The 60948-nt window shown below is 42.5% G+C and overlaps 2 protein-coding genes across 10 annotated transcripts in view; both read right to left on the minus strand.

Annotated features, from left to right (window-relative positions):
• The window catches only part of igf2bp1 (insulin like growth factor 2 mRNA binding protein 1), an 80423-nt gene extending 72492 nt beyond the window's left edge, over window positions 1-7931 (minus strand). For both annotated transcript variants that reach the window (XM_033034931.1, XM_033034930.1), the window contains exons 1-2: window positions 7450-7931; window positions 5990-6050 (exon numbers count right to left, since the gene is read on the minus strand). In XM_033034931.1, the coding sequence (XP_032890822.1) occupies window positions 5990-6050; window positions 7450-7624 (236 nt within the window). In that variant the 5' untranslated portion in view covers window positions 7625-7931. The remainder of the gene's footprint in view (window positions 1-5989; window positions 6051-7449) is intronic.
• A 20026-nt stretch (window positions 7932-27957) lies between these two features.
• On the minus strand, window positions 27958-49671 carry LOC116981812 (transformer-2 protein homolog alpha-like). Of its 8 annotated transcripts, none has more exons than XM_033034935.1 (8): window positions 49458-49671; window positions 37944-38095; window positions 33467-33638; window positions 32284-32472; window positions 31597-31712; window positions 30533-30601; window positions 28502-28560; window positions 27958-28414 (listed from the first exon to the last, which is right to left on the minus strand). In XM_033034935.1, exons 1-8 carry the CDS (start codon window positions 49500-49502, stop codon window positions 28410-28412), a joined length of 807 nt encoding a protein of 268 aa, XP_032890826.1. In that variant the 5' UTR covers window positions 49503-49671; the 3' UTR covers window positions 27958-28409. The 8 variants fall into 8 exon arrangements, with proteins under 8 accessions (XP_032890826.1, XP_032890824.1, XP_032890825.1 ...); XM_033034933.1 differs by having other exon boundaries at window positions 28496-28560; XM_033034934.1 differs by having other exon boundaries at window positions 28502-28563.
• Window positions 49672-60948: the final 11277 nt, after the last annotated feature.

Below are 60948 nucleotides of genomic sequence, written 5' to 3' on the forward strand. Positions count from 1 at the left end.
AAAGGTAATTGCCTTTGTTACACACTATAAACCAGTGATTAGTTAACTGAACCCTACCTATTATATTAACTTAAGCATGTCTGAAGGAGGGTCCCAAACTAAAATCTTACATATTCCTGTCCACTAAAGATGCTGCCTGACCTGCTGAGTTACACCAGCACTTCATGTGTTTTTATATATTAATTTAAGTGTTGTATTGGGACAGTCAGACTTTCTCTCCTGCATATTCATTTCAGTGATGCATAAAATAAAACCCTCAGAGCCATACATCCACCTCTACAGTGTTCTTGTGGTCTCAAGTCTTAAAGGGATTGCTGGCTGACTGAAACCAATCCCTTTAACTAGAACTAATTCAGCCTCGGAACAAACACAGGCATGCATTTGAAGAGTTAGTGAGCGGCAAGGAATGTCCATCCCATTGGTAAACACCCAAACTTCTGTGAGGATCATGAAGCCACAAGATGAACAAACCATTCAGCTCACCTCCGCTCTATCTGTGCCGATTATCTTAGCATTTTCTCTCCCCTATTAGCTCTGTGATATTTCAAAAGAGCCTCCAGCAAGTTCTATGCGAATGAAGGAGGGTTACCTTGCAGTTGCTGAGACTGGTTTGCTAAATAAACCATGCCATTAATTTTGGCAAATTTAGGCTGGAAGTGCCCTTAAAAGTGAGGAATTGTGTCAAGAGTGAACTAGGTAGTTGTAGCAACCCTACCCTCCCTCAGCAAGCAAGCTACCTGGCCCTCTTCAATTATCAATGCATTTTCAACATTGCTATAAAACCTCTCCTGCTTTCTCTCCTGCTTCGCCCAACCCCCCACCAAAGTAGCAGAACACTCAAATGACTTGACAAAATGTCTTCCGCTGCCCAACCCCCTATCCCCTCACCTCCTTTTACAACAGTTCAAAGGGTATTCTTTATGAACAGTCAGCACACTGACCTCTGCTAATGTTTTTTTGGCTCTGTAATAAGGACGGAAACAAAACTTGCATCTTTCTCGTGGCAATTGTGCGGCCTGGAGAATTTAACCAAACCCACCAGCTTTCCCCCCCCCCTCCCCAGAACCCCCACCTGAATGATTCACTGCTTCAATTAGACTTTATGACATTCCTGACACCACCTCTTGACCCCGCTTGCACCATGAGCATATAGATTAGGAATGCTCTACTTATTCAACTTAAAAGGCTTGAGGGTGAGGGGGGTTGCATTTGGAGAGAAACTCCAAATTACAATGTGAATGGGGGGCGGGGGAGGCAGGGTGGTAAAAGACACACACATGCAGGAAAAAAAGAGGAAAACTGCAAAATCTCCAGATTCGAACCGTTCTTTTTTTCATTACATTTCACCCTTTCGGGAATGCATAACATTATTAATTTTCTGCAGGTTTTGAGTGAAAGAGAGAGGAGGTTTCAGCTGCACAGCTCTGGAATCCATTTAGCAGAGTAGGGTATGTGCTTCCAGTCTGGGTCAAAGGTCATGCTTTGCTCAATAATGACCTATGCAGAAAAGGGAAGAGGCTTCTGCCACCATTTTGTGCCGCAAGTTCGCAGATTTTGCTTTAGATTGTAGATCTTGCCTAATTTCCATCTCGTCTGCATGGTGGCATATTTCACAAAAATCAGTCAAATAATCATTCCCACCTCCTGACCAAACAAAAATAGAACAAGTTTGCATCACATTGCACCAAAATACCTATGGAAGACACACTCCATTCATAAAGTCAGAAACTACTACAGCTTGTTAAACTTGCTTTCTAGTGACATACAACTCTTCCCACTGTGCATGGAATGCACAAAATATCCTAGCACCATAAAATGACTTGAAAAAGAAGATTTCTGCAAAATTCCTAAAAGTGTGACAGACTTTTTTCCCTCTTAATTTATTTGAATAGTCTGTGGACATACAGAACCCCAATGTTACAAAATGATGGATTAGATGATTTTAAAAAAAAATACATTGTTATTTTTGAGATTGGTGATTTACATCAATGCTTTCCCTCCCCAATGTTCCCATAAGGTTCTCATTCCTAGTTCAATTATCCATTGATACTGGGTTTAGTGGGGTCTCTTCCTCTCCCCCCTCCCCCGCTCCTCTCTCCAAATAAAAATAATTTAACCCATGCAATCATGGCAGTAAATTTACCCCCCAGGAGAACTCTACAGCTAAATTTCACCCTCTTTTAGAAACTATCCATACACACTCATCCTTCCTGCTAGAGATCCTGGTTACCAGTTGTAAGTGAGAATCCTAATCATTTTTTTTTCTTTTCACTAACGCCGAAATTGAGGCCATTTGTGCAGGCAACCCCTCCCCCAGCACAATCCACCCCTCCCCCCCCCCCCCCCCCTCGACAATACCCTGTCTGAGATCAGCTAACTGAGCATAGACCACGAGTAGAATCTGGATCCTTTCTGCTCTGTACTTTTCAACTACAATTAATTAAGATTTTTTTTTTTTTAAACGACATATTTTGCAGATTGATCGTGGTTTGAAAATCTGTGAAATATTAATTTCTGTTTCTCTTTGTGTTAATTGTTATTCGTCTTGGAACCTTAAAACAGCTATTTTTAATGCAATTGTCTTAATCATAATCTAAAATGCCACAGCAACCAGATAGTCAGAAACAACAACAACAACCTCCACCATAAAATGGAAGGACCAATTCCTTATATTTTCATCTACAAAATTCATAAAATAATTTCTTCTCTTGATATCAATTCTCGGACATGTTCCTTGAACCCTCCTTGGGCTACCTTTCAAGACAACTAGAACAAAAATTCCTTCGTAACAATTTGCTTTAAGCATTCCAACAATGACAAACATTTAAGGATCTACTATCTGTATCAACTGCGCATTACTTAATAAGATATTTATGTTATTTCTCCTTCGTAAAGGATACCAGCCTATTTTTGCCACTTAGACCAAATTTAGCAAGATTTCTACAAGCTGTATTGTCAACTAAAAAGCTTTTAAAATAGTTTTAGGAAACATTTTTAAATGTAACATTTTCAGGTTGATTCCATCGAGCGTTTATTTTCAACATTACTTGAAGTTTTTAATTCCTCGTGTCTCAATTCCATATTTTACTCTTTTCTATTATTCATTTTTTTCAGGCATGTTAGATTAAAGAGACACAGATCATGGGGTGAACAGGATTTTTTTTGGGGGGGAGGGGGGGAAAATGATGATGAGCAGATTCATGTTTCACACAATCCTCGACATTAACTCATCACATCCCATGCCAGAGCTGCTGGAATTCCTGGATATTTCCGGAATTTTGTGACGTGTGTGATGTTGCATTTTGGTTTCATCCGGGACATTAATTCTCTTTTCAGAAGCTAAACGGTCTTATGGCTACTTTGGATAATTCAGCCTATATTTAAAATTCCCACCATTTTAAGCTTTATCACCTTGAGATGTCCTTTCAAAAAAGAACATTTATTCAAGCATTTTATGACAAGTATTTGAATTATATTTTATAGGCAAATGAGATTTGATTTATATTACTATCAGAATTAAGTAGTGGATATTTATCTATTTGAAGGTGCTGGATATGTCAAAGATAGCTAATCATTGCTTTAACATTTTAAATCCATTGAACGTTTCATTTGCCCTGTTATAATATATAATGTTAAAATAATGGCGTTGTTACACATCTTACACATTTACTGAACAAAATTGTCGTAAATTCAACTCAACCTATAAGTGTTTTTGTCACATTATGTACAAATAGTTCACTAAGACCAAATTAAATCATTCTGTCTAATTTCCAATCAAAACTGAGAATGTTAAGTATCTAAAACATAACTTCAGCTCGATTAATGCCAAAATATGTCTTCCATTAGGTTAGAAACCTATTTCAGCAGATTTGATAACATTAAGCTATCGGTCAGAAAGAGAAATAGACTTAAGGATATAAACAATGCTAAGCTCCTCTCTCAAAAACATTTTTATTAGCTACAAGATGACATTAGCTTTTTTTTAAAGACTTCTGGACAAACACAAATTTACTAAATTTTCTCTCATGTTCTAAAATCAGGATTTGACCAATGTTCGGCATCAGAGTAAAGATGAATGATACACAGAGCCTAGGAGGATATCATTTTAATTTCAACTTTTATACATCGACCAGGATGGATCTATTTCCAACTTCTCAGTGTTTTCAAAATATTTCCAAAATAAAACCCAATTCCAACCCCACGTGTAACTTTCCTGCTCAGGCAACATTTTAGATCTTTGTAATTTCAGGGCAAAATATCTGTTCAAAGTTTCTAAATTCTGTTTCTTAATGAAGAATAGAAGTGGTATATAGAGATTTTAAAGGCAAAACGGTTTCATTTGATACATTGAAACAAACCACAATGTCGTAAACAAACAAGAGCCACAGAACTGGAATGCAAGAAATACTATTTTTTATCTATAACTTAGTCACCAAAAATAAAAACATTCTGTTTTCGGTTTGCCTTATCGACTTTGTGTTTACTTATTATCCTGAGACTGATCGCTGAGGACAGCCATCCACAAGAAAGATGGCGAATTACATGTTTAAATTGACGGTCACACGTTTCCATTCATCTCTGTGAATATGGCAATTAATTTTAACTTTGCTACGACGAGTATTTTTTAACTAGTTTTCAAAACTTTCAAACTCTAGTTACAACTTTATTGTAAATGCCTCGCAAATAAACAATGATACGTTTTTTAAGGTTTAGAGACGTGAAAGCTTTGTGCTTTGCAATTGATATTAGTTACAAAACACAAACCAATCTAGTTAAAACACCAAGCTGGCCGTGGAGAACAACAACTTGCTTTCTCCGCTCCAACAAATGCAATGGATAATCACATGGACTGAATTGATATTTTTAAAAGAGTATTGTTCTGAAACCAGCGTTTGAACTTGTTTTTTTGTTGCCATTTCCAGGTCGACATTTTTCGACACTTTACGGTCTCGTTTACCAGATTATCGATAAATGCTATTTTTTTTTTAAATGACAGACACACACCAAATGGTTCGAGGTGGGATCAAACATTAATTGTAACACCTCTATCATCAACTCGGCCAAGACTCCAGAGTGACACTTTAGGAAGTTAAAAGTTTAGATTACACATTGTTTCTGGGTGAGAGTTAAATTTCATTCATGATACCGAGGACATCGCGTTTTGAAAGGACGGTGCATGAAATAAAATAACTTTTTTTCCGTTAAAACGACTTCACACAAAGCAAGGTGGGGGTGGGGGTGGGGTGGCAACGCATTCGCGAAGTACTAATGCGGAGAAGAATGTTTATACCGTGGCTTGCTAGTTCCACGATGGGCAGAGAAGGCTGTGAACGCTGATAGTGTTTTAAAGAGTTCTCCCAACTCATTTCCACCGCCGTTCAGCGCCACAGAGTTCCCGTAATCGGATTTGCGTCAAATGGGGTTTGAAGCCAGGGCAGGGGTTTAATCTTTAGAGCGTGTTGTGTTCGGGTGCTTTGCGCGGAGAGGGGTCATGTATCCGCCCTTTCCCCCCCACGCACAACTAGTGAGCTTTTTTTTGGTGGGGGGGGGGGGGGGGAGCATTGAAACCAGACAGAGAACTTTAAACCGAACAACAACAAAAAAACAAGCACACAAACACGAGAAATATCTGCTCAGGACCGGCCGGCTCTGTTTCCCCCCCCCTCACTATTCCACCACTCGCCTTTATCCCAAATGATCATTGTTACAACAATCGCACATGGAGGAAACAATTAATTTAAAATATAAATCACTCTGCGGTGAAACGTCCGCGAACATGTTTTGAAATAACCTCCACAACTTTGAAAGTCTTCTGTGTGGTTTAAAATAGAATAAAAACGCACGCTGATGTACACACACACACACACACACACACACACACACACACACGCGCGCATTTAGCAGTCAAGTCTCATAAACAAATCACCAAATTAATACGTGCAACTCTTCAAAACATCTCCGACTAAGGAAGTAAACAAATTGACGCTACCTCTGTCTCTTAGGCACCGAATGCTCCACTTCAATGTGTTTCCCGTGAAGTTCTACTTTACCTGTAAGTAAATTATTTATTTTATTATATTTAATTCAATTAAATTATGTTCACTCGCCTTCAACTCTGCGCCCACACTGAGTGAGTGTGTGGGTGTGTGTGTGTGTGTGTGGGGAGGGGGGGGGGGGGTTAAACGGTGGGGAGAAATGGGGGAGAGGGGAGAGTTGTTTTGTTTTGTCCTATTATGTTTATTAAGATGTTCAAGAAGGAACTGCAGATGCTGGAAAATCGAAGGTAAACAAAAAATGCTGGAGAAACTCAGCGGGTGCAGCAGCATCTGTGGAGCGAGGGAAATAGGCAACGTTTCGGGCCGAAACCCTTCTTCAGACTTTAAGTTTATTAAGATTATGTGCCAGCGAGCGGAGGATGATTTTCAAATCATTGTGTTTCATTTTTTTTAGACAGGGAAGTTTACTGATCGACTCCACGGTCGCGATGATTGCAATCACACATCACACACGGATGTAAACATGTATCATATGTGGTTGTTGCATTTTTTGTAAAATGGTTTTGAATGGTGGGTGTGTGGAAATGTGCACGCGTTAGCATGTTCACAGCGGGCATTGGGCGCTCTCTGTACACTCAGTCGCCCATCGTTGGCCCAGTGTTGGATTTCAAGATTCATACCGGGAGGTGGAGAGGAGGAGCGGGGAGGGGAGGGAAGGGAGGGGGAGGTGGCGGTTCGTGGCCGCGTGTTGAGGCAAATGGAACAACCTTGGTTGATAGTTCGCACCCACTGCTGTTGAACGGACTAAGATACACGGGCGGGGATGGGGGGTTGGGGGCTTTGGAACTGCGGACGTGGTTTATATAACAGCGGAGCCCGCAAACGATGGCGCACCGTTCGGCGGAAGGGAAGTCCCAAGTCCGGCCATTCTTCCCAAGAGACAGCAGCGCGCAAAGGCGGGCACGGCCCGCCACACGGGCTGGGACCCGACCCTCACCCCCCCTCTCTCCCCACCACCACCCCCGCCAACCGCGATCTCCACCCAAAAGTGCCGATTGGAAAATTGATCCCTTCTTTAATGCTCAAAACGCCGCGTGTGTTGGTTGGAATTCACTAAGAACCTGCAAACCATCAAGAAATGCAAAGGGCCACTACCTCTCCCCCTCGCGAATAGAGGGAGGGGGAGGGGGGTGGGGGGGGGGGGGGGGAGAGACATAAAGTGTGGATCTTTATATTAATTACAGATCTATATAAAATCATTATCACGCGCTTTAGAGGCGCCAGCACCACGAACGGGCTTGTCAGAAAGATAAAAGCCATTGCAACTGCATGGATCCTCCCTTTGCCTGAACGAAGCGCTGGGAGCTCGGCCATTTGTAGCGAACACGGGCTACCAAGGGCTCAGCAATCTCAACTCTTCCTTTCACGCTCGATATTGGTTGAAATCGCTTACCGGATAAGGTGTCGATCGCTTTCATAGCCCAGTTCTCGTCCGGACAGTCAACGAAGGCATAGCCGGTTTTGAGCAGGAATTGGCCAGTGAAAGGAATCTTCCATTCCTTGAAGATACTTTCTAACTCCGGGACGGTGACACTTTCGCTTAGGTTCCCGATATAAAGCTTGTTCATTCTGTTTTTTTCTCTCCCCCCTTCTTCAGGGTTTTTTTTTTTTTTTAAAGGGAGGCGTTAAAACAAAAAAACAAAAAATTTTTTACAAACAGCACCTTCAATAACCAGCCCTCTGCCGAAAGGAAACCACCAATAATATTAATGCAAAATAACGATGTCAAAAAGATCTCGGTTTGTAGCGGAGGGGAGGGGAGGGGGGGGGAATAAAAGACCGGAAAAAAAAGTGTTATCCGGAACTCCGGACTTGTGGAACGGTATGGCGGGCTGTGGTGAGCTCTCGTCTCCCCTCCACCCACCCCCACCTCCCCCCCCCACCCCCACCCCCACCCCCCTCCTCCCCTCCCCAAACCCGTGGAGTCCGCCTGAAATGTCACAGGACGTTGGAGGAAGCGCCGCCTCCAAATAAAATCGACCTTAAAAAATGACTCAAATATTTGCCAGCGAGATCCACGTGGTTTTACGCGGACGGCCCCTCACGTGTAAGTATCGCGTCAATTTCACACACACACACACCCCTCCCTCAGCCCTCGATTTTACCCCGTGCTTACCCCCCCCCCTCCCCCCACACATCTCGAGACCTGCAGTTTGTGTCCCCACGTCTCCCCCCTCCTTCCCCTCCCCTCGCAAGGAGATGTTTATCAACAACACTCCGTCCTTTTTTTTGAATGAAAACGTCTTGAATGGTGCTGCCGGTGACTTATTAGATTTTTTTTTTATCAATGGGTTATGGCGATCCGGCGCCAAAGCCCCCCCCCCCCCCCCCCCCGGTGCCCGGTCCCAGCGGCGAGATCGGGACCCGAGGGGAGGGGAGGTGGTGTGGGAGACACGTGTTGGACCGGGCTGAGGGGTTTGTAAGTGAACAAAGCGCCTGCTGAACAAGTGTCTCGTCCTGAAACGTCACCCATTCCTTCTCTCCAGAGATGCTGCCTGCCCCGCTGAGTTACTCCAGCATTTTGTGTCAATCTTATTTTTCACTTAGCGAGGGGGAAAACACACACACACACACACACTTTCTGAATTTTGTAGTCGACAGGGCAGTACTCTGCATATCGCCAACTTGGACAATTTTTACATTTACACCAAGCCAATTAACCTACAAACCTGCACGTCTTTGGAGTGTGGGAGGAAACCGAAGATCTCGGAGAAAACCCACGCAGATCACGGGGAGAACGTACAAACTCCATACAGACAGCACCCGTGGTCGGGATCGAACCCGGGTCTCTGGCGCTGCATTTTGCTGTAAGGCAGCAACTCTACCACACACACACACACACACACACACACACACACACACACATACATACATACACACACACACACACACACACACACACACACACACACACACAGTACTGGAGGAGATGAACGGGACCAGGCAGCATCTGCGGAGGAGCTAGAATCTGATCATTCTGAGGAATGGTCTCGACCCCATACAGCGTGGAAACAGGCCCTTCGGCCCAACTTGCCCACACCGGCCAAAATCCACCACTGACTCATCTGCCTGCATTTGGTCCATATCCCTCTAAACCTGTCCTATCCATGTACTTGTCTAAATGTTTCATAAATGTTGTGCCAGTCCCTGCCTCAACTACCTTCTTTGGCGTGTAGAGGAAGGAACTGCAGATGCCGGTTTACACCCAAGATAGACACAAAAATGCTGGAGTAACTGAGCGGGTCAGACAGCATCTCTGGAGAGAAGGAATGGGTGACATTTTGAGTCGAGCCCCTTCACACTGAATGTTTAAGAAGGAACTGCAGATGCTGGAAAATCGAACGTACACAAAAATGCTGGAGAAAATCAGCGGGTGCAGCAGCATCTATGGAGCGAAGGGAATAGGCAACGTTTCCGGCCGAAGCCCTTCTTCAGGGTTTCGGCCCGAAACGTTGCCTATTTCCTTCGCTCCATAGATGCTGCTGCACCCGCTGAGTTTCTCCAGTATTTTTGTGTCCCCTTCACACTGAAGATGCGTGTCGACCCGAAACGTCACCTATTCCTTCTATCCAGAGGTGCTGTCTGACCCGCAGTTACTCTGGCATTTTGTACCTCCTCTGGCAGCTCGTTCGATACACCCGACACTCTTTGTTTGAAAAAGTTACCCCTCGGGTTCCTATTAAATCTCCCCCCCCCGCCCACACACACACACACATGAACCCCTGGTTCTCGGTTCCCTTTCTCTGTGCAAGTACTTTGTGTTTCGCTCAAGTGACCAGCATCTGCAGTTCCCTGTCTCCCCAGAGTTTCAAAATTCATTTCCTTACCCCTCGGGTTCCTATTAAATCTCCCCCTCCCGCACCACCCGATAATATCTAGATATAATCTTCCGATACATTCCCGATGCGGAATAAGAGCTGATTGTTCTCCGTTTGGGAAATGAATTAGAAGTAACATAGCGGGACAAGCAGCATCTAAGAAGGTTCTCCAGACATGATGCTGCCTGTCCCGCTGAGTTACTCCAGCATTTTTTAAGTAAGTAAGTTTATTGGCCAAGTATTCACATACAAGGAATTTGCCTTGGTGCTCCGCCCACAAGTAACACCATGACATACAGCGACAGTTACGAATGACTCAGAAAACACTAAACATTAATAATAATAGAAACATAGAAAATAGGTGCAGGAGTAGGCCATTCGGCCACATCTAACTTAAATATAGCCACAAATAATAAAACATTAATGATAAAACACCATTGATCAAGCATGTGAACCAACAAAATGCCAGATCATAGGGATTTTGTGTCTATCTTCGGTTTAAGATAAGATAAGATAAGATAAGATAACCTTTAATGTCATTCAGACCGAAGTCTGAACGAAATTGAAGCAGTCATACATACAATACAATACAATAAAAAACAACAACAAACACATATTAACATCCACCACAGTGAGTCCACCCAACATCTCCTCACTGTGATGGAGGCAAAAGTCTTAGGTCTCCAGTCTCTTCCCTCCTCTTCTCCGGCATCTGCAGTTTCTTCCCACACAAGTGAGTTAGGACTTTAGCACCGTTGCAGAGTTTATCCCAGCGAGCGAGCCCGGGGCGGAGGGGGCGATGGTTGTGTCTAGCGAGGGAGACACTGTACCGGGTAGCGGCGGCAAGCTGGGTCCAGACCCGATTGGAAGTGCCCCGTGTTTGTCCACTAAACGCTCCCAGATATGAATATTAGTTTTAGATCAGTTTAGAGATACAGCGCGGAAACAGGCCCTTCGGCCCACCGAGTCTGCACCGACCAGCGATCCCCGCACACCAACACTAACCTACACGCACTAGGGACAATTTTACATTGATACCAAACCAATTAACCCACAAACCTGTCCGTCTTTGGAGTGTGGGAGGAAACCGGAGGTCTCGGAAAAAACCCCCACGCAGGGCAAGGAGAGAAGGTACAAACTCCGTACAACACCAACATCAATATCAGGTCCAGGGAGCATGCAGTCCAGCAGTATGAATATTAATTTCTCTAATTTCAAGTAACCCTTGCACTCCCTCTCTGTCCACCCCTCCCCCCCCCCCCCCCCCCCCCCCACCCCAGTCATCCTGTTTTATGACTGTTCGCACCCCTTCGTTATCACCTCTTTCACTGTCAACAATGGACCATTGTGGGCTCCACCTTTCCTTGCTCATCATCGGTGCCGGCTCTAATTCGTTTTGTACCTTTTCATACCTCTAGTTTCCTTCTCCTCTGATTTTCAGTCTGAAGAAAGGGCTCGACCGGAAACGTCACCCATTCAATAGACAATAGGCAATAGGTGCAGGAGTAGGCCATTCGGCCCTTAGAGCCAGCACCGCCATTCAATGTGATCATAGCTAATCATCTTCAATCAGTACCCCGTTCCTGCCTTCTCCCCATATCCCCTGACTCCGCTATCTTTAAGAGCCCTATCTAGCTCTCTCTTGAAAGTATCCAGAGAACCGGCCTCCACTAAGGCAGAAAATTCCACAGACTCACTACTCTCTGTGAGAAAAAGTGTTTCCTCGTCTCCGTTCTAAATACCTTACCCCTTATTCATAAACTGTGGCCCTTGTTCTGGACCCCCCCCCCCCCAACATCGAGAACATGTTTCCTGCCTCTAGCGTGTCCAAACCCTTAATAATCTTATATGTTTCAATATGATAACCTCTCATCCTTCTAAAATCCAGAGTGTACAAGCCCAGCTGCTCCATTCTCTCAGCATATGACAGTCCCGCCATCCCGGGAATTAACCTTGTAAACCTACGCTGCACCCCCTCAAAAACAAGAATGTCCTTCCTCATATTAGGGGACCAAAACTGCACAGAGATCCATCCTTCTCTCCCGCTGAGTTACTCCGGCATTTTGAGTCTATCTGCGGCGTAAACCAGCATCTGCAGACTGCAGTTCCTTCCCACACACCCAAGTTCTGGTTTGAACACGAGGTCGGGGATTGCAAATTCTTCGCCGGGTAGTTTGATTCGTACGCACGCGGAGTTCCTCTAGCACTTTGTCCCCCCCCCCCCCCCCCCCCTTGATAAAAACTTCTACATGTAAACACGAGGAACCGCCGATGCTGGGAGCATGCACAGACACAAAGTAACTCCGCCAGCGGGTCAGGCAGGCAGCATCTGTGGACAGGTACACAAAATTGCTGGAGGAACTCAGCGGGTGCAGCAGCATCTATGGAGCGAAGGAAATAGGCGACGTTTCGGGCCGAAACCCTTTTTGAACACAGCATCTGTGGACAACCGCGTGTAGGAAGGAACAGCAGATGCTGGTTTATACCGAATATGTTGGGTTTGAAGAAGGATTCCGGCCCGAAACGTCAACTGTCACGTTTCGCCAGAGATGCTGCCTGGCCCACTATGTTACTCCGGCTCATTGTGTCTATCTGTATTGGAAGGAACTGCAGATGCTTATTTACACCGAAGATAGACACAAAAAGCTGGAGTAACTCAGCGGGTCAGGCAGTATTCCTGGAGAATGGGATCCCGACCCGATATCTATTTATTTTATCCAGAGATGCAGCCTGACCCGCTGAGTTAACTCCAGTACTTCGTTTCTATCTGTTCAAGAAGGAACCGCAGATGCTGGAAAATCGAAGGTAGACAAAAGTGCTGGAGAAACTCGGCGGGTGCAGCAGCATCTATGGAGCGAAGGAAATAGGCAACGTTTCGGGCCGAAACCCTTCTTCAGACTATCTTATGGGTAGACCATACTTCAGGCTGTTTTAGCTTGTCACTACTTCACCACAGTTTAATTATCTGTCCCGCTTCGCTTTGCGACCGTCCCGGTGAAATCTACACGGATGCAAAGCGTGTGTCGGAAGGAACTGCAGATGCTGGTTTACACCGAAGATAGACACAAAATGCTGGAGTAACTCAGCGGGACAGACAGCATCCCTGGAGGATATGAATAGGCGACGTTTCGGGTCAAAAGAAGGTCAGCTAGGTATTGATATGAAACTGAACTCAAATGTCTGAAGAAGGGTCTCGACCCGAAATGTCACCCATTCCCTCTCTCCAGAGATGCTGCCTGTCCCGCTGAGTTACTCCAGCTTTTTGTGTCTATCTTCGAAAGGAGTAGTTTAGTTCTCCCTCCCTCCCCCCCTCTCAGGTTGTGCTCCAAAAACACTGACGATGAAGCTATGTGCAACCTTTCATTCATTTGTTCTATTTCTCTCTCTATCACCGCCTATACCTCTCGTTACCCGTTCCCCCGACTCTCAGTCTAAAGAAGGGTCTCGACCCGAGACGTCATCTATCCCTTTTGCTCCAGAGATGCTGCCTGACCCGCTGAATTACTACAGTTGTTTGCGTCTAGCTCCAGATGCAACAGTTGCTTTTTAGCCAGCGAGAGCCTTGAGTACAACGTGCAGTGTGAAGAAGGGTCTCGACTCGAAATGTCCTACGCTCCATAGATGCTGCCTCACCCGCTGAGTTTCTCCAGCATTTTTGTCTACCTTCGATTTTCCAGCATCTGCGGTTCTTTCTTAAACGTGTTCAGAGTGGTCTGATCTGTATCTAAATCGTTAGGATTATTCCCTGTGTGTGGAGCGGGCTGTTGACGGCTCTTGGTGGCAGCTATTACTCTTTCAACGAATTCACTGCATGGAAAATAATGAGCGGCTGTTCACTGATCGGCGGTCCCGCACCGAGCAGCCTCGGTCTCTGAAACACATCCTCACAATCCCTGATCATTGTGTAAATGAGAAGCTAGAGAAAGCTGGAGTAACTCTGCGGGACAGGCAGCATCTCTGGAGAGATGGAATGGGTGTTGTTTCGGGTCGATACCCTTCTTCAGACTAGTCAGAGGACAGGGAGACGATAGATATATAGAAACATAGAAACATAGAAAATGGGTGCAGGAGTAGGCCATTCGGCCCTTCGAGCCTGCACCGCCATTCAATATGATCATGGCTGATCATCCAACTCAGTATCCTGTACCTGCCTTCTCTCCATACCCCCTGATCCCTTTAGCCACAAGGGCCACATCTAACTCCCTCTTAAATATAGCCAATGAACTGGCCTCAACTACCTTCTGTGGCAGAGAATTCCAGAGATTCACCACTCTCTGTGTAAAAAATGTTTTTCTCATCTCGGTCCTAAAAGATTTCCCCCTTATCCTTAAACTTTGTCCCCTTGTTTTGGACTTCCCCAACATCGGGAACAATCTTCCTGCATCTAGCCTGTCCAACCCCTTAAGAATGTTGTAAGTTTCTATAAGATCCCCCCTCAATCTTCTAAATTCTAGCGAGTACAAGCCGAGTCTATCCAGTCTTTCTTCATATGAAAGTCCTGACATCCCAGGAATCAGTCTGGTGAACCTTCTCTGTACTCCCTCTATGGCAAGAATGTCTTTCCTCAGATTAGGAGACCAAAACTGTACGCAATACTCCAGGTGTGGTCTCACCAAGTCCCTGTACAACTGTAGTAGAACCTCCCTGCTCCTATACTCAAATCCTTTTGCTATGAATGCTAACATACCATTCGCTTTCTTCACTGATGTAGAGAGTTAAAAGAACAAAGAATGGAAGATATGAAAAAAACCCCAACGACGATAAAGGAAACACGCCATTGTTCACTGTTTAAGAAGGAACTGCAGATGCTGGAAAATCGACGGTAGACAAAAGTGCTGGAGAAACTCAGCGGGTGCAGCAGCATCTATGGAGCGAAGGAAATAGGCAACGTTTCGGGCCGAAACGTTGCCTGTTTCCTTCGTTCCATAGATGCTGCTGCACCCGCTGAGTTTCTCCAGCACTTTTGTCTATAATTGTTAACTGTTTGTTGGGTGAAACCAAGAAGCTGGTGCGACTTTGGTGGGGGAGCGATGGGTCGGATTTAAGAAATGACAATAAAACACAAAGAGTGAAAGATCAAGTGGCGTCTGCGTTACTCTATCGGTTCAGTCTCAGGAAAGGTCCCAACCCAAAACATCGCCAGTCCATTCGCTCCACGGAGTCTGCCTGACCCGTTGAGGTAGGCACTCCAGCACTTTGTGTTTCGTTCAAGTCTCCAGCATCTTCATTCTCCCGCCTCACTCGCTCGTCTCTCGGTTTGATGAACAGTGAGATATCATCGGTGGCCAGGTACATCCTCCTCACGAAATCTGATCGACCTAAAACATTGGCTGTTTCTCGCCAGACGCCGTCCGGTCTATTGCCCCCCCCCCCCCGTATTTTAGTTTAGAGATACAGCACGGAAACAGGCCCTTCGGCCCACCGAGTTCATACCGACCCGCGACCATACAAGCCAGCAGTATGAATATTGATTTCTCTAATTTCAAGCAACCCTCTCTCTCCGCCCCCCACCATAGTCGGCCTGCCAGTTCCACTGTTCCTACCCCTTCATTATCACCCCTTCCACAGCCAACAATGGACCATTGTGGGCTCCACCTTTCTTTGGTCATCGGTGCCGGCTCTGATTTGTTCAGTACTTTTTCATCCCTCTAGATTCCCTTTCCCCTGACTCTCAATCTGAAAAAAGGGTCCCGACTCGAAACGTCACCAGAGATGCACCGGAGATTCTCTCCAGAGATGCTGCCTGACCCGCTGAGTTACTCCAAGCTTTTTGTGTCTATCTTCGCCAGCATCTGCAGTTCCTCCCTACACATCCGTTCACACCAGTTCTATATTATCCCGCTTTAGCATCCTACACACTAGGACAATTCACAGAAGCCAAATTAACCTACGAGCCGTTAGATTTCGCGCAGCTGAAGCGTTTTGCATTTCAAATCTATAAATGTTTGTTTGCTGATCATTTAGGTCACAATGTCATTTGAAATTGCAGTAGAATTACTCTACTCCGCCATTCAATCATGGCTCTTCTATCTATCCCTCCTAACCCCCATTCTCCTGCCTTCTCCCCATAACCTCTGACACCCGTACTAATCAAGAATCTTATCTATCTCTGCCTTAAATCGGGAACTTTCGTTTCTTTCTCAAACAGGATGTCAAAGGTTTCAGGGGACGGGGTGTTTCAGAGATTCGGAGGGTTGATGTCCTTGACATCGCGGTGAGGGGAATACAACGAGGGGTGGGGAACACAGCGGGTCGGGCAGCGTCCGCGGAGAGGGAACTCAGCTGTTAAAGGCCCGGCATTGAGGGCGAGAGTAACTTCACACAACAGTGCACAACACTGTTTTCGTTCATGTTTTCGTCGGTATATTTTAGATCTTAGAAACATGGAAAATAGGTGCTTGAGCAGGCCATTCGGTCCTTCGAGCCAGCACCCCGATTTAATATGATCATGGCTGATCGTTCAGAATCAGTACCCTGCTCCTGCCTTCTCCCCATATCCCTTCATCCCATTAGCCCTTAGAATTATATCTAACTCTCTCTTGAATACTTAGCATTTTTAATAAACATTCTTTATTCCCCAGAACAGAGTGGCATTATCTTTATTTTTTGCCTTTCGACGGTTTCTATGGTGTGAGGGAGGCGGCGTTAAAGGCATCGAGGGACACGGAGAAAGAGACTGAAGTGCAGATTGAGTTACTTCGGAATTAAAGGACGTTCCTTTAGGAGGGAGATGAGGAGGAATTTCTTCAGTCAGAGGGCGGTGAATTTGTGGAATTCATTGCCACGACAAGCTGTGGAGGCCAAGTCAATGGATATTTTTTCAGGCAGAGACGGGTAGATTATTTGATCAGTACGGGTGTCAGGGGTTATGGGGAGAAGGCAGGAGAATGGGGTTAGGAGGGAACGATGGATCGGCCATGATTGAGTGGCGGGGCAGACTTGATGGGCCGAATGGAGTAATTCTGCTCCCATCACGTGAATGTACTGATGATGGTGTGATCGAGGTTACACGGATTTGAAGGCTAAAGGCCTCCTGCCATCCCCGAGTTACATCCTCAACGCGTCAGGGTTGGAATAGTTACGAGAACAACGAGAAAGGGATAGCCACAACAAACAAGCTGGAGTAACTCAGTGGGTCAGACAGTTCTCTCCAGAGCTGCTGTCTGACCCGTTGAGTTACTCCAACTTTAAGTGTCCATCTTCGGTTTAAACCAGCATCTGCAGTTCCTTCCTACACACGAGAATGGGTTATTAGAAGTAGATTGTAGCTAACATTATTAACGCGGATGAACAAAAGTGCTGGACTCTGCTTTGTGGCAAATCTGAAATTAAAACTGAAAATACTGGGGGGGAAGGGGGGGGGGGAGGGGGGGGGTGCGGTTGGGGGGCTTAAGTCGTCAAATGCGACTCAACGATGGCCTCAACAGGACAGCAAGTTCAAGTTCAAATGAGTTTATTGTCATGTGTCCCTGTATAGGACAATGAAATTCTTGCTTTGCTTAAGCACACAGAAAATAGTAGGCATTTACTACAAAACAGATCAATGTGTCCATATACCATGATACCAGCATCGGTGGAAAAACAAACAGTTACTCTCGTAACATTCTTAGTTTAGTTTGTAGATACTGCATGGAAACAGACCCTTCGGCCCACCGAGTCCGCACCGACCAGCGATCACTCGTTCACACTAGTTCGATATTATCCCTCTTTCCCATCCACTCCCTGCACACTAGCACGTCTTTGGGAGGAAACCGGGGGCACCCGGAGGAAAAAAACCCACGCGTTCACAGGGACGACCTGCAAACTCCACACAGATAGCACCCGTGGTCAGGATGGAACCCGGGTCTCCGGCGCTGAGAGGCAACGGCACGACCAGTTGCGCCACCGTGCCGCCCGCAAAGACGTGTTTAGATGAACACTCAAATCGTCAAAACATGGAGAGGCGAGCATTGGAAAATGTGATTAGTATAGTCAGGTGTTGTTTAAAAAAAATGCTGGCGTAACTCAGCGGGACAGGCAGCATCTCTGGAGAGAATGAGTGGGTGACGTTTCGGGTCGAGGCCTTTCATCAGACTGCCGGGCACCTGGCAGCTGGCACAAACACGGTGGGTCGAATGGCCCGTTTCCGCGCTGTGTTAATCTTATCACTGGATCTTTCTCCTCGGTTTATGTGTTAGTTCCTTGAGATCGGCAAACCTTGAGCCCCACTGCTTGCACCGGGAGAACCGGGACAAAGATTAAAGTCATGTTGAGACTTTACACAACAAACCCACAACATGCTGAAAACACGCAGCGGGCCAGTCAGCCTCTGTGGGGAGAGATAACGTTAATAGACAATAGACAATAGGTGCAGGAGTAGGCCATTCGGTCCTTCGAGCCAGCACCGCCATTCAATGTGATCATGGCTGATCATTCCCAATCTGTACCCCGTTCCTGCCTTCTCCCCATGTCCCCTGACTCCGCTATCTTTAAGAGCCCTATCTAGCTCTCTCTTGAAAGTATCCAGAGTACCGGCCTCCACCGCCCTCTGAGGCAGAGAATTCCACAGACTCACAACTCTCTGTGTGAAAAAGTGTTTCCTCAGCTCCGTTCCAAATGGCTTACCCCTTATTCTTAAACTGTGGTCCCTGGTTCCAGACTCCCCCAACATCGGGAACATGTTTCCTGCCTCTAGCTTGTCCAAACCCGTAATAATCTTAGTTCCAGTAGACTTTCAGTTTGAAGACAGTCTGTAGAAAGGTGATCTATTACCTGTCGCACTTTAGAAAAATAGAAACATAGAAAATAGGTGCAGGAGTAGGCCATTCGGCCCTTCGAGCCTGCACCGCCATTCGATATGATCATGGCTGGTCATCCAACTCAGTATCCCATCCCTGCCTTCTCTCCATACCCCCTGATCCCTTTAGCCACAAGGGCCACATCTAACTCCCTCTTAAATATAGCCAATGAACTGGCCTCAACTACCTTCTGTGGCAGAGAATTCCACAGATTCACCACTCTCTGCGTAAAAAATGATATCTCATCTCGGTCCTAAAAGACTTCCCTCTTATCGTTAAACTGTGACCCCTAGTTCTGGACTTCCCCAACATCGGGAATAATCTTCCTGCATCTAGCCTGTCCAACCCCATGAGAATTTTGTAAGTTTCTATAAGACCTCCCCTCAATCTTCTAAATTCTAGCGTGTACAAGCCGAGTCTATCCAGTCTTTCTTCATATGAAAGTCCTGCCATCCCAGGAATCAGTCTGGTGAACCTTCTCTGTACTCCCTCTATGGCAAGAATGTCTTTCCTCAGATTAGGAGACCAAAACTGTACGCAATACTCCAGGTGTGGTCTCACCAAGACCCTGTACAACTGCAGTAGAACCTCCCTGCTCTTATACTCAAATCCCCTTTCCCAACTTTCTCCCCCCCCCCCCCCCCCCCCCCCCCCCACACACACAATTAATCTGATGAAGGGTGTTGACCCGAAACGTAATAAGGTCATATGGTCATAAGGGATAGGAGTAGAATTAGGCCATTCGGCCCATCGTCTACTCCACCATTCAATCAACCATGGCAGATCTATCTCTCCTTCCTAACCCCATTCTCCTGCCTTCTCCCGAGAACATCTGACACCCGCACTAATCACGAAACTATCTGCCCTAATCTATCCATAAAATAGACAATAAAATGCTTGAGTTACTCAACCGGTCAGGCAGCATCTCTGGAGAAATGGAATGGGTGACGTTTCGGGTCGAGACCCTTCGTCAGGCGTAATCTATCGATGTTTTCCAGAGATGCTGCCTGACCTGCTGGGTTACTCCAGCGCTTTGGGTCCTTTTTTTTTTTTTTTTTGTATTAACTCGTTCTTAGTTTCTACTTTCTGAACTGCAGTGCGACCGGTGTTTTGGAAAGGAGCATAGAACTGGATTTCCAGAACATATTCTTCATATCTGAAGAAGGGTCTCGACCCAAAACGTCACCCATTCCTTCTCTCTAGAGATGCTGCCTGTCCCGCTGAGTTACTCCAGTTTTTGCGTCTAACTTCATTTAAACGCTCGTAAATTTGACGCTTAGATTTAGCCGAATTTTCAGGCAACCGGCTACCGATGTCGAGTCTTTTTCGTAGGAAGGAACAGCAGATGTTGGTTTACACCGAAGATAGACACAAAATGCTGGAGTAACACAGCGGGACAGGCAGCATCTCTGGAGAGAAGGAATTGGCGACGTTTCGGGTCGAGACCCTTAATCGGACCTTTCCTCAGAACGGTTTCGCTTGGTTCAGAGGGAATCCGGAGGTCAAATACCAGAGTGCTGGAGGAACTCAGCGGGCCGAGATTCCAGCATCTACAGTTTCTTGTGTCTCCGTCTTAATTCAGGTCAAGGACAGACGCAAAATGCTGGAGTAACTCAACGGGACTGTCTGAATGGGCCGTCTCGACTCGAAACGTCACCCATTCCTTCTCTCCAGAGATGCTGCCTGTCCCGCTGAGTTACTCCAGCTTTTTGTGTCTATCTTCGGTATCAACCAGCATCTGCAGTTCCCTTCCACACGCAACGACGTGGGTCAGAATCTCTTCACGAGGGAGGGTAGTGGAGAATGTAGGGAGTCGGTTTAGATACAATACAATAAACCAGAGAGAAAAAAAAGTTCAGTGTATATACACACGTATTCACAAATACACACACACACATATATAGATATACGCGCACATACTTGTACTCATACAAGTCATACTTGCGCACATATATATATATGTATATATATAAACACAAAAAGCCAGCCAATAGTGTAATAATAATAATAGTCTATGTAGTTCAGAGCGTATTTGAGGTTTTAGTGCTTAATAGCCGAATGGCTGTGTGGAAGACTCGGCTTGTACTCGCTAGAATTTAGAAGATTGAGGGGGGATCTTATAGAAACTTACAAAATTCTTAAGGGGTTGGACAGGCTAGATGCAGGAAGATTGTTCCCGATGTTGGAGAAGTCCAGGACAAGGGGTCACAGTTTAAGGATAAAGGGGAAATCCTTTAGGACCGAGATGAGAAAAACATTTTCCACACAGAGAGTGGTGAATCTGTGGAACTCTCTGCCACAGAAGGTAGTCGAGGCCACAGTTCATTGGCTATATTTAAGAGGGAGTTAGATGTGGCCCTTGTGGCTAAAGGGATCAGGGGGTATGGAGAGAAGGCAGGTACAGGATCCTGAGTTGGATGATCAGCCATGATCATATTGAATGGCGGTGCAGGCTCGAAGGGCCGAATGGCCTACTCCTGCACCTATTTTCTATGTTTCTATGTTTCTAAGAAGCTGCTCCTGAACCTGGACGTTACAGTTTTCAGGCTCGTGTACCTTTTCTTTCAGGTGGCAGGGGTGAAATGAGTGCGCGGTGTACGTCTCTGGTGACCCTGGCTGCCTTTTTGAGGCGGCGACTCTGGTAAATCCATCTGACGGTGGGGAGATCGGAGCCGGTGATGAACCGGGCAGCGTTCCCAACGCTTTGCTGTCTTCTTCGCTCCTGGGCATTCAAGTTAGATGGAGTTAATGAGATTATTGCTCCCAGTACAATATGTGGGTATGACTCGCGAAGGAAAACATAATTCGAGTGACGTCCGGCACACAGAACAATAATGTGTGTGTGATACTAGATTCATGTGCGATTTAAAAAAAAGATATAATGTTCCAGCCAATGAATCACGAGAGATATAGACGGCGATGTAGAGAGATATCGAACAAATTAATGAAAGATAAATGCATAAAAGTAACCAGGACAAAGGATACAGTCTGTTCAAGAAGGAACTGCAGATGCTGGACGATCGAAGGTACACAAAATGCTGGAGAAACTCAGCGGGTGCAGCAGCATCTACGGAGAAGGGTCTGAAGATGGGTTTTGGCCCGAAACGTTGCCTATTTCCTTCGCTCCATAGATGCTGCTGCACCCGCTGAGTTTCTCCAGCATTTTGTGTACCTTCGAACTTCCAGCATCTGCAGTTCCTTCTTGAAACTCCATAGATGCTGCTGCACCCGCTGAGTTTCTCCAGCATTTTGTGTACAAAGGATACAGTCCAGTGTTAGCTGTTTGCGAGGTGAGATTGAAAGGTGGTGTGACCTTGGTGGGGGAGGGATGGAGAGAGAGGGATAGCAGGAGTTACTTGAAGTTAGATAAATCAATATTCATCCCGCTGGGTTGTAAGTTGCCCAAGACAAATATGAGATGCTACATGGCCACGGTTTTGGGGGATGAAAGAGATATGAATTCTCCCAATGAGCAATTATGATCGGTTCTTTAATAGTTTTAACAATTTTAACAAACCACGTTTAAGAGCAAAATTAAACTATCTCGTCGCAATTCCGTGCCCTTGAGAAACATCCGAGGATCGGATTGCAATGGAATTCTCGATTTCGCTTAGGATAGGAATCAAAATCAATAGAAGGTATTGGTAGTCTTTTTACATTCGAAATATTTGCAGTAATATCGAGAAAAAAACATTTTGAAGGGAGCTAGACAGATAAACAGAAGATAGTCACAACATGCTGGGGTAACTCAGCAGGTCAGGCAGCATCTCTGGAGAGATGGAATGGGTGATATTTCGGATCGAGATCCTAACAATGGCCTGTTCCCTTTATCAACGTTACTTTATTGCATATCTTTCATTCATTTGTTCTATATCATCGTCTATATCTCTCGTGTCCCTTTCCCCTGAATCTAGTTTGAAGAAGGGTCTCGACCCGAAACGCCACCCATTCCTTCTCTTCAGAGACGCTGCCTGTCCCGCTGAGTTACTTCAGCATTTTGGGGTCTATCTTCGGTGTAAACCAGCATCTGCAGTTCCTTCCTACACACGTCGCCCAGTTCTGCTGTGTTTTGTGGGGTTCTGTTGTATACAGCGCCGGTGCCTGGTTTCGTCGAGTTATTGGGCTCGTATGGAGGCTTTGAGGGGGTTGGATCGGTGTGGCTTTTCACCCCGAGTGTAACCCGGTCTCATGGCCAGCAGCAACACCTCATCCGAAAGACCCCGCTGCCAATCTCCGCGCTTCCCTGAAACATATATTTCACGGCATCCTCTCCAACTTCTAACCCGCTTGCATTTTCAAAGCAAACTCAAAACCAAAGCAATATTTTTTTTTGTTACGGGATTAGACTGAGCACTCGGCACAGGGGAGGTTTGGGGGTTAGATGTATGATCAGTTCTTCAAGTCGCCACGGGAGATCACAACCCTTGCCAAACCCATGGAGCTTTGTTTATTTTTTAACATATCAAATCGAGACACGTATTTTACGCCAAAATAGATGAGATTTGACAGGTTAAACTTCCCTTTAAAATAACTTTTAAACATACTTGGCTGGACGATAAAACTCGCACCGTCCGGACGTGTTAATCAAAGATCGCTATAGGATCTTTGGTGTTAATCATGGCCAGTTTGGATCTTTACACAATTTCTACCTTATCGACTCCCTTCTCCCGCCCCCGGGCCTGAGACGTGACGTTAGATGCAGCTCACAGGTGTCTCAATATCTTACTCCTGCAAATACACGTTGACTGTTCCACCTTCGTTTTCTTTGGAAGAGCGGAGGCCGAGGGGAGATTTGATTGCGGTGGAGAATATAATCGGAGTTTAGATAAATTGACGTATTTCCCTTGCGGGGCTGTTCATATCTCTCGTTTCCCTTATCCCTAACCAGTCTGAAAAAAGGGTCTCGACCCGAAACGTCGCCCATTCCTTCTCTCCAGAGATGCTGCCTGCCCCGCTGAATTACTCCAGCATTCTGTGTCTATCTCCGGTTTAAACCAGCATCTGCAGTTCCTTCCTACAAAAATTGAGGGACATGGTTTTAGAGTGATTATTAAAAGGGCATTGAGCAGGTGTGGCGGAGACGCCCCTCAAACGAGGAAAGGATATTACCCCTGGCGGCTAAATGAGTGGGTAATAAATAATATTTCTGGAAACACGCTAATGAATATATGCATAGACTCCGCGGATGTCGGATGATTTTTTTTACACAGTTCGTGTTTTTGTATGTATTTTTTAGATTCTGAATAAAGTTCATTTTGATTATTAATAGGATTCGATAGGAGATTGGGAGGTTTATTCTACCGAGCGGGACCAAGGGATGTGGATCTCACTGAAGATGAAATAAAGAGGAGAATGGGATGGGGGGGGGGGGGGAGAGAGAAATGGGAGCAAAAATCCAGGTGGGCACCCGGAAGAGAGGGGTTTAAAACACAGCAACTGGAAACACTCAATATGGCAGGCAGCATGTGTGAGTGGAGAGACAGAGTGAACGTTTCTGGTCAGTCACTCTGCGAGAGGACGGGTCTCCGTTTGGAACATTGACACGGTCAGAAATGTCCATCACATTTAAACAGAACTTGCACGAGTACCTGATTAAAACTCAAAGTGTTGGAGCAACTCAGCGGGCCGGGCATCATCTCTCCGGAGAAAGGTAGTGGGTGTTTTTTTTCGGATCTAGATCCTCCATCGGGGATAAGCAACTTGCTGGAGAAATTCAGCGGGTCGGGCAACATCCGCGAAGGCAGAGATTTAGCGATGGTGATACTGCAGTGAGAGTGCAGATGGAAGTGAGTGAGTGAGTGTGCACATGTGAAAGGGAGGGTGGGGCAGGGACTGGTAGGTGGGTCCAGGTGATGGAGGGAATATTGGGGGGGGGGGGGGGGCAGGAGAGCTGGGTGGGTCGCGAGGGAAGGGTAGACAGAGGAGAAAATCAACTGAATATGTGTGTGACCACACGGGAGTGGGAGGCGGAGAAGGGGAGAGGGGGCATGTGGGGACCGGGAGGAGTGGGAGAGAACCGCAGGTGTCAGTTTATGTGTAATAGAAAATGAACTGCAGATGCTGGTTTATACCAAAACTGGAGTAACTCAGCGGGTCAGGCAGAATCTCTGGAGAAAATGGAGATGTGACATTTGGTGTCGAGGCCCTTCTTCAGACTGATTGTAGGAACGGGAGGAACTGGATGCAATAAAAAAAAAACAGGACAAATCAGAGCTGGCAAAGGATGTTCTCTGGTAGTGTGGTTCCCCCCCCCCCCCCCAACCTCTCTAGATTCAGTCTGAAGAAGGGCCGCGATCCGCAATATCACCTATCCATGTTCTCCAGAGATGCTGCCTGACCCGCTGAGTGACTTCAGCATTTTGTGCCTATCTTCGGTGTGAACCAGCATCTGCAGTTGCTTCCGACCTAAATGTAGTTGATTGGGACTTTGGACCAGTTTTATTATGTCCCACCGTGAATGGGATTATATGATTTTCGCATCCGTACAAGTGCTTTGCCGAGTTTATCAGGTAACCGTTGTGTTGGAAGGAACTGCAGATGCTGGTTTGTAGCGAAGATAGACACAAAATGCTGGATTAACAGCGGGACAGGCAGCATCTCTGGAGAAAAATGGTCTGAAATCTTCTTCAAAAAATCTGAATCGTCACCTACTCTTTTTCTCCAGAGATGCTGAGACTCCACTCCTGCATGGTCCTTCAGTAAACTGTGGTACATTTCTGATTTTCCTCTACCCCATTGAGGACAATGCTACAATGCTGAGAAGGACAATCTGCACTCCGTATTTTCCCTTTGCTCTAACATTGTACTTGAGTTGTATATTGTATTGTAGTGTGTTCACATTCATATATATATAGTGGTACCTTATGTGATTGGACGGCGTGCAAATGGAGACCTGTGAACCATCTTTAATCCGACTTCATCCTGCACTAAATGTTATTCCCTTTATCCTGCATCTGTACACTATGGATGGCTTGATTGTAATCATGTATGTAATCATGATTGTGTATATGTATGTATATATATATTCGAGTCAAACTCAAGTACAATGTACAAACTCAAGTACAATGTGTATATATATATACCACTACAATACAAATATATTACCTTGAAATCATCTGCAAATTTAGTAAAAAACAGCATTTAAAAAAAAATATATAGATTGTATTTGTACTTGAGTTTGACTCGAATATATATACACATATATATATATACATATACATATATATATATACATATATATACATATACATACATATACATATACATACATATACATATACATACATATACATATACATACATATACATACATACATATATATACATATATATATATACATATATATATATACATATATATATATACATATATATATATACATATATACATAGAAAAAGAGTAGGTGACGATTCAGATTTTTTGAAGAAGATTTCAGACCATTTTTCTCCAGAGATGCTGCCTGTCCCGCTGTTAATCCAGCATTTTGTGTCTATCTTCGCTACAAACCAGCATCTGCAGTTCCTTCCAACACAACGGTTACCTGATAAACTCGGCAAAGCACTTGTACGGATGCGAAAATCATATAATCACATTCACGAATATATATATATTCACATTCATATATATATAGTGGTACCTTATGTGATTGGACGGCGTGCAAATGGAGACCTGTGAACCATCTTTAATCCGACTTCATCCTGCACTAAATGTTATTCCCTTTATCCTGCATCTGTACACTATGGATGGCTTGATTGTAATCATGTATAGTCTTGCATGCAACAGCAAAAAATGTTCACAGTACCTTGGTACATGTGACAATAAACTAAACTAAATTGCATTTATTTTAATTCTACATCTATATACTTGGATTAAATTCCTTTGTTGGGATGGTGGGATTTAAATCCCATGTCTTTAGTGCATTGTTGAGCCCAGGAATTAATGCAACTTCAGGAACGTAACCACTATAATACAATATTTTTACACATGTATACTGGTCCTCTTAACAAGCAGCAATACAATCCTGACTGATTTAAGGCTGCAACTACCAGTTTTTATGGTCTTTTCATCATAAAACAGAAGTGTGTTCTAGGGGTATAGGTAATGTCCAAATTTCCTATGAAGCAGCAACAAGGAAAAAAAGGCCATGATTCCACTTTATATACCGAGAATAACAAATAAACACTCTTGATCTTATTCCTGAAAATGGCGACACAGGATGGTGAAGGAAGTATTTGGCACACTTTCCTTCATTAGTCAGGGCACCGAATACAGGAGCTGGGAAGTCACATCTGTACGAGGAATTGGCGAGAGCGCCCTTGCAGTATCTGGTGTAGTTCTGAATCGCCACCTACTCTTTTTCTCCATAGATGCTGGGACTCCACTCCTGCATGGTCCTTCAGTAAGCTTTGGTACATCTCTGATTTTCCTCTACCCCATTGAGGACATTGGACAGAGGAGAGATTTTATTAAGCTGGAAACTGCAGAAAAGATTCACAAGGATGTTATCAGAACTGGTGGGCTCATAAGGAAGCTGGATCGGTTGAGACTTTTCCTGGAGCAGAGGCGTTTGTGGGGTGATCTTATGGAAGTATATTAAAATCACAAGGAGCACAGATACTGTGACTGGTCACAACCCCCTTTCCCAGAGAAGAAGAAGCGTGTAAAAATAGAGGGCAATGATTTAAAGTGAGGGAAAAGATTCAAAAAGGACACAAAGGGACGAATCTTTCCACACAGTGGGTGGTGGCTACATGGCACCAACTGTGTGAGGAAGATGTAGATGCCTGTACAATTACAATGTTTGAAATACATTTAGACAAGTACATGGATGCTACTGTAAATGTTTAGAGGGATACAGGCCAAACACAAGCAAATGCGACTAGCTCGAGTGGACATCTTGGCAAGCGTGAATGAGTTGAGCCAAAGGCGCCGTTATTGTGCTGCATTTTTTCTGTGCAGCAACTTGTGTGAAGCAGCATCATATCGGGCGGAGGGGAAGGAGGCAAAGGTGAAGCAGAGCGGCATCAGAAAGTACTTTGCGATAACATCCACGGCATCACCAAAGCAGCCTGGCTCTGCGAGGCCCGGGTCAAATGGATCTCAGGTCTGATCTACGAGGAGTCTCAAAGGTTTTCCTGGAGGATGCGTTCACCTACACGCCAAGCGCTGACAGACGGCCAATGCCATGGATGTGGTGTATGCTCCGAAACATCAGTGATGCCATTCTCTATGGGTTGAGTGGCTGAAGAACACCCTCTTTTCACCAAACCACAAAACGTGCGATAGTAAAGAAATCAGGCCCCACATTGTGTCCAAGTCATTTATTGCAAGTCAAACAGCAGCTTTATCATTGAATCTTTTCTTATGAAGCACTGCATAATCAAACCTTTGTGCACAAAAAGTCAAGACACCGCTTAATATGCAAAAGGTAATTTAAGAACATTCGCACCAGAAATATTTCTGCAATAATGATTTAATGCAACACATACAGCATGTGGAATCCATTAAAAAGACAGACTCCTTCTTACAATGTATATGCAATGCCACTTAGTGAAGCACCAGAACACATCTTAAAATGAAAGACTGTTTATTATAGGACTTTGCTTAATAAAATAAAAAAAGCTTTTTCTTTTTATTTTGAAAAAAAGCATTGCAATGCCCAAGATTTTCCATCTTTGTTAAAAAAAAAAAAATCCCTGTAGGCTGAAAACCTTTCCATCACTTAAACTGACAGGACGTACTTGGTCTATCATCAGTATCAACCTGCAGAAAGAAAACACCATTTCAGAATCAGATTGAGCACAAATAGCTCTGCAAAGCACGAGAGAAACTGCAGGTGTGGACACTTACGTGGGGTGTGAGAACGAGATCGAGATCGGTATCTGCTGTAACAGGGTGAAGTTGAACGTCTTCTAGGAAGAGAAGAAATTCAGAATACAACCAGGAAGTTGAGATTTTTATCACGCAACCTCAATTTTCAAAATATACACAGGCTGGTTGGCTCGTCTCCTCACAGTTTGCAACATTGAAATTTAGAGATGTCTGCTAGTTACTGTATTGTTATAATACAAATTGACATTTAATACACAAGAAAAAAGAAGCAATCCCCTTCATAACTTAGAGATAGCTAGGTCAGATTACAGGTAAAACTTTGTTTATTGTTGAGTTGAGGGTGTGCAATGTCAATCTAAACGCAGATTCAATCAGAGGTAGTGACTCCCAGTTCAGGTAGAGGCCTGAGGTGGGGGCCTCCAGCCTCCAGTCAGAAGAAGTGTCCCGAACAGAAATGTTCTCCAGAGATGCTGTCCCTTTGAGTCCCTTTCAATCTAAAATCAGATGGTTACTTAACTATAGAGGAATTAACATTGATATATGTGGTTATATTATGCATTATAGGCATTTGGAAGACCGAATGATTATAATTCATTTGCAATTGTACGTTGAAATATTACTCATCTAATTTTTTTATTCAGCTAAACAAAGTTGGGTTTTATGTTACATTAAAAATGAGTGAGTTAAATTGCAGATGAGTTTTGGGAAGGAAATTCTAGTGAAAAGCATAAATCGCTGAAGGAGATTCTGTCATTGTCCGAGTATAGTGAGAGGTGATCAAAAGACTAAAACTGGAGAAAGGGAAGGCATAGTGGAGCTTTAATGTTAGAGAAAGAGCAAAGTATGGAGGTAGGTGGAAAAAGGAATCTAGATACAAAATATAAAGTTGGGGTTGGAAATAAAGATATATCACATTTACATAGAGGCAAAACATCCCAGTGTTTGTACAGTTTTCAGAAGTGACAGCACAATATAGAAGAGACGGTTAGATAGATGTACAAAAATATAAATTAAATTAGGCTTAACAAAATCTTAAAGACAAAGCAAACACTAGCGCAAAAGTAATTTAAAATAACATGAAATTGGTTGCCTGCATAACACTGGGAGTTAAGTCTGGAAGTGATGTTAAAGGCATGAAAGAGGACAAAATCCAAAATTTATCATCCAATTCATCTGCCATCAAATTAAGTTACCAAGCACCACGTGTGTGAACTATAGGGAGAGGTTGAGTAGGCTATTATTTGGAGTGCAAGAGGATGAGGGGTGATCTTATAGAGGTGTACAAAATAATGAGAGGAATAGATCGGGTAGATGCACATAGTCTCTTGCCCAGACTAGGGGAATTGAGGACCAGAGGGCATAGGTTAAAGGTGAAGATGGAAAAGATTTAATAGGAATCTGAGGGGGTAACATTTTCACACAGAGGGTGGCGGTGTGCGGAACGAGCAGATGAGGTTGTTGAGGCTGGGACTATCACAACGTTTAAGAAATAGTTAGACAGGTACATGGATAGGACAGGTTTGGGGGGGATATGGACAGGTGGGACTAGTGTTGTTGGGACATGTTGGCTGGTATGGGCAAGTTGGGCTGAAGGGCCTGTTTCCACACTCTATGATTCTCTGGAAAAACACACCAGTTTTAACCAAAGGAATGGAAGTTTAGACAACAAGATGGAGTTAGGCCTGAGGGAAGTCAAATGTGGTAACAATGGTGGTCTTCAGAGCCTTTGAGCTGGAGAGATTCAGTCAGGTAGACCAGTGATTCCCAACCTGGGGCCATATGGGGCCCAAAGGGGCCATGGCAAATTTCAGGGGGGCCACAGAAAAATTTGGGGATTTAGGGGGCCACGGGTTCAATGAACTTTTTTCCCGCTAATAATGTCGGGGGGGCGGCCACAGAAAAGTTTAAAGAGCCCAAGGGGGCCATGAACTAAAAAAGGTTGGGAACCACTGAGCTAGACGACGTTACAAAGAGAGAGACAGTTAGAATGGTCCAATGATATTAAATATGGAGGACAACACTGTGCACAAAGAATATTCAAATAATTACCTGTAGGTGAAATCCCCATCATCGTATCTATCACTGTGAGAGTCATGGTAATGAGAGGAATGAACACGGCTGCAAAATGCCAACATAATATTAGCATCCACCCATGTTCATAATTACTAGAGCAGGGGTCGACAACCTACGGCCCCCGGGCCGAATGCGGCCCGCAACCCGAAATCGTCCGGCCCGCAAGCATATTTTATTTCCCGTATTTATCCAGCCGGCCGACTTCCTTCTTCTCCGGTACCTCCCGGGCCCGAGGCCACGGCGCCCAGGCGCGGTGACGCAAGGAGGCCTGCGCTGGCGGCCTCAATGGCGGAGCTGCGCCGAGCTGCCAAGCAACCGAGGAGTACCGAGCTGCCGAAGAGCGCCGAGCTATGGCTGTACCGCATCCTGCGCTAAGCCGCCGGCACGGCCGCACACCTTCTGTGTCTGGCCTTCACTCTCGGGATCAGAGGTGGACAAAAAAAAGCTGGAGAAACTCAGCGGGTGAGGCAGTAACTATGGAGCGAAGGAATAGGGGATGTTTCGGGTCGAGACCCTTCTTCAAAAGCAGATGACACTGCTCTGAGACCAGTCTGAAGAAGGGTCTCGACCCGAAACATCGCCTCTTCCTTCGCTCCATAGATGCTGCCTCACCCGCTGAGTATCTCCAGCTTTTTTGTCTACCTTCAATTTTTCGAGCATCTGCAGCTCTTTCTTAAACACACTGTCGAGATCGGTGATGTCAATAGGCCGGGGACGAGTGAGTGTGTGTATTTGAGCCAGCGCCTTCAGGACAGAGCCAAGGCTATGGTCCGTAGGTGCGCCATGTTCGTGAGCGCCCGTAACCATCTTTGCCTGTAACTAGGGGCCAGTGCTCCGGGTGGCGTCCTCGAAGGGGCGGGATCTATGTGAACACGTGATTTGATGCATGCCATCCGGGGCAGGATCCATGTGTACACGTGATAGATGTTGCCCACCATCCACTCACAGATGTACGTCCAGGCCCCTCTGCAGAACAAGGTTGCTGACCCCTGTGCTAGAGCATTACAGTATAAAAATTATATATAAAAGGCTGAGCTTACGTTGTTGGTCGGCCCATGTAGATTCCTGGAGTTGGTGTGTGGGGCCGTTTTGTAATGGAATAATCTACTCTAATACGCCGGCCATCAAGTTCCATCCCATTTGCACGTTCCTTTGCCTATTGAGAAAAGCATTACTTTAACGCTGCTATTTGCAATGTTGCATTTTACCAGAACTTACACTTAAAGTAATAAGATTTAAACTGATGAATACAATTTTCGATGTACATATGTTACTGTTTTGTAGCCATAGGAAAAGTGTTACAAAAATGCTATTGCACTAGTTGGATTTGTTGCAATACGTGGCCAACTATATAGCCGTCATTCCAGATTAGAAAGTCCAGACCCTTTGGCAAAATAATCGGAATTGACAGAAGATAGATCGAGTAGAGGGTTTAAGATACATACAAAATGGTCACCCTTTATTTGAGATTCTTTCACAGAACTGTTACTTTAGCAATTTACACTTAAAAGGGTAGTAAAAGTGGGATAATGCCTAGACTGTGGCTACGCAGGTCTAGCCCAGAACTGGAGGGCCTGCACCTTCTAGCAACCCCAATTTTTTTTTAACTGGTTTTATATTTCCACATACTGGAATAATAGTAAAACAAAGTGCTTGCATTTCTCAACATGAATTCACGCTGTCAGATGAAAATCACCATTGGCAGTCGGATTGCCAAGTAAACGTACTTCTTTAGAGTCTTCAACGTTTTCAAAATAGACAAACGCAAATCCTCTTGATCTTCCTGTCCGCTGGTCATAGACCACATTGATTCCTGCGAGTGGTCCATATCGGGAAAACACTTCACGCAGCTCCCGGTCAGTAGTGTACAAGCTCAGGCCAAACACGCCGATACAATTGTTAGGATTCGGGTTGGTCTAAAGAGGAAATAAAAACAGCAGTTGAATGATAGTAGCCACCATCCTTCCCCAAAAAGGAGATACTGAACATGTTATTGAAATATATATTATTCCCATCATGTATATTGTGGTAATCAACTGTTCTGAAACTGATACTTGATAGATGTTCAGCTGCACAGTGATCACATGAATAAGCCCCACTAGCTGCAAGATTCATCTATAAATCAGTGTTCTAGATGCCAGTCAGATGACTGAGCCAAAACATAGTCAGTACAAATGGAGAAACAAAGCACTGCAGATGTTAGGTAATCACCAAAGGTAGATACTCAGCAGGTCAGGCAGCATCTCTGGGGAACATGGATAGATGACGTTACTATTGATACCTACTTCAGTCAAGCACTAGAATTGAGAAATGACAATCAAATTGTCAAAGAACATTGCTTCCAGCAAATCTTTCACTGAGTGTGTGGTCCTGCATCTGGCCACGACAATGAGGTGGCAAGATCCTTCCTCTTGAAGGAAAGAGGTGTACAAAGTTACTAGACTTGGCATAAGAGTAACCAAATCTCCTCTGATACCTCCTTTGCTTAATAGACCAAAATTATATTGTGTATGAAGGAACTGCAGATGCTGGTTTATACCGAAGATAGCCACAAAAGACTGGAGTATCGTAGTGGGATGTGCAGCATCTCTGGAGAAAAAGAATAGGCGGCGTTTCGGGTCAGAACCATTCCTGAAACAACACCTATTATTTTTCTCCAGAGATGCTGCCCGACCTGCTGAGTTAGTTCAGCTGTTTGAGTCTATCCTCAGACCAAAATTATATTGTTTGGATTAATTGATAATGTTTTTGAATATTTTGTAGCATATTGTTTGTTAGTCTATTCTATGGAATTAGATTGGTGAGTTACATCTGAGAACAATATTACCAAACAGCAAGGTTTCTTGGCATAAAATACGTTAAAAAAAAAAATAAATACACAAAATAATCAAATTCCCAATCTCTACTGACCCTGTTTCCAACGTGACGCCGCCTGCTGGATATGGGAGAGTGGCTGCTGCTTCTTCGACGCCTGTACACAGGTGAGTACGATCGGCTCCTGGTTCTCCTCCTGTATGACCGAGTGTGAGATCTGGATCGTGAGTAATACTTTGAGCGACGGCGATGACGACGGGAACGTGACCTGTGGAGACAGGAATGTAATTCAATCAATCAATCAATCAACCTTTATTGTCATCTTGCAAGCAACAGTTGTACAGTGCAAAATGAAAAGACGTTTCCCAGGGAATACCGGAGCATCGCACATGAAATTTAAAACATTTCACACATAATAACACTAAAAACAATCCAGTCCCTGATGGAACAGTATAAATAGTTAAAAGCAGGTAAAACAACAATGTTAAAATACAGTAAAACCAATCATAAAAATGTCCTGGGCAGCTGATTTGAGTGGCCAGTGCCAGTTATTAAAGTGGCCAGTGCCAGTTATTAAAGTGTCCGTGCCAAGCCTCAGAATCAGGTGACTGTGAGTACAGAGTGACTGTTTAGCAGCCTCACAGCCTATGGCAGGAGGCTGCTAAACAGTCACTCTGTACTCACAATTGATCAACAGTTCTATATTCTATAAAACAAATATATATATGGATATGAGGTTGCTTTGGCAAGTAAGGTGAAAGTAAACCCAAAGGGTTTCTACAGCTATATTAATAGCAAAAGGATAACGAGGGATAAAATTGATCCATTAGAGAGTCAGAGTGGACAGCTATCTGCAGAGCCAAAAGAGATGGGGGAGATATTGAACAATTTCTTTTCTTCGGTATTCACCAAGGAGAAGGATATTGAATTATGTGAGGTAAGGGAAACAAGTAGAGTAGCTATGGAAACTATGAGATTCAAAGAAGAGGAAGTACTGACACTTTTGAGAAATATAAAAGTGGATAAGTCTCCAGGTCCGGACAGGATATTCCCTAGGACATTGAGGGAAGTTAGTGTAGAAATAGCAGGGGCTATGACAGAAATATTTCAAATGTCATTAGAAACGGGAATAGTGCCGGAGGATTGGCGTACTGCGCATGTTGTTCCATTGTTTAAAAAGGGGTCTAAGAGTAAACCTAGCAATTATAGACCTGTTAGTTTGACGTCAGTGGTGGGCAAATTAATGGAAAGGATACTTAGAGATAATATATATAAGCATCTGGATAAACAGGGTCTGATTAGGAACAGTCAACATGGATTTGTGCCTGGAAGGTCATGTTTGATTAATCTTCTTGAATTGTTTGAAGAGGTTACTCGGGAAATTGATGAGGGTAAAGCAGTGGATGTATATATGGACTTCAGTAAGGCCTTTGACAAGGTTCCTCATGGAAGGTTGGTTAAGAAGGTTCAATGGTTGGGTATTAATGGTGGAGTAGCAAGATGGATTCAACAGTGGCTGAATGAGAGATGCCAGAGAGTAATGGTGGATGGTTGTTTGTCAGGTTGGAGGCCAGTGACTAGTGGGGTGCCACAGGGATCTGTGTTGGGTCCACTGTTGTTTGTCATGTACATCAATGATCTGGATGATGGTGTGGTAAATTGGATTAGTAAATATGCAGATGATACTAAGATAGGCGGGGTTGTGGATAATGAAGTAGATTTTCAAAGTCTACAGAGAGATTTATGCCAGTTGGAAGTGGACTGAAAGATGGCAGATGGAGTTTAATGCTGATAAGTGTGAGGTGCTACATCTTGGCAGGACAAATCAAAATAGGACGTAAATGGTAAATGGTAGGGAATTGAAGAATGCAGGTGAACAGAGGGATCTGGGAATAACTGTGCACAGTTCCCTGAAAGTGGAATCTCATGTAGATAGGGTGGTAAAGAAAGCTTTTGGTGTGCTGGCCTTTTTAAATCAGAGCATTGAGTATAGAAGTTGGGATGTAATGTTAAAATTGTACAAGGCATTGGTGAGGCCAATTCTGGAGTATGGGGTACAATTTTGGTCACCTAATTATAGGAAGGATGTCAACAAAATAGAGAGAGTACAGAGGAGATTTACTAGAATGTTGCCTGGGTTTCAGCAACTAAGTTACAGAGAAAGGTTGAACAAGTTAGGGCTTTATTCTTTGGAGCGCAGAAGGTTAAGGGGGGACTTGATAGAGGTCTTTAAAATGATGAGAGGGATAGACAGAGTTGACGTGGATAAGCTTTTCCCACTGAGAGTAGGGAAGATTTAAACAAGGGGACATGACTTGAGAATTAAGGGACAGAAGTTTAGGGGTAACATGAGGGGGAACTTCTTTACTCAGAGAGTGGTGGCTGTGTGGAATGAACTTCCAGTGAAGGTGGTGGAGGCAGGTTCGTTTTTATCATTTAAAAATAAATTGGATAGTTATATGGACGGGAAAGGAATGGAGGGTTATGGTCTGAGCGCAGGTATATGGGACTAGGGGAGAATACGTGTTCGGCACGGACTAGAAGGGTCGAGATGGCCTGTTTCCGTGCTGTAATTGTTATATGGTTATATATGGTTATAAATAAATAACCTTAATTGTGATCTCAGCAAGGCTTCTACTTCAAAACAACATTTTACTGTGTCTTAACAGTGAATACGTTTCAATTGTACTTCACAGGCCACTTCCAGGCAGAGGAATAACTTGTCATTTCAATGGATTAACACTCAAGTAAAACATTTCCATGTTCAGGACAAGACAATTTTCTTCAAAGAAAAACTAAAATGTATCAAAATCTCCTGGGATAGCTCACCAAATCAATACAGATAAATTGTAGAACCCCAATAAGAACATCAAGGAATAAGGTAAAGCATTTAGTTGCATTTTAAAGGAAATGCCAAGCACAAGGAAGGGAATAGCAGAATGTGTGGTCAGAATTAGGTGGGAGAAGCTTAAATAGAACATAAATGCTGCCATGGACGGTTTGGGCCAAACGGTCTGCTTCAGTACTACATATTGAACGTAATTCTATCTATTTGCTGAGTAAGTCACTGCAGTGATCAAGCAACAATTTGGAGCTGGTCACTTTATTTTTAAAGAAGCCTATCAGCATGAAAGTCAGTCATATGACAGTCAGTCATTGAAAGATGACAACCTGGCAAATCATTGTTTCATTCGTTTTTATGTTATCACAGTTTTGTAGGTTAATCGGCTTCTGTAAATTGCCCCTAGTGTGTACGATGTGAAACTGGGAAAACATAGAACTAGTGTACGGGTAAAGTCGGCATGAACTCGGTGGGCTGAAAGGCCTGTTTCCAAGCTGTATCTCTAAACTAAACAAAACATGTTGAAGAATTCAAAAGCACTGTGTGCCTGTTTTCCCACCTTTCTTTCCCACTGCAAATTCTATTACCGACTCCCACAAAATAACAAAGGTTTCTAATGGCTGGAAACACTGCTTTTGTTTCCATCATTTTATGCAAATGCAAGAACAAAGGTTGGAAAAAGAGACCACAATATAATTCTGCCAAAATCCAAAAAAAATGATCCAAACAATCTCAGGCACGAGGATCCAAATAGCATATTTCTACTTCAATATCTTATACTCTGGTCTTCTTCCTTCTAAACCTTGATGACTAAATGCCCAAACTAGTCTGTTTTGCCTATTTTCCTGTGCTCCCATAACCTTTTCAAAATATGAAGACCACAATCGATCGCCTTCCCCAAGATTCTATTAACCCAACTTTCTTGCCTTTCAGAAAATGACCCTCGTACTCTCAAACGTACTCTGAATGGCCTTTTTCCTTTATCGTCACTTTTTTTTTAACATTTCTTTCATTCATTTGTTCTATGACCGTCTGAAGAAGGGTCTCGACCCGAAGCCTGATCCAGCATTGTGTGTCTATCTTCGTACTTTGAATCTGTCCTTTTAAGATTAGGAATCTTCGACTAACATTGATACTTTGCAATTTATGCTCCTGCATGTCGGATCCCTCTGCATCTCAATTATATTCAGAGGCAGTTTCCAAGGAATGTGTTGCTTCCTACCAAATGTGTCATATTTATCTGCATACTAATGAATGAATAAGTTTATTGGCCAAGTATTCACATACAAGGAATTTGCCTTGGTGCTCCGCCCACAAGTGACAACATGACACACAATGACAATTAGGAATGACACATAAAACATTAATAATAAAACATTATCGATTAAACATGTGAATTCTGCAAAAGTAACATTTGGCTCATCATTTATTCTGGTAAAACACAATTTCACACTTTTCGGCAGTCTGAATAAATACTGTTACTCATAGCCCCCACTCCCCCAATTTGATATTCATTCAGTTACTAGGCTCCATCTTCAAATCCTCTACCACAAATCACAATATTACTATGTGAGAATTGGCTAAGATCTATTATAAATTCAAATATATTATGAATATACAGTGAAGAGAATTTTTTTAAATGTGCATCGGCCCAAAGGCTTCAAACTCGAGTCATGATTGTGAAGAACATGCATCATAGAGATGCAGGAATCTTATAGTATTTCCACTCACCGTGATCTGGACCTTGACCGAGATCGTGAGAATGATGTCCGAGATCCTGACAATTTTGATATTCTTGAAAGTGAGCGAGAGGCAGATTGGCTTTTAGGCTTAGCCAGTTCAGCTGGGCTCCTACTCCGTGATCTTGATGTTGACCTCCCATCCTAGTGCATCAGGATATTTTGTTACCAAATAAGTAGCAAGATAAGACGAACAGCAACCTAACCAGGCAAAATGCCTTATTCTCAACTATAGCACTTAATTTCACCTCAACCACTTCCCTAATAAAGCAAGCCCCATTAACCTAGCCAGAAAATTAAATAGTCCCTGATATTATTTGTCCAATTTTTTTTTCTATTAATCAGTCTGATTATAAAGTTTAGCATGCAATTTATACTAGAATTGTAGCATACAGACACAAATAGACTATATACATTACTTGGCCTAGGTATCTTTCCTTCAGACACCTTCTTTTAAATTTACTTCACTCGTTTTTAAATTTTCTTTTCTTCATTCTTCATTTTTCAGTTTTCTCACACCGAGAATTCTTCACCTTCCAAACCACTTAATGCCTTACACCATGCATGCTCTTCTATCTGACCATTCTTCGCTCTCATTTCAGCTTCAAATTTATTTGACTGATCTGCAATACTTGTGTGTATAGTCATTATCTTGATTATCTTCCATTATTCCACCTTCTTCATGTTTATTAACCTTAATGAAAAAAGAATATTCAGCATGATGAGGTATATGGGATCAGATTAAAACTTGTTGCAAATCTTAATTTCCCATTAAAATTTATTCAGCCATTTAGGATTTTATTTGAAGTGCCTACTGGGGAAAGGATGAGCCAATTAAGTTTTACTTTTTTTGTATGAATCAGACAGTATTCAAGTTCCTCGAGGTTTGAGATGGCAAAATCAAGCGCTACAGTGAAATAGTTACTTTAATAAATATTACTCAGTATTATCTCTGGTTTTAAAAAAACCACTGCAATCAAAGTTAAAAACTCAAATTATACAAATATTTCTACTTGGATTCTCATACCCATTTATTGGCGTGGGAAATAGATGATATAATGACCACAATCCTTTCATTCAAAAGACATTTTGAAAAGAAAAAAAAAGTATGGGGAAGATATGTTAACAGTTTGCTCTCTATGTAGTTAGTTTCAACAGTTTCAACTTAATTCTTATCATTAGGCTGCTGTTTATCCAAATTTAATTTCATTCAAGTTGAATTTGGCTACAAATCTGATTTGGATTCTGTAATAAAAGCTTGTGCCATGATCCTTAATAAACAGAAAAACAAATCAAAGAGGAATAAGATACAGTAGGATGAATCTGGTCATTCTTCTTGTAAACTGAAATTAGGTGAGAAGGGGCTAAAGATTATGTGCACACATGTTAGCTTTACATGCTGGTAAAGTCAAGAAGTTATCTTCCCCGAATGTTTATGACTTTATTGTAATCACATCATTTTTGATCTCGCTGCAGAAAATCCTCAGACACGAAGATTTGTGCATAATAGAACATGATAAAGCGCTATTATTAAGAGAGCAGTTCAAAATTAATCTGCCCAAAAGAATGCAGCACCATTCCACCATTGTTAGAAAATGCTCCAAAAATTTAAATACATGCTCAATTTGGAGTTAGCAATCAGACTGTATAGTTAAAAATAAAGACATCATTACTAATGAAATATAATGAGCGAGATGAAATAAATAACCTCATCAAGACAGTAAAGTAATTAATGTGCCTGTTGGGTACAGATTTGGCATTTTTGTGTTTCCTAAATCACCAAAATCAAACTGATTCGCCACAGAGAGAGATTACAGTAGGTAGGTCTATCGCCCATACCATTTGGTTGCAAGTACTCAGCCATAGAGATTTTTCACAAACAACACAAGATTTAACCCAACTAGACCAAATCCAGCTACCAGAACAGATGAAACTGTCTAGCTAGAGCAAATTACTGAAACTGATGAGTGTTCATTACTGATATCTTGCAAGCCAATACCATCTTCCTGGAGGAATTGGTGGTCCACACAGGCTCAAACCATAACAATTAAAAAAATATTCCTGACTACATTCTACAAACTTTATTCAATATCAGCTTTCCTGTAATTCGAGTCTAAAATTCTCCAATTTATAGCATTCTTGGATATTAATTTATAAACAGCAAGCCGTTAACTGTCGTGTAAATAAAGAACTGTATTTAACTTCATTTACCAAATACATACATGTAAAGATTTTAAACTTAATTAATGTTTCAAGTAAACTGCCTGATTTCTATGTGACAAAAAATTATATAAATTGACATAATATCAAAACATCAGTTGAATGCAATTCAACAAGCAATATTTTGGTGATTTACTGTCTTGGTGCAAGAGGGTGGTAAACCCCAGACTGCTCTAAGTGAATCATTTGTCTGTCTGTCTGCCATGAAGATTTTAATACCATTAGTGTACAAATCAGTGTTCTTAACATCATAAATTCTGTTTGATTAATGCAGGCTTTTGAAGATTGGTAATAATACTTTGATAGATTATCTTTCATAAAAGTTTTAGTTTAGCTTAAGAGCGTGGAAACGGGCCCCTCTGCCCACCAAGTCCATGCCGATCAGTGATCACCCATACAATAGTTCTATACATTTTGGACAATTTACAGAAGCCAATTAACCTGCAAAACCGCATGTCTTTTAGAATGTGGGAGTAAACCGGTGCACCCGGAGAAAACCCACACGGTCACAGGGAGAACGTACAATTTCCGTACAGACAGCACCCGTGGTCAGGATCGAACAAGGGTATCGGGCGCTGGAAGGCAGTAACTCTACTGCTGCGCCAGTGTGTATTCTTTAAAACAAAATAGAAAATGCTAGAAAAACCCAGCATGTCACACAGCATCTGTGGAAAGAGAAACAGAGTTAATGTTTCAGGTTGAAAACCCTTTGTCAAAGTGGAAAACTGCCTAATCTGCTGAATTTTTTTCCTTCTATTTTCATTTCAGATTTCCAGCATCCAGTTTTTTCCATAGTCAGACAGAAAAGAAACAGGACCACTGAGTCAGTGCTGAACATAAAGCACCCATTTACATTAAAGCTACACTAATCTCATTTTATTGTACTTTTCAGAAGCTAATTAACCTATCAATTCACACATCCTTGGGAAGTGGGAGGAATCTTGAAGAGCTGAATGAAAGCCCCAATCACAGGGAGAACATGCAAACTGCACACAGATCAAGATCAAACCCAGAGACACAAGAGACTGCAGATGAGGGGAGAGGGGGAAGGGGGTGAAGAATGATCTGCATTTTTGTGTTGAAACCTTGCATTAGGACCCAGTGTGAAGATAGCCAGTATAAAGAGGAGGGGAGAATGGTGAGATGGGAGCCAGTGAATGGTGGATAAGGGAGGGGTGAAAGCTGACAGCAGGTTGAGCCAGGTGGGGGAGGTGAAGTTGGATGGCACAAGCAGGTAGATGATAGAGGGAGGCAGACAGAAAAGAGAATTTGGAGCCAGTGGGGGAAGTTGAGGATGAAGGAAGGAACTGCTGCTGTTGGGTGATGAGCAGGAACACAAAAGGCTACTAATGCTGGAAACTGATAAGGATTGTGATGCTGGGAACACATAGGCACAAAGAACTGCTGATGCTGGAAACATGCGGCAAAACACAAAATGCTAGAATAACTCAGCAGGTGGGGCAGCATCTGTGGAGGGAATGTACGGATGATGTTTCTCATCAGTACCCTTTGTCAGATTGATTGTGCTTAGGGGAGGGGAGGAGCCAGAAAAGAAGTGGCGGCAGCACTGGCAATTGATCGGCTGATGCTGGTATAGGGGGGGGGGGGCTGAATGGATGGACAAAGAGTAGATATGAAAACAGACAAAACAGTATCAAAAAAGGAGAGAAGCGATGTTAAATGGAAAGCAAGAGGGAGGGATATACATGGAAGGGCAGGGGGTGGAAGGAAAAGAAAGACGAGATAGTGAAAGAAATGGGTGCCCATTAAGGGAGAGATGAGTAACAGATGGAATCAGAACCAGATGGGGACAGAAGACCCTCTCGCAGAAATGTCTGCTGTGTGGATGGAACCAGGAGTGAAAGGGGGGCAAAAATGAAAGAAATGGGAGGTTAAGGGAGGAGGGGTGGGAGAGAGACAAATGTGAGGACTAGAGAAGAATCGGATTTTTGAGAAACCATTGGAGGGGAAGTTTACTTTAAATTGTAAAACTCAAACGTTCATACCATTGGGTAATAGGCTACAAAGGTGGAATATGAGGTGTTGTTCCTCTAGCTTCTTTTGGACGTCCAAGCTAGTGGAGACATGGTGTGGAAATGGGAAGGGAAATTGAAATGGCATGCAACTGGGACCTCAGGATGGCAAGTGGCGTCAGAGCATAAGAGTGCTACAAAACATTCACCTTGTCTGTGTTTGGTCTCTCTGATGTAAAGGAGGCCACATTGTGCGTTTCAGATGCAGTAAATGAGGTTGAAGGAGGCGAGTACAAATCTTTGCTTCAACCAGAAGGGATGCTTATGTTCTAAGATGGTGATGAGGGAGGAGATGCAAGCACAAGTTGCAGAGGAACTTGGACAAGAATCTGGAAGGGGTGGGATAAGCAGACCAGGGAATCACATTTCAAAACCCAATGGATCAAACCCAGGTTGGTGGAGCTGTATGGTAGCATCTCTACTTACAGTATCATGAAGCCACTATTTTTTTTATTACTGTAATTGTGTTTTAATAGTTCAGCCCAGAAGTAAAATCTAAAATAATGTGACAGTTTAAAATTGTATACAGACAATAATCCAGGGATATGAAACTATCTTCATATCATCTGTGTAAAAAGGATGATGTAATATCAAGGTGAAGGTTTTATCTGGTCTAGTTCTGTTTATTATCCCACTGCCTGCAAGTGAGCCTCTGTAGACATGAGCACTATTTTTCAGTGGAATACATGAGATAATTAACTTGCAAGGATAATAGTGATTTTCCTGTAATTACATTTAAATAAATTTCAATTGAAATGATTAATATCTGCGTGTTAAAGTAAAACATTTTTGTAAGCCAATTTCAAAACAGTTCCTACATCTACATTCAGGAAGCTGCTAACAACAAGTTAAATCTTAGATTTTCAGATATAATAAACAAAGGTAGACACAAAAAGCTGTAGTAACTCTGCGGGACAGACAGCATCTCTGGAGAGAAGGAATGGGTGATGTTTCAGGTCAAGACCCTTCCTCAGAATGAGTCTCTGAAGAAGGGTCTCGACCTGAAATGTCACCCATTCCTTCTTTCCAGAGATGCTGCCAGTCCCGCAGAATTACTCCAGCTTTTTGTGTCTACCTTTGATTTAAACCAACATCTACAGTTCTTTCTTACACAAATAAAAAACAATGTTCTTTAAACACTGACACAACTCAATATGGCCATACAGAAGAATTCTAATGTATTGATTTATGAGATGCAGTAAGAGAATTGATTGAAAGATACAGCATGGAAACAAGTCCTATGGACCACCGAGTCCATGCCGACCATCAATCATCATTCACACTAGTTCTATGTTATCCCACTTTCGCGTCCACTCACTACATGCTAGAGACTATTAACAGAGGGCGAATTAATCTGCAAACCATTTTTGAGACATGGTAGGAAACCGGAGTAACCAGGGCATATCCATGAATTTGCACATTCTCAGGGAGGATGTGCAAACTCCTCACAGCCAGCACCCGAGGTCAGGATCGGATCCGGGTCTATGGCATTGTGCCGCAGCAGTTCTACCAGCTGTACCACTACCCTGACCAAAGATGCAGTTGGGCTTCAATGCAAGGAAAATTGGAGTACAAAAACAAAGTCTTGCTGTGGATGTACAAGGCTTTGGTGAGGCCAAATGTGGAACATTATGTGCAGTTTTAGTTTCCATACTCAAATATATACTTGCCTTGGAGACAGCATGGTGCAGATTCACCAGATCGGACAACATTTCTCAGGAATCAATGAAAAGACCAAGGTTGGTCTATAGCAGGAATTGGTCGTGCAAAGTGACATTATTAAAATATACAAGATATTGCAAGGAGCTGACAGAGTACTTGCTGTTTCTTCAGGCTGTAGATTCAAGAAGCACAGTCTCTACATGATGGATCAGTTCATCAATTATAATCAAAGTGCAACTTCCTTACAGAGCAGTAAAAACAAAAGTCTCCTCAGAAAGCAGAAGTTATTCAATCAAGTAGTATTTAAGACTAGAGGATGATAGCATTTGAACATTAAGTGGATAAAGGCATATGGAGATCAGGTAGGAAAGTGGACAAGGTACAGGTTCAGCAATGATCTTACTGAATGGTAGAGCAGATTCAGCCGCCTATTCCTTCTTCTATTTCTTAGTTTCATACTTTCTGAAAACTAATCATAAATTTATGTTATGTGCAGGTTTATATCAGTCAATTTAAATGATAAAATTCCTTTAAGTAAAATGTCATATACACCACAACATTAGAAAGTATTTTGCCAAATTTCAAACCAGTCCCTAGGAAAAGTGTCCCAAGATACTTGAATTTTCTATCATTGTCATTTAACGCATCTTGGAAACGAAAATTTACCTTGATGATCATAATTAGAGAGTCAAACAATGCATGAAATTACATATTTAAGTAAAATACATTTCAATAAAACAATCGATGGTCTGGTTGTTAATCTAAAGTTAAACATATTCACTTTTGTTGAATCTTTCATTGGCTGGGGAAGGAAAATGTTACCCACTGATTTATTTTGGAAAATACATGTGTGTGGAAGGTATACAAGATGCAATAGGCTTCAGCAAATGGCAGAAGTTTCTGTTTTCTTTATTAATTTATGTTTGAGCAACAACTATTTTGAAACTGGCTTTTGAATCCTTGACTCAGTTTACCCAGTTCAAAGGTTTCAGAGGTATTTTATTGTCACATGTACCAATTAAGGTACAGTGATATGCGAATTACCATACAGCCATACGAAAAAAAAGGGAAAAAATCCAAAATGTTTGCTCTCTTTACCAATCCTAGATTTGGTTCTACAATTACCACCTGGGTTAGGTCAGGGGTGCAGGTAGAATGACAAAAGCTTCAAATGTATGAAATAATTTTCTACAAGTGCACAGTCACTTGCCAGGCTTTGTCCCACCCCTACCTCTCTTTTCTAGCTTTCTTCCACCTGCTTTATCAGTCTGAAGAGTCCCGATCCCAAACGTCATCCATCCATTTCCCTCCACAGATGTGGCCGCATCCACTACTTCATTATTTTGCTCATGAATCTAGCTTCTGCAATATCACATCTCCACTGTTATATTAGATGGGCAAACCAACAAATAATATATCAGCCTATAGGCTCTCCCCAGATTATAACACGGTTCAGTTTCTAAGAATTGTAGCCCAAACACTTTGGAAGTCATAAATGCAGCTGCAAACCGATTTCCCATGCGGCACAATATGCCTACAGAGAAACGTTGTCAAAAGAAATAGATAGACTGTAGAAGCATTTAAAATCTAATTTTCCCATTCTTAATAATGTTGACATTAACTAATTTAGGCCCAACCTATTTCAGGATAATATTATTCTTTTAATAGATTTTACTGCAGGTAAGGTTTTAAATGCTATTGACAGTTTTAGAAATAACACCACTGCTTGCCTGGACAGCAGGTCTTTTGATCGGATTCACAAAATGGACATCAATGCGTTAACTAGAATGCATTCTTCCTTGGTTCAATGTGGCAAAATTCCAGCTAGTGCAAAGAACAATCACCTGCATACCCCGCAGCAGCTGACATCTCCCAAACGCTCAATTACACAAGTCAGGCGTTTGTAAACTGGGAACTGTCTATACGGTGCTGCAGGATTTCATGCGGGAGTAATTGGACAGGATAAATATAGGAAAGGAAATAAACAGACTTAATAATGTATACATTTTCACAATTTCTGGACACTCCGAACAACCAATTTAGTACTTTAAATAAAAGTCACTATTGGAGACATGAAACTAGAGTCAGTGTGGCACAGAGACACAAGTCCTTCAGCCCACCATCATGCTTCTCTCTACCAATTCCATATGCCTGCATTAATTTCATATCCTTCCATACTCTGCTCATTTAAGTACCTGTCCAGATGCCTCAAGTGTTGTTACTACTCCTGCCTACACCACCTCCTCTGGCAGCTCATTCCATTTGCCAACTATTCTGTGTAAAAAAAAATCTCCTTTAACCTCTTCCCTGTCACCTTAAACACATACACTTTAGTTTTAGACTGCCATGTTTAAATGGCAAACAGACATTGGCTAGCTATTCTTAAGTCTCTCATAATGTTGTTTGCCTCTATCATGTCACCACTTTACTTCAGGAAGAAATACTACTATTCCAGATGATCAATATCTTATTGTACCTTTACACAACCTTCTTCACCATCCACCCTTTACTGATGTTAGTTGAGAGATAAATAACAGCACAGACAATCACGTCGCTATTGAAAGATGCCATCATTGCTAATGCAATATGCTATATGCAGGATAATATATTTAAAATAACTGATAACATACATCCAAAATAAAAGTCAAAGGGAACTGTAATGCCAGATTTCAACTGGCATTTATAAACCAACTGTAACTAGTGGAAATAACTCAAAATGTTTCCCAGGAGCGTAAACTTACAAGATCTGACAATCACATAAGACATTATTAAGCAGAGGACTAAAAGTAGGTAAAACTGGGTTTTATGGAGCGCGAGTAAGAAAAAGGAGGAGAGATCGACAAACTACAGGACGGAATTCCAAACCCTATGCGCTTTGCCAGCTGAAGGCACAGGTAATAATGATGCCAGAATTGGGAGGCATATATATCTTTGAATAATTTTTAACATTTGCACCCAGCAAAAGAGGAGTTGATCATCTGAAGAATCAATGATCATCTACTTCAGCACATCAAAAGTCTCTATCAATGCTGATAAAATCAGAATTCCAGCATAGTTATTCCATAAATATGAAAAATTGCCTGTGCAATTCCCCACACAACTTATCACTGACATTCAAAGAAGAAATGGGTGACGTTTCTGGGTTGAGACCCTTCTGAAGAACGGTCTTGACCCGAAACGTCACCCATTCCTTCTATCCAGAGATGCTGCCTGTCCCGCTGAGTTACTCCAGCATTTTGTGTCTATCTCAATTCTTTATTACAGCTTCTATGGCAGGTTAATACTAACAACATTTTGTTTTCATGATCGAGTTGAGGTGGGGGAGGCAGCATTAAAATCTTTCTAATAATCTAGATACAAAATCTATGACAGTAGTTCCCTTGGATGCCACCACATTCAAGATAATTCGCAGTCAAAATGGAACAATTCATTTTGTTACAAGAAGGACCTCAAAAATACTAATAGAAGATGACAGCCAAAGATGCTGTCTCCGACCATTTGAATGCGAACTGTGTACATTGTTTCTTTTCACTGTATAGCACACATATGCGGTATTAAAATATGTGAGCAAGGAAGGACAGTAAACAAGTATAACCTTTCACCTTAAAGAGAACACCGTGAAAACAACTAAAGTTAGTCCTGTAGGAAGGATGCTGGTTTGCACCGAAGATAGACACAAAAGCTGGGTCGGGCAACATCTCTGGAGAAAAGGAATAGGTGACGTTTCGGGTCGAGGCCCATCTTCAGACTTCTTCAGCAAAGTTTGTGCTTATATCTTCAGGATCCTATCTACATTTTATCCTCCTAGTTTCAAACAAGCAATCTGAAGGGTCCTGACCTGAAATTTCATCTATCCATTTTGTTTCACAGATGCTGCTTGACCTATTGAGTTTATCCAGGAGTTTGTTCTTAGCACAAAGGGTCTTAATGGATAGAACCCATGGGCCACATGAGGTAGGTAAATGTCCACACTTAATTTATTCATATTTGCTTATTTGATGAAAGAGGCCATTCAGCCCATCATGTCTATGCCAGCTCTCAGTAATTCAATTTTTCCAATCAGTATCTGTTTCTCTCGTGTGCCAATTAGCACTAACCCCAATTCTGAATACTTTCAAGAGAGTGCTAGATAGGGCTTTTGAAGATAGCAGAGTCAGGGTATATGGGGAGAAGGCAGGGACTGGGTACTGATTGTGGATGATCAGCCATGATCATATTGAATGGTGGTGCTGGCTTGAAGGGCCGAATGGCCTACTCCTGCACCTATTGTCTATTGTCTTCTGCTATCCACCTTCGTTAGAGCCAATTTACAATAGCCAATTTACATAGCAACTGGCTAGTCTTTGAGATGTGTAGGAAAATCAAAGCATTGAAAAGAAACCCATGCAGTCACAGGGAGAATATGCAAAATCAAAACAAATAGAGCCAGGGATCACAATTCAACCCAGCCACTGAAGGTATGAGACTTTATTATTCAATCCGAAAAGACATGATAAAAGCTTGATCTTATTCTTCTGCGAGTCATACCCGATTTTCCAAAATTCATGCAGGAACGAGGGAACTAGCTCCACACTTTCTCAATCCCATCATTCGCACTAAATCAATACCAATACTAAATGCTACGCCGAACAAAACTGCGGGTCCAATTGAGGAAATAATAACAGCGTAATTTGACTCAGGGGCTTATGGTCTAAACAATTGTTTTCCTCGTCTACTAAACAATTATTTCCCTCAAATACCCAACACAAATAACAATTGTAAGTTGTCACCTGAAAGGTTGGCTTTTAAATGCCTGGGGCATCTCTATTCTGATCTCCATATATATATATATATATATATATATATATATATATATATATATATATATATATATATATATATATATATATATATATATATATATATATATTTTTTTTTTTTTAATGCTTATAATGCAAAAAAAAGTCATGCCGAGTCGTCTTCCCCGATGTAAACACATATATTTACAGTATGCTCGATATCGAGCTACGGATGGTATTTGGTCCTGCGCCTGTTACATCTCTAGCAATTATACACACTAGATTTAAAGTGTACTATCCCACAGCAATTAAAAAAAATCCATGTACTTGCAATGCGTAAGGTTTAGCAAAAATGTATATAATCTAAAAACAAAAGCAAAAGACCCGTTATAAAAATTGTGATACAAAATGTAAAAGGCTGGATTGCTTGTTTGAATGAAATTTAAGACACTATGCAAAGATGGCTGCCTATAATAAACAAACCTACCGTTTACTTTCACTGGATGCTGGAAACAAAATATTACGGAGAAAGGAAGGGAAGGGGCGAGCGTGTATTAAATCATTCGAATGTAGGTTGTCAAATAAACAGAAATGAATGGGGATACGCGGGAAGAAGTATTGTCACACACTTCTTGGTTGCAGAACCCAAACAATAATAAACCCATGCGCGCCCCAGCGCTGTGCGGTGTAGTAAATGGAAGTATTTGTTGATTCTCAGGACACACACACACACATAAAGCCCGAAGTTGTCAGCCCTGGCTGGCTCTGCAACCCTCGGGCTCCTTGCTCTGTCAGTGCGCTATTACTACTCACCCTCTCCTCGTCTGTCAACTCTTCCGTGTCACTCATTTTTAACATAGAACAAAAAAAAAAAACCCACACACGCGCACGCTTCCGCCACGAAATTAAATAACCGGATTAAATAACTTGGGTTTTTTTTTTTTTTTTTTTACAAGACAAATTGGGGAAATTAAAAGGGAACTTGGACGCGCAGCTTCCCGACAGCTGACAAAATGGCGCCTTGGCAACCGCGATCCGCTTTATACTGCTTGACAACCGCCCTTGCTGGCGACCGTGACGTCACAGACGACGCTGATTGACGTGAACCATGTCCAATGGGCGTTTGGTATCTTGGCAATGACGCTCCCATCTGTCCCGCCCCCCCCGTGTGGAAGTGGGCGGGGTTACCCCACCGTCAAGTTAGGCAGACCCGTAGGGACCCCAGCATGTTCTAATCAAAGATGCTCTTTGATATTTGGTTCTAATTTCTATGTCAGAGGGAGAAGAGGAGGGAAGAGACAGTAACCCTAAGATTTTTGCCTCCATCACAGTGAGGAGTGCCTGGTGAACTCACTGTGGTGGATGTTAATTTGTGTTTATTGTGTGTTTTGTTGTTTATTATTACATGTATGGCTGCAGGCAACGACATTTCGTTCAGACTGAAAGGTCTGAATGACAAATAAAGGATCTAAGTAAGTCATGAGATCACTTCAAAACAAAACATCCAGTTGGGAGGGTATTGTACATAACTGCAACAAGGCAAAGGATTACCTCATGAAATTGATAGAAAAGCTAGAGAAACTCTTGCCCAGAGTAGGGGAATCGAGAACCAGAGGACATTGGTGGTGGTGGTGGTGGGTGTATGGAACGAACTGTGGGCAAAGGTAGTTGAGGCAGGTCCTACCTCAAAGTTTAAGAAACGGTTAGACAGCTGGTACATGAAGATACCACACAAAAAGTTGGAGTAACTCAGCGGGTCAGACGGAATCTCTGGAGAAGAGGAATAGGTGATGTTTTGGGTCGAGACCCTTCTTCAGACAGAGTCTGGGGAAAGGGAAACGAGAGATATAGACAGTGATTTGGAGAGATATATAGAACAAATGAATGAAAGATATGTTAAAAAAAAGTAACAAATGAATGAAATATATGCATTCCTTTTCTCCAGAGATGCTGTCTGACCCGCTGAGTTACTCCAGCTTTTTGTGCCTATCTTAGGTTTAAACCAGCATCTGCAGTTTCCTCCTAGACAGGTACATGGATAGGACAAATGAAGACAGGTGGGACTATTGTAGATGGGACATGTTGGCCGGTGTGGGCAAATTGGGTTTATTAAGTATATTCAGCACTTTTTTGTTTTTATTTCAAATTTCCGGACTTGCAATATTTTAAATTATTGTGTCCTTCAAATGTAACTTGTTATAACAAAACAGATCCTGTTTTTCAATGAATTGGTTTCATGGTCAGTTACTGATATTTCATATCTGTATTATTTTTAAACACGATTATGGACATTGTTACTAGTATTTGAAATCCAGGCTATTTTTAAACGGAATACAAATTCTCAAATTGCCTTGATGGTATTGGAACTCACATTTGGTACACTGTTAATTTGGGGCTTTGGAATATTGAGAAACAAGGAACTACAGATGTTGGTTTACAAGAAAAGACACAAAGTACGAGGATAACTCAGTGGATCAGGCAGCATCTATGGAGAACATGGATAGATTATGTTTTGGCTCCAGACATTGTGGTGGGGAGGAGTGAGAAAGCTGGAAAAGAAGTGGGGGCAGGACAAAGACTGGTGTGTGATGGGTGGATACAGATGAGGGGGGGGGGGGGGTTTAATTGACGGATGGTTGGACAAAGGCTAGAGATGAAGTGACAAGAGATGTGACATAAGTAGGAAAAGGTGTGAGAAGGAGAAATGGGTGAAAATCTGGGTGGGGCGTTGTGAAAAGGGGGTGATGGGGAAGCAGGGGAGAGTTGTTTGTGAGTTAGTTCCCTAAAATTGGAGAATTCAATGATCATACCATTAGGTATCAGCTTCCTAAGTGAAATATGAGGTGTTGTTCCTCCAGTTTGCAAGTGACCTCACTCTGGCATGGAGGAGGCCAAGGACAGAAAGGTCAGTATGAATGAATACGTTATATTTTATTGTCACATGTGATAAGTCACAGTGAAATTCTTTGCTTGCATACCCAAGGTATACAAATAGTCACCACGTAAAGGGTACATAGAAAGTTACAAAGTATCCATGCCAGGCCCCTCTTTATGGGATCTATTTATGACAGCAGGATAAAGAAAGTTGACATCCCAGATGTCCTGGGATGGAAAACCTCGTCTTGGGAGCAGATGCGGCGAAGATGTAGAAATTGAGACTATGGGATAGCGTCTTTGCAAGAGACAGTGTGGGAGGAGATGTGGTCCAGATGACTGTGGGAGTTGGTGGTCTGCAGTCGATAGTCTGTCCCTTGTGATGGAGACAGTGAGATCAAGAAAGGGGAGCGAGGTGTCAGAGATAGTCCAAGTGAATTTGAGGGCAGGGTGGAAGTTGGTAGTAAAGTTAATGAAATCAACAGGTTCTGCACAGGTGCGGGAAGCAACCCCGATGCAACGTCATCAATGCAGGGAAAGGAACAGGATGATAGGGTTCATTGAATAAATATGTGTGCACTCCATATCCTTCTCTTTGTCTTTACATGATGCAGACCAAGAAACAGGCAGGGAACCAAGCCATTATCACGTTGGACATTGTGCTGAACTGTCTGGATGAATTCTTAATTATTTTTAAATGATAATTCATAAAACAAAATAGAATCACTTTAGAAATAGAATCACTTCCAAATTTAGGAAAGACTGAATTTTGATTCTAATAACATTAATTTGATTTAATCATGTTTAAAGTTACTGGAGTGGTTCTCGGTAATGGCTGCTGAGAAAGGTCCATGTAGATTTACTCAACCCAATCAATGCCCATTCATTCGATCAATAACCTTTACTGGTCTAAAACACCAACATAAATTAAATGAATAGAATCACTCAAAGTCAATTGACATTTATAAAATTTGTTTTAACCTGCTACTTGTAACAATTAATAAATATTGAGCATTAAGGTTTACAGTTGGGGTTAAATAATCCAATATTTGACAAGCTATGGTAGTGGAGAAAAATGCTACATGCTACAGTATTGAGACAGAAACTGACAGACTAAGGAAGGATTAAAATTAAAGATTATTATTTGATTAGAGTACATAGAAACAAAGAGGGGAGGGTTTAAGAAGAAATTCCTGACTTAAAAGTCTAAAGAGCTGAATGAGTGGCTGCCAATTAAGAATTAAGAGAGTTTAATTGCCATATGGTGTGTAGCCACAGAGCAATGAAAATCGTACCTGCAGCAGCTTAACAGACCAGTCTGAAGAAGGGTCTGATAATGGCAGGGATGAAACATCACCCATTCTCCAGAAATGCTGCCTGTCTCGCTGAGTTACTCCAGCATTTTGTGTCTACCCATAAACACAGATGAATATAATAATCAAAAATCTTCAATAAATTCACATTTGTTATACTATTGTAAAAGAAAAACAAAGTCCGTAGAGCAACCAAACACACAGACCAGAGACGATCAAAATTGGTGAGGTTTGGGTCTTGTAGTGTTGATGAGCCTGATGTTTCCTGGGAAGAAGCTGTTCTTGAAACTGTGCTCACAGTTTTCAGACTACATCTTCCTGATGGTAGTAATGAAATGATAGCATGGCCAGGGTGGTCTGGGTCTCCGATGATATTGGCTGCTCTTTGAATGGGAGAAAGAACCCTTTGGTGGTGGGAAGGTCAGTACTTGTGATGGATTAGGTATACAGTATATATTAAAAATAGATAGACACTTAATGCTGGAGAAACTCAGTGGGACAGGCAGCATCTTGGGAGAGATCCCATTCCTTCTCTCAGAGATGCCTCCTATTCCACTGAGTTACTCCAACATTTTGTGTCTGTCTTTCGTGTAAACCAGCATCTGCTGTTCCTTCCTACAGATATGAAAAATGGTTTGATATTGATTTATCGTTTTCATTTGTACTTAAGTACAGTTGAAAAACATTTTTTGTGTGCTATCCAGGTATATCAACCACCTTCTTCTGCAGGTGCACCACGCTGTCGGATTGCATCACAGCTTGGTTCAGGAACAGTTCAGCCAAGACCGCAAGTAATTGCAGAGATTTGTAGATGTAGCCCAATCTATCAAATAGACCACACTCCCCACCAATGACTCCATCTACACAACGCTGCCTCTGGAAAGCTGGGACATAATCAAAGACTTGTCCAACCCAGGTCATTCTTTCTACTCAATGTTCTGGAGTAACTCAGCAGGTCAGTCAGCATCTCAGGAGAACATGGATAGGTGACTTCTCGGGTCAAGACCCTTCTTCATACTTTCATCCCCCGGCTCCTGTCAGGAAAAGGTTCAGAAGCTTGAAAGCTCACACTACAAGACTCAGTAAGAGCCTGTTATCAGGATTTTGAATGGTTCTTCCATAAGATAGGGTACTGTCCAATTCTCCTCCACCCCATTGCAGCCATTGGACTTTGTGTATGGAACTGGTGCGCTACAATGCTGAGAACGATATTCTGCACTCCGTGTCTTCCCCTTTGCTCTCCCGATTGTATGGCTTGATTGTATTTATTTATAGTATTATCTGATCTGATCAGATGGCGTGCAAAACAAAACCTTTCACTGTACTTCAATACATATGACAATAATAAACCTAAACAGTCAAACCATGTTCGAGTACAACCGGTAGTATAAAAAGAGAAAGGAAATAGAGTGCAGAATATAGTAATACAGCCACAGAGAAAGCACAGATTTTTTTTAAATGCAAGCGCCCAAACAACGTAGATTGTAAGATGAGGAATACATCCTTAAACTATTGAGAAGTCATGTCAGGAGCCTGATAATGGCAGGGAAGAGACTGATCTTGATTCTGGTGGCATGTGGCTTCCAAACTTTTCATCTTTTGTCTGGCAGGAGTGGGGAGAAGAGGGAATGGCAGAGATGTGGGTGGTCCCCGATTATGTTGGCTGCTTTCCCAAGGCAGCACAGAGTATAGACAGAGTCAATGAGGTGGGGAGGGAGGATAGTTTGTGTGAAAGACTGGGCTGTGTCCACAACTCTGCAATTTCCTGCGCTCTTGGGTGGAACAGTTACCAAACCAAGCTGTCTGACACACGGTGAATAAAGAAATAACAATTAGAGGGCCTGCTGTAGAAATCATCAGGCTGGCTTTTATTTTTAGTGGACTATTAATTATCACAGTTGTAGCAGAAACGTGGACAATTTAATTGCTAGTTTATTAACAATGCGGGGTCCATAAAGCAGGTTGACACGTGCATTATCTCTGTGAAGTGAATGTTGTGGTGAACATACACTTAAATTACAGAGTGTATTATCTATAATTGTTTTGGGGCTGTTGATTACTTCCAGCCTGGGCAGAGAAAGAACTAATTTTCAGCTTTGAGCACAAGAAGATGTCAAAGAAGTTCCAGAAGTCAGGTGAAGAATCTGTGAAAGTACAGCAATGACATTTGGCTTCTATATTTAGGCTTTACGGAAGGTAATTAATTCGTGACTGCGCATGCTAAATGTAATACCTAAATATTGACAGGGTGCAGAAATCTAATGTTATATTTTCGGAGGAAGAATAAGAGGGTCGCAGAAACTAAAGAGTCAAGCTTCAAGAGCTTTATTGTCATATACCCTGAAAAGGAATAATGAAATTCCTACCTGCAGCAGCACAAGAAATGTTTACATAGTACTCTGTAAACACAAAAAATAAGTTCAATATACATATAAAAAGAAACAAACAATAATAGTGAATAGACACAATTTTAGGAGAAATGCAAGGACGTGATGTGATTTTTTTTTTAATGGATCTGGGACTTTATTTATAAAGGCATGGAGTACAGGGCAAGGAAGTGATGATGGATCTTCGCTAATTGTTGGCTTGGCCAGTAGGAACAATGTGGCCAGCCCTGGATAGCACAGTCTGGAAAATATATGATGGGCTTGAAAAAGGTTAGAAGAAATATAATATGATGATTTCAGGAATGAGGGAACGTCAGTTATGTGAATAGAATGGAAAAATCGGGCTTGCTCTCATCGGAACACAGAAGATTGTGAGGAGACACAAGGAACTGCAGATGCTGGAATCCTGAGTAAGACACAAAGTGCTGGAGTAACTCTGCGTGTCAGGCAGAATCTCTGGAGGACAATGGATAGGTGACGCTTTGAGTCGGGACCCTTCTTCACACTATGAGGAGACCTGATCGAGGCACAGAACAGAGAGAGAAAGTGTTTCCATTAGCAGGGACGTTAAGAATTAGGAAGCATAAGATGAATGTGATTGGCAAATGAACAGAAAGATGTGAGGAAATATATTGAGTCTGAAGAAGGGTCTTGACCCGAAACGTCACCCATTCCTTCTCTCCAGAGATGCTGCCTGTCCCGCTGAGTTACTCCAGCTTTTTGTGTCAATCTGAGGAGATATATATCTATTTTTACATGGTGACAGGAAAATAGTGGAGGCACATTCAATTGTAGTTTTCAAAATGCAGTTGGATAGCCATCTGAACTGAAAGACTTTGGTGTGAGAGTGAAGCTAATTGGATCATACAGTATAATCTGCTGTAACCGTTCTACAATTCCCTGATACAACTGTCTAAGGTCACACTCAAATACCAACGTTTCCTCCATCCTATCTTGTACATTTATCATTAATATATTTTTCCTCCCCGTGTCTTCCTGCATTACTCCTCTGAGTATTTTTTTTAAATTGTGAGGAGGTTTGATAGGAGAGTTTTGCAGAACTAAAAGAAGAAAATGCTGGAAGCATTTAGCAGGTTGGACAGCACTTGGGGAGAGAAGAACCTTTAATGTACCAAAATTATGATCTTTTATTCAGATGGTCAGCATTTTAGTATTTTTGTTTTTGGAGTTATAGAAGATATTTTCACTTGTTTGAGTTTAGTTTATTGTCATGTGTACCGAGGTACAGTGAAAAGCTTTTGTTGCGTGTTAACCTGTCAGCGGAAAGACAATACATAATTATAATCGAGCCATCCACAGTGTACAGATACATGATACATGATCTTGTGGGAAGATCAAAGTTAGAATGGATCAATTGGAAGTGGTCACTAATGAATTGAAGGAGGAGAGAGCCACTGGGAATGACGGGCGCGAGGAGCGGGCTGGTAGGAGAGGGTGTCGTCTCCAAGATCAAAATAATGAAATGTGCTTTAAGATCTGATATGTTAATATCCCCCCTAGTGAAGAATATTGATTTCATCAGATTTTACTTCTTACATGGCCTGGCCAAATTCAAGTTTTATTCTACAAATATTTTGACAGGTAACATCAATGTTTAGCTTTAGACATTTATTTCACTCATTATTTTATTTGTGCTTTCAAGATTAAGCAAAATCAGGGGTGAGGAGATGGCCAATTGATCAATTATAATTTAATATTATAAAGTCAAAATATGAAAAAAAGAAAAAAGATATAAAAGATAATTTAAATCACACACAGAAGAAAAATCTCAATGGATAATACAAATATAAGCTCTTTATGTTCTCTGTTTCATATTAAAAGATTTGTCCAATCAGATGCTGGAAATCTGAAATGCAACAGAAAATGCCAGAAACGCTCAGCAGGTCATCTGTGGAAAGTTCCGGACTGAAGATGGGAGGTGCAGTGGTGCAGCGGTAGAGGTGCTGCCTTGCAGCGCTAGAGACCCAGGCTTGATCCTGACTACAGGTACTGTCTGTACAGAGTTTGTATGTTCTCCCCGTGACCGCGTGGGTTTTCCCCAGGTGCTTCAGTTTCATCCGGGGAAAAGTGGTGAATCTGTGGAATTCTCTGCCACAGAAGGTAGTTGAGGCCAGTTCATTAGCTATATTTAAGAGGGAGTTAGATGTGGCCCTTTTGGCTAAAGGGATCAGGGGGTATGGAGAGAAGGCAGGTACGGGATACTGAGTTAGATGATCAGCAATGATCATATTGAATGGCGGTGCAGGCTCGAAGGGCTGAATGGCCTACTCTTGCACCTAATTTCTATGTTTCTATGTTTCTATCCCACACCCCAAAGCCGTACAGGTTTGTAGGTTAATTGGGTTCAATTAAAAAAATGTAAATTGTCCCTAGTGTGTAGGATAGGGCTAGTGTACAGGCATGATCGCTGGTCGGCGTGGACATGGTGGGCTAAAGGGCCTGTTTTCGCGCCGTATCTCTAAAGTAATGTCTAAATGTCAAAGACCCTGACAAAGGGTTTTCATCCTTAATAATATGTTAACTCTATTTCTCTCTTTCCACAATTGTTGCTGTGTGTTTTCAGCATTTTCTAATTTTGTTTCAGATTTCCAGTAGTCTCTGGGCTTTGCCCTTTGAGGGAGCAATGAATATGTTCAATCCAATTTTCATGCACTTCATTTTTCCATACCGTTGGATTAATATGTGGAGAGCTGCATTCCAATTCTACAATCTCAGATGCTATGTATATTTGTACAGAGAATTCTTCAAAACAAGATTTTTTTCCCTCAGGTATGGGAACCGGGAACCAGTGGACATAGGTTAAGGTGAGAGGGGAGAGGTTTAAAAGGATCCTGAGGGGCTATGTTTTCTTACAGAGGGTAGTGGGTACATGGAAAGAGCTGCCAGAGGCTGTAGTTGAGGCAGGTACTATAACAACATTTAAAAGTCATTTGGGCACGTGCATGGATAGGAATAATTTAGAGGGATACAGGCAGGAAGAAACTGCAGATGCTGGTTTAAACCGAAGATAGACACAAAAAACTGGAGTCAGACAGCATCTCTCGAGAAAAGGAAAGAGCCAATTTCCATACTTTATGACTCTTTGACTCTATTAATATACAGCACGCAAATCCGTCCAAAAGTACATTATGGGCAGCACAGTGGCACAATGGTACAGTTGCTGCCTTACAGCGCCAGAGGCCCGGGTTCAATTCTGATTACAGGTGCTGTCTGTACAGAGTTTGTACATTCTTCCTGTGACCGCATGAGCTTTCTCTGGGTGCTCCAGTTTCCTCCCACATTCGAAAGACGAACAGGTTTGTCGGTTAATTAGGTTCTGTAACTTGTCCCTGGCGTATAGGATAGAACAAGTGTATGGGTAATCGCTGGCCGGTACACTCAGTGGGCAGAAGGACCTATTACCATGCTGTATCTATAAACCAAGCTGGTGGAGCTGCTGCCTCACAGCGCCAGAGGCCCAGTTTCAATCCTGACATTGGATGCTACCTATGTGTATGTTCTCACTGTGCATTGTTCCTCCAGATGCTCCGGTTTCCTCCCGCATCTCACAATCGTGTGGGTTACTCGGTTAATTGGACACCGACTCTAAGTCTCCCCCTAGTGTGTAAGTGAGTGATAGAATCTAGGAAGAGCCGATGTGAATGTAGGGAGCACAAAATGGGATTAGCGTTGGATTAGTATAAATGGGTGCTTGAAGAGCCTAAAGGGCTAAAGGGCCTGTTGCTCAGCTGCTGGACACTCATAAAGTGTATTCTCTGACAGTTGCACGCTCCTTCAGTTGAATGGCAAGCTAGATTATCTGGGTGTGATTTGGACCTATACCTTCCCACTCAGTGTTCCGACTGAGCCAATGCTGATGGATCGGCTAAGTACAGCTCTGTTCAACCGTCCAAACCTCATTCATCCACAAACAGAGCTTTTTTGGGAGCAGAGTGCTGCCTTTGAATGAACAGATAAACGTATACATACTCATGTGTTAAGAGTCAAGAGAGTTTTTATTGCCATATGTCCTGCAGATACATATCCCAAATGTATCGGCATTTCCTTGTTCCTACATGATAGGAGCAGAACCCACTATTGATGAATGCCACCAACAGAAATGCAACCATTTAAATATAGTCGTGACCATAAAATACATTATTATGTTCTTCTTCTTATCCAGTCCACACACAAGATTAGAAGTTGTTCAGCCAGAGCTGAACACACTTCTCGGCATCTGCACAATGGTGTCTGTCTTGCGCTTCTTGTGCTTCTTGTGCGTGGTGGTGGAAAGATTGGTTGAAACAGGGCCGCGACGTGAACGCTCTTTCCTTGGCCCCATTATTATGTTGAAACAACACAAATCCAGAAAGGAAAAATCACAAATTAGATACATTTCGCCTCTAATTATAAACAGTGAAATAGAGATAATAGCAATTGTAAGGATGACAAAAATAAGTGTGGCAATGCATGAATGTTTGAACAATGTCGATGATGTGGTAAATTGTCGATGTTGAAATACAAGAATTAATATCCTTAAACCTATTGATCTTGGAAAACCGTATCTTACTGTCATTATCAGGGAATCATTTTTCCCCCCTAGTAACAACAATAAAACTGAAAACAGCTTCCACGGAATTAAATTGCAACTTGATTATGGACTTAGGGTGAAGATATTTATTCACTGTTTCTCACCGTGGGACCCATTATTATCCTCAAAACCAATTCTGACGTCCACTGCAATTATTTTATCGTTTCATTTGAAAGAGATGTCTGGAGTTCATGATTTACGATCACTGTCTTTAATTCTGGGTTCCTTAAATGAAGTCCAACCATGAGATTAAATCTTGGCACAGAGCGTGATAAAATGAGAGTGTTTTTTTCACCCTGGCACTCTTGACTGATGCACAGCATTCTGAGATATGACCTAAAGCTGCAGTGACAATACCTCCAAGCTCTGTCCATTCTGCTCCACCTGACAGATCAACTGCTCTTGATATGATGTGATTTGGGGCTCAATAACGCCTTAATAGATCTGGGTTCATTGATAGGTTGAACATCTTACCCAGTAATTTGAAGTGTACATCATTTTTTAAAGGCTATATACCAAAACAGCGAAGGTAGAACTTGGATCAGATACTGAATCCTTTCATATAATTTGAAAATACTGGGCACATTTAGCAGGTCAGGCTGCATTTGTGGGAAGAGGAATTTGGAATAGTACACCACAGGAACAGGCCTTTTGGCCCACAATGTCCATGCCAAACATGATGCCAAGTTAAACTATCTCTGTTTACATGCGATCCATATCCCTCCATTTCCTTGTGTAAATATATATGATGAAGGGTCCCAGTCTAAAGGAGGATCTCGATCCGGAACATCGCCTATTCCTGTCCTCCTGAGATGCTGCTTGACCTGCTGAGTTACTCCAGCATTTTGGTGTTTTACTCAAGATTCCAGCATCTGCAGTCAATTGTGTGTCTCTCCATGTGCCTATGCAAAAGTATCTTAAATGCGACTATCTTATCTGTCTCCATCACATAGAAACAAGAAACATAGAAAATAGGTGCAGGAGCAGGCCATTCGGCCCTTCGAGCCTGCACCACCATTCAATATGATCATGGCTGATCATCCAACTCAGTATTCCGTACCTGCCTTCTCTCCATACCCCCTGATCCCTTTAGCCACAAGGGCCACATCTAACTCCCTCTTAAATATAGCCAAGATATC

This window comes from Amblyraja radiata, chromosome 16 (assembly GCF_010909765.2).
Source record: "Amblyraja radiata isolate CabotCenter1 chromosome 16, sAmbRad1.1.pri, whole genome shotgun sequence".
Taxonomy (NCBI): Eukaryota; Metazoa; Chordata; class Chondrichthyes; order Rajiformes; family Rajidae; genus Amblyraja; species Amblyraja radiata.

What these genes read in the sequence shown, in the direction of transcription:
- LOC116981812 (XM_033034932.1), bottom strand. Translation starts at nt 49,502, where the DNA reads ATGTTAAAAATGAGTGACACGGAAGAGTTGACAGACGAGGAGAGG. An exon ending in AGTTGACAGACGAGGAGAGG is followed by an intron (nt 38,096 to 49,457) that starts GTGAGTAGTAAT and finishes CTGATGCACTAG; the next exon opens with GATGGGAGGTCAACATCAAG. An exon ending in ACGTTGAAGACTCTAAAGAA is followed by an intron (nt 31,713 to 32,283) that starts GTACGTTTACTT and finishes TTTTCTCAATAG; the next exon opens with GCAAAGGAACGTGCAAATGG.